The 72089-nt window shown below is 39.8% G+C and overlaps 2 protein-coding genes and 1 pseudogene across 10 annotated transcripts; 2 read left to right on the plus strand and 1 right to left on the minus strand.

Annotated features, from left to right (window-relative positions):
• Positions 1 to 37911: 37911 nt before the first annotated feature.
• On the minus strand, positions 37912 to 42733 carry DNAJB9 (DnaJ heat shock protein family (Hsp40) member B9). Of its 5 annotated transcripts, none has more exons than XM_081534156.1 (3): positions 42659 to 42733; positions 40413 to 40639; positions 37912 to 39484 (listed from the first exon to the last, which is right to left on the minus strand). In XM_081534156.1, exons 2-3 carry the CDS (start codon positions 40627 to 40629, stop codon positions 39030 to 39032), a joined length of 672 nt encoding a protein of 223 aa, XP_081390282.1. In that variant the 5' UTR covers positions 40630 to 40639; positions 42659 to 42733; the 3' UTR covers positions 37912 to 39029. The 5 variants fall into 5 exon arrangements, with proteins under 5 accessions (XP_081390282.1, XP_081390280.1, XP_081390284.1 ...); XM_081534154.1 differs by lacking the exon at positions 42659 to 42733 and adding an exon at positions 42270 to 42409; XM_081534158.1 differs by lacking the exon at positions 42659 to 42733 and adding an exon at positions 42266 to 42409 and having other exon boundaries at positions 40413 to 40631.
• Positions 42569 to 50032, plus strand: THAP5 (THAP domain containing 5). Of its 4 annotated transcripts, none has more exons than XM_081534148.1 (4): positions 42869 to 42965; positions 43179 to 43237; positions 46050 to 46242; positions 46749 to 50032. In XM_081534148.1, the coding sequence occupies exons 2-4, from the start codon at positions 43197 to 43199 to the stop codon at positions 47661 to 47663; spliced, it is 1149 nt and encodes a 382-aa protein (XP_081390274.1). In that variant the 5' UTR covers positions 42869 to 42965; positions 43179 to 43196; the 3' UTR covers positions 47664 to 50032. The 4 variants fall into 4 exon arrangements, with proteins under 4 accessions (XP_081390275.1, XP_081390272.1, XP_081390274.1 ...); XM_081534147.1 differs by having other exon boundaries at positions 42869 to 42924; XM_081534149.1 differs by lacking the exons at positions 42869 to 42965; positions 43179 to 43237 and adding an exon at positions 42569 to 42601.
• A 491-nt stretch (positions 50033 to 50523) lies between these two features.
• Positions 50524 to 51271, plus strand: LOC145523599 (large ribosomal subunit protein uL13 pseudogene; annotated as a pseudogene). The gene has a single exon (XR_014066738.1). The product of XR_014066738.1 is annotated as a large ribosomal subunit protein uL13 pseudogene (transcript).
• The last annotated feature ends 20818 nt before the right edge of the window (positions 51272 to 72089 follow it).

Raw genomic sequence — 72089 nt, forward strand, 5'->3', positions numbered from 1 at the left:
AAATTTTTTCAAACATTCAATTGTTAGTTTTTTATAGTGCCTGAAGAAAAGAAATTCAATAGTTCAGAATAATATGATTGTTACTGTTAAAAATGAAGTCGCTAAAACTACACAGAATGTGTGGTGGGCTTCTCACCACTTATTTTGTAAATACTGTACTAGTTAACAGATAGCTATCGCTAGGGGGGAAAAAGCCCAGTTTAATCAAAATTTCATTATAAAATCTAAAATTTGCAGCTCTGGAGCTGTGGCAGTTTAAGTGCCACCACAGCAACACATTTCAGTCACCCATCAGAATGAACTTGGGCTAAATTACTGGGGTTATGAGAACGGTTTCAAGACTGATAACTTAAAAATAAAAAAGTGAAAGAAAGAAAAAAAAAAAGAGAGGGAGAGAGAGCAATGACAACTTCAACACCTAAGTGTGTTTGCATCTATGATACATCCAGTTTTCAACTCCAATCTTCCTTCAATATCTGTATGATAACATAAGGAACCTTGATTATGTGATCAAATGACGCCACACTAGAACCACATGGGGTTCCATGAATGAGATGAACTGGTTTGACTTCAGTCCAAGCAAAAACTGAGAGAACCAACAATGAACTTGACTTTCAACGAATTCTAGTCTCCTCCATCTCGGAGACTTTTAGACAATGATTTTATTAAACTACTATATTCAGGATGCTGAGCTAATGAGATACTCGGAAACCTTCTTGCCCTTGAAGGACCAGCTCAAATGCCAGAGTGTGTCTAAAGCTAGACAGAATTAGTTCTTTCTCTTCAATTATATGAGCAATTTACTTTTACAGCTAAGAATGCACTTCACATATCGTTTTAAAACTATTGTGTGCCCATCTGTCTCCTTCACTAGATGCTGAGCTCTCTAAGCAGAGGAACTATATAACTTAATCGTATAGAATCACTAACATCTAGCATAGTGCCTGGCAAATAGTCAGTTCAGTTCAGTTCAGTCACTCAGTGGTGTCCAACTCTTTGTGACCCCATGGACCGCAGCACGCCAGGCCTCCCTGTCCATCACCAACTCCCAGAGTTTACTCAAATTCATGTCCATTGAGTCAGTGATGCCATCCAACCATCTCATCTTCTGCCTTCCCCTTCTCCTCCTGCCTTCAAACTTTCCCAGATTCAGGGTCTTTTCAAATGAAACAGCTGTTCGCATCAGGTGGTCAAAGTACTGGAGTTTCAGCTTTAACACCAGTCCTTCCAATGAATATTCAAGACTGATTTCCTTTAGGACGGACTGGTTGGATCTCCTTGTTGTCCAAAGGACTTTCAAGAGTCTTCTCCAACACCACTGTACAAAACATCAATTCTTCAGCGCTCAGCTTTCTTCATAGTCCAACTCTCACATCCATACATGACTGCTGGAAAAACCATAGCCTTTACTAGACAGGCCTTTGTTGGAAAAGTGATGTCTCTGTTTTTTAATATGCTGTCTAGGTTGGTCATAACTTTCCTGCCAAGTAGTAAGCGTCTTTTAATTTCATGGCTGCAGTCACCATCTGCAGTGATTTTGGAGCCCCAAAAAATAAAGTCTGACACTGTTTCCACTGTTTCCCCATCTATTTCCCATGAAGTGATGGGACCAGATGACATGATCTTAGTTTTCTGAGTGTTGAGATTTAAGCCAACTTTTTCACTCTCCTCTTTCACTTTCATCAAGAGGCTCTTTAGTTCTTCTTCACTTTCTGCCATAAGGGTGGTGTCATCTGCATATCTGAGGTTATTGATATTTCTCCCAGCAATCTTGATTCCAGCTTGTGCTTCATCCAGCCCAGCATTTCTCATGATGTACTCTGCATATAGGTTAAATAAGCAGGGTGACAATATACAGCCTTGACATACTCCTTTTTCTATTTGGAACCAGTGTGTTGTTCCAGTTCTAACTGTTGATTCCTGACCTACATACAGATTTCTCAAGAGGCAGGTCAGGTAGTCTGGTATTTCCATCTCTTTCAGAATTTTCCACAGTTTATTGTGATCCACACAGTCAAAGGCTTTGGCATAGTCAATAAAGCAGAAATAGATGTTTTTCTGGAACTCTCTTGCTTTTTCGATGATCCAGAGGATGTTGGCAAATAGTAGGCACTCAATAAATGTTTGCTAAAAGAATTGAATAAGTGAAGGTGGATTATACTTCAACAAATAAGTTGAAGTGTAATCATTGCCCTTAACTAATTTTCATGGCTAATCTTCATAGGCTTTCTAAGAATACATTGATGGTTTGGTCTATTGTATGATTATAAAAAGTGTGATCTCTCCTGGGATTAAGGAGAGGTAAGAAAGGTGTTTTGTTAGCTAAATGCCATTCAAACCGGCTTTTTCAGGTTTTCTTCCACTAGCCCTTCCCTTGAAGCACAGAACTTGTTTTGCAGCCAAAGTGAGCTGGGAACCCTTTTCTTTCATTCTTTCTTTTTTTTTAATTTATTTTTGGCTGGCCTGGGTCTCTGTTGTGGTGCACAGGTTTCTTATTGTGGTGGCTTCTCTTGTTGTGGAGCACAAGCTCCAGGGTGCATGGGCGTCAGTAGTTGAGGCTCACGGGCTCCAGAGCGCAGATTCAGTAGTTGTGGTACACACAAGCTTAGTTTCCTCGCAGCATGTGGGATCTTCCCAGACCAGGGATGGAACCTGCGTCCCTTGTGTTGCAAGGCAGATTCTTAACCACTGGACCACCAGGGAAGCCCTGGGCCCCTTTTCTTGATCAGTGTTATTTTCCTCTCTTCACAATAGCTACACAGCCCCCAGCTAAAGGTGCACATGTTCAGAATCAGGAAATGGTCAATAAGGTACATTTCTAAAGATATGAAGAAGACCCCCATTTTCCAATGATATTTTCCCCACTACTATGTTAATTAAATCCCACTAAAAGAATTGATTCCATTGTGTTACAAATCGCTCTACCATTTAAAAAAGCAATTTCCCCTTGGAAGAGCAGTTCACCCAGTTCTTAGCACCTTGGTATGTGTTGGTGTTTATTAAGCTACCTTTTGTCTGCTCTAACAGGAACTGAAAAAGAACATGAGGATTCTGGATAGTTATTAAGGGAGGTGAAATGCCGAGGGGTGAGAATGAACATAAAAACTGACAGTGACGAGAGGAAGCCCTACCATTCCAGACCCCTGCATTCCTGGGGCTGCTTGGGGGCCGGTGAAGGCAGCCTTCCTGTACACTTCCTGCTAGTACCTAGCCACCCACAGTTTATCACTACTGTGCCTCTCCTCCCTTCAAAGTAACAGCTAATTGATTTGACAAAAATCATTCCTAGGAGTACTATGGACTCTAAGAATCTTCTTCCTTCTCTAAATAACATCCGCTAGCCTTCATGATGTGGGCAGGCTGTGACTAAGCCAAAACTAAATGCCATTCCCAGCAAGAGGAGTTGAAAACTCTCATCACCTAGTCCTGGGGCGGAGCAGTCTGATTGTCCAACAGGAGAGCAGCCAGCTGCAAGTACAGAGACACAAGGTAAGATGCAGAGGGGCAGCTTCATGAAGCCCTGCTTCCCTCCTTCACAAACTAGCAAAGTAGGCATCCAGTGCAGTAGGGAAGACTGTAATGAGACACTGTGCCCTGGGGAACTGGTCTGGTTGTCCAGAGGTTATGACTCTTCACTTCAAATGCAGAGGGTACAGGTTCCAGCCCTGGCTGAGGAACTAAGATCCCACATGCTGCTCAGAGCAGCCAGAAAAAAAAGGCACTATTCCCTGAACATCAGCAGATGGTAGTAAGTCCTTAAAGCTATGCTCTGGGCCAGAGTTTAAATAATGCTAACAACTCTACATGATCAGGTATGTAGATTTCAAAGCAAGAGGTATTTATCATCTCTCAGGTTGCCAAGAAGAGCCTTAAATACCTTGAAAGGGAATCACCCTGGATGGATCACCAGCTCTGAAGAAGCAGGAAGGACTTCGAAGCTAGTGGACATTTGTTGTCATTATTGTTGGTGGTGGTGTTATTATTGTTCTGCTAAACAAGACTCATTCCCTCTTTCTTATGTTAGCCTAACCCTGTTTAGAAGAATTACTTCTTCACCTCTCTGTGAAGTCTTAGTGGAACTGTACCTTATCCCAATCAGATTTAGCACCAACTCATGGAATGCAACACTCTCTCCCTAGACTTTGAACATTGAGAAGAGTAATTCAAAGATAGTTCAAATAAATAAATAAATAAAGTTTGGGTCACATTCATTCCAGGAGCAGAGCCTATAAAAGATAGCCAGATAGTTCCCATTTCGTGGAGATCTACATGCCTGCCCTGGTTTCTGCTTCTACCCTGATAATGTGTAGAAGCCATCACATGTCTAAGTCAATATACTCTGTGATGAATCCCTCCAGTAAATTCTCATTTCTCTCTCTCATTCCCTCTCTCTCTTTCTATACTATATATATAATAAATCTTTATATATGCTAAATAATAAATACATATAACTAAATAATGAGTCTAAGTATTATTATACTTGAATACCTATATCAAGTGGGCTTTCCAGGTGGCTCAGTGGCAAAGAATCCACCTACCAATGCATGAGACACAGGAGACACGGATTCAGTCCCTGGGTCAGAAAGATCCCCTGGAGTAGGAAATGGCAACCTACTCCAGTATTCTTGAGTGGAAAATTCCATGACAGAGGAGCTTGGTGGCCTACAGTCCATGGGATCACAAAAGAGTCAGACAGGACTGAGCATGCAGGCACTTATATCAGGTATCTCACTTGACTGATTGAAGATACCTGGAGCAGGCAGAATTAGGTACACAATTCTGTCTTAGAGCTTATTTTTCTCTGGATATGCCACATGCTACATTTTAATTCTATCAACTTATTTCCAGTATCTCACTCTGGATGATCTCTGCATGAGCCAGGAGACATGAAGCAAGGATAAAATGTTGAGCACAATCCTTTTGACCTCATCACATAAACCTACTGAATTGAGAATTCAATCTCAGTCTCTTGAAAGGGGGAAAGATATTTCTCAGATGAAGTGAAAGAATCAATAAGCAGTACCAAGCCTGAAGTCTATCTAATCTCCAATTCTCCCAGTCCCAGGGAAGATTTTTCTAGTGATTGAGACACTCTGGTTCAGGGTGGATGTTGCTGGCAACAGATTCACACTAAAACAAGTCTTTTTGGATCATCCCTGGGCTGGGTTGTGGCTAAGGTTCACATGCGTGAGTTGAAGAGGCTAAGTTCAGGCAGTTCCTGCATGCCTTAGTTTGGGTTGCTGTAACAAAGTACTGTAGACTGTGTGGCTTGACTTCTAAACAACAGATATTTATTTCTCACAGTTCTGGAGGTTGGAAGCCCTGGATCAGGGGACCATTATGGGAAGGTTCTAATGAGAGACTTTGTCCAGGCTGCAGACTGCCAACTGCTCCTTGCATCCTCACGTGGCTAAAAAGAGAGCAAGAGCCTCTTTTATAAGGACACTCACCCCATTCATAAGGGCTTAAGACCCAATTATCTCCCAAAGATGCCACCTCCTTAAGTCACTATACTGAGGGTTAGGATTTTAACATATGAATCGGGGGGGACACAAACACTCAGCCCATTGCACTGAATGGCAGAAAAGCCCCAAACACAGCAATACCCTGAGACTCAATGCCTCCAGACTCAATGTCTGAGTCTGGAGCTCAGACTCAGTTTTCTGGTCAATCTGCTCCATTCTTCTCAAAAGCAGGATTCATTTCCATTGACTTTACTCCTAAGCCCCACTCAGAGAAACAAAGGCAGAATTTAATTATGAGCAGAATTTAATTTTCTCATAGTTCTTGAGGCTTGATATTCAAGATCAAGGTGCCATCAGAACTGGTTTCTGGTAGGGCCTGTCTTCCTGGTTTTGGGGGGCATAATTCAGCCCATAAGAGGTAGACACAAGCACCACAGATTGGAAGGTTTAAACCATTTACTTTCTCACAATTCAGATTACTTTCTCCTTACTTGGCTTGTAGATGGCCATCTTCTCTCTGTGAACTTCACGTGGTCTTCCTTCTGTACACGTTTGTGTGAAAATTTCCTCTTAAAAGGACACCAATCATATTGGATTGGGGACCACCCTAATGACTTCATTTTAACTTAATTATCTCTTTAAAAATTCTCTCTCCAAACATAGTCCCAGTCTGAGGTACTGCGGGTTATGATGTCAGCATACAAATTTTAGTGGGGGCACAATTCAGCCCATTAACAGTAAAATAATAGGTAAGTCAAGAAATTGGACAAACATTAAGAATAGGAAAGATTGTGAGAGAATAAACAGAAACATTTGTCAAGGCTGGGTTACAACTCTGACTCTGAGATTCCCAGGTGCCAACGCAGGGAGGGGAACGTGATCAGTTACAAGACACTCACCATGCTCTGCACATGGAATTTTTTAAGTGTTTTTTGTTTTCTTTTTTTTACAGTGGCCCATTTTTAAAGTCTTTATTGAATTTGTTACAATACTGCTTCTGTCTTTGCTTTGTTTTTTCGGCTGTGAGTCACGTGGGATCTTAGCTCCCTGGCCAGGAAGTGAACCAGCACCCCCTGCATCGGGAGGTGAAGTCTTAAACACTGGACCGCTAGAGAAGTCCATGCACAAGGGTTTGAATGAAGATGCTCTTTCAGAGGCAGTGTGCTTCTGTTGTCTAATAAAAAGTCCTGACTCATGGTGGGAGACTCAAGATGGGAAGGAAAGCAGAATAGAACCATGGCAGCCCAGTATTCTTTGATACTCACAATTTTATTGATTCCTTCACAACACTGTCATGGAGTCAACTATCTGTACTTCACAATTCCAGGGTGACAAAGAGTGTCTGCAAAGAAACCAATGTTTCATAAATAATACATACTTATGTATGCTTGCGTGGATTGTTTCAAAAATTGTATTACTTCAGTTACTTTTAATAACCCTCTAAAATTAACTAGTTTTAATTTCTCAACTAAATGACTGAAGGCGCAAGGGATATTTTGATCTATGTAGGCTCTTCACAGTCTCCAGCATGTTTATGTCTCTGGAAGACTATCACAGCTCAGTGCACCAAGATGAAAAAGATCCAGGTGCTGGAGCACAAACTTTAATCTTTGACCTCGTGTCTTGACAGACCATTTAGGTCACCTTTGGAAGGGGAACCGCATATTTGGGAGTGAGGTAACACGCAGGCATACATGAGAATGAATGGTATAGGCTGGGCCTAGATTGTCAGCCTTTCCAGTCCTATTCGGAGATAAAGTTTATCTGTCAAACTGATAGGAATTATGGAGTAAGCCTCCTTTTCTACCTGTTAACAGAAGTTCTGGTAGTGCTAAAAGGACATGAACTTGGGGCACAACCTTCTGGGTTTGAATTCCAGAATCACCATTTACTGAAATTTATGACTTTGGGATATTTCATTAAGCTCTGCACCCTGGTTTCCCCACCCAACAAGGAGAACAATTGCACCTATTTGGGGAGTTATGAGGATTTAGTTAAATATGTACAGTGCTTACAACAATGTCTGGTATTTAGTAAATGCTATTATTCTTACACAGTTCCTTAAGTTCTGAAAATTATAGGTCTGTATATTCAAATTTCTGTTAAATTGTTTGACTAGAAATGATAGAATCAGAACAGTTCTGGCCACGGGTGCGTATTCCCATAACCCCAAATGCACTCTGTACTGTGAACAAGGTTCATCTGGTCAGCTGTGTAGCGAAGATCTCGCTCTGTTAGTAAAGAGGGACATAAGCTCCTTTGTCAATGCTTCATAATGAGACACCTCCGCATTAAAAACCCCAAGAGGGAACTCTCACCTTTTCAAGCTGTTGTAATACCTTGCAATTCTGATAGTATTTGCTATCTGCTTTCACTCCACATCCAGGCTTTACACGGTTTTCTCCACATAGGTATCTTTACTTGAGGTTTTGTTCCCCAGGTGTGTTTGTGTTCACTTTTCTCAGTTGTATCCTGTATTTTTTTTCCTGTTTTTTTGGTTCAAGCCTCTGAGTTCCCTTAAGCCTTTGTAAACTATCCCAGTCTGTAGTGTTCTCAGCATCATTATTTGGTGCTAGATTGTAAGCCTTATTGGAACATCTCTCTGCAGGATCATTAATGATGTTTTTAAAATTTATAGCTCAGTTCTTCTCGGTCTTTTTCTTACATCCCACAAGCCTTTCTCTACAAAATGGCACTGGTTGACTTGGTTCTCTTTCTTTGTTCCCTCTCATTCATTCTCTTTCTCCCCTTTCTTTTGTCTTTTTAAGAATGAAGGGAAACTGTTACCCAAATAGGTTGTTATTCCAAGATGACTTGTCTCTTAGTGTATTTGGTGTAGTTATATAATTAGTGTAGAATATATTTGTATGGGATCTTTTGTTTTATAAATTACAGCCATGGGCTCATCTGTTTTTCTGCACGTTCCCTTTTTTCCCCTGGTACCTAAGGTAACCAGATTTATGCTGCTGTTTATGTTGACTCCCTATTGTTCTTGTGATGTGTGACATCTGTTATTTTACAGCACTTAACTCATGTGCACTGGCAGTCAGGAACCTACTGGAAATAACAATTAAGGGCATAAATAACACACATCTGCATGAGTTTTGGCTCCCTCTCAGGTATTAACTCTGCTTACCACCTTCCAGATTTTTTCTCTTCTGCATTGTGATAACAATTTGATTTTGAAGACTTAAGCTTCCCTCCCTGTGGAGATTTCGGCATACATTTTATGTAATTGTCTGTTTTTGTGGATTGGGACCTGTGTGTACTGTGTGCTCTCTGATAATTGAACATTCAGGAAAAAAAGACACTCCCCGTCGTGTTCTCGTATTGCAGTGTTAGCCTTCCCACCTGAATAGTTTATACAACAACATCAAGCATGACTCACTGGAAATCCCTGCTCACATAAAATTCATATGCCTGTGTGCTTCCTTCTGAAGGCAGCGATTTGCATTTCTGTAGAGGTCTGAAAGAATAGGAGAGCGTTATTATCAGTTATTATTTGCTGACCATCCAGAGCACTCCCAATGGGGTACAAGAGACAGAAAGGGGAGAGGTCAGTTCTTTAAAATGTATGTGTAACCAGCTCAGAGCCGATGCAAGCATCTTGTTGGCACTTTAATTAGCAGTTTCCAGGGTGAGAGGACGCTAAAAATTTTCCTAACATCTACTTTGAGTCCATGGAAAGTGTCACTTCACAGGCTCCTGAGATGAGAGGGCTAGCAGTGAACAGCTGTGAATTCTCTCTGCTTCTCAGCTAAGCAAGATGGCTAGTACCACCTCACTCCTCCTTTGTAGAGCTTGAGGCTGGCATGCTCCCTGAATGCTACTGGCAACTGCTGGGGGCCACACAAAAGCTTGAAATGTTTGTTTCCCCTCAAAAAAAAAGAAAACCAGAAATGAAGAAGGGAGGAATCATTTGTGCACAGTGGTTGAAGGGCTGGCGCTTTAGTGGATGGCACTATAATGGCAGGACAACCCTGATCCATTGGGAGAGAATGTTGCTAAGCAAGGAGTTACTCTGATGGTTATATCAGACTAGACTCCTAAACCCATGCTTCCTAAACTAATCATTAGAAAGAAAATAAAGTGACTTTTTCATTTTTCAAAACAAAAGCATAGCTTGCAACACCAACAGTACCCTTCCTTAGAACATTCTAACTTTTTTCTCTAAAAGCCTTTCAAATATTTCTAAATGACAGTGTGAGGTCACAGAGTTTCTTTTTGTTTATTTTTGTAGGATAATAGGTGAATGAGAAGGATGAAATAGGTCATGTATAAGCTATGGTTTCCAAACTATCCATGAGAATCTAGTCTCAGAAATTAGGGCAAAGCTTTATGTCTAAAATATGTCACAATATGATTATATTAAAACAAAAAATCTAGATATGTAAATGTTCAATGACAGGGAAATGATTTAGCTATGGTCCATCTATAACTATTAGACAATTACAGAATTATGCTTTTAAGTCATTTTAATGATCTGCAGAAATGCTCACTATATAATGCTGAATGAAAGAAATATAACACAAAACTACCTACAGTGTGATTTTATTTATATGTATACCTATACAGATGTATACACACACATACTAACACTGGAAGGAAACATACCAAATTGTCAATAACACAGTTATAGCCAAATGAGACCATTAGAGATGATTTTTATTTCTTCTGGATTTTTTTCAATCTTTCCACGACTAATGTATTTTACTATTAAAATCAGAAAATAAGTAAATAGCTTAAAATGCCTAGCCTGAGCTGAAAAGATAACTCAAGTCATCAGCAGGACAAATATGCACTTATGTGATAGAAATTTAGCAAGATTTGTAAAAGTTCATCTTACCCGCAGATCTCTTTCACTAATATCCTTCAGGTCCCAAAACTCCTAAGATTAGAAATTCATTCAACAGCAGTTGAATTCATCTGCAATGCGGGAGACCTGGGTTTAAACCCTGGGTTGGGAAGATCCCCTGGAGAACGGAAAGGCTACCCACTCTAGTATTCTGGTGTGGAGAATTCCATGGACGGTATAGTCCATGGGGTCGCAAAGAGTCGGACATGACTGAGCAACTTTCACTTTTACTTTCAACAACAGTAACAATCTCGAGCAAAGAGTATATATTTATGACCCCATTTCTTTTTTTTTTTTAATGAGTATATGCTTTAATATCTATTTACTTATTTATTTATTTATATTATTATACACGTGTTGGGGCTTCTGTGGTGGCTCAGATGGTAAAGAATATGCCTGCAATGCGGGAGACCTGGATTCGATCCCTGGGTTGGAAAGATATGTGGAGGAGAGCATGGCAACCCACTCCAGTATCTTGCCTGGAGAATCCCCATGGACAGAGGAGCCTGGAGGGCTACAGTCCATGGAGTCGAAAAGAGTCAGATATAACTGAGCATCTAAGAACATACACAGATGTGCTTGGAACTGACCCAATCCTATTTGTTCACAATCATAGGTTCTTTTTCATAGAGCGTGGTAGGCTCTAAAGGTTAGAAGTAGGTGATAGTAAAGGACTCCTCTTCCACAACTGCCCCTACTGTGGGTATTTGGTACAACGAAAGCAAATCTCACAAGAACTTTAGCTCAGAAGACAAAGATTTATCGGTAGGTACAAATACAGGAAACACAAGCTGGAATCAAGATTGCCGGGAGAAATATCAATAACCTCAGATATGCAGATGACACCACCCTTATGGCAGAAAGTGAAGAAGAACTAAAGAGCCTCTTGATGAAAGTGAAAGAGGAGAGTCAAAAAGTTGGCTTAAAGCTCAACGTTCAGAAAACTAAGATCATGGCATCTGGTCCCATCATTTCATGGGAAATAGATGGGGAAACAGTGGAAACAGTGTCAGACTTTATTTTTTGGGGCTCCAAAATCACTGCTGATGGTGATTGCAGCCATGAAATTAAAAGACTCTTACTCCTTGGAAGGAAGGTTATGGCCAACCTACAGAGCATATTAGAAAGCAGAGACATGACTTTGCCAACAAAGGTCCAACTATAAAGAAAGCTGAGCTCTGAAGAATGGATGCTTTTGAACTGTGGTGTTGGAGAAGACTCTTGAGAGTCCCTTGGACTGCAAGGAGATCCAATCAATCCATCCTAAAGGAGATCAATCCTGGGTGTTCATTGGAAGGACTGATGTTGAAGCTGAAACTCCAATACTTTGGCCACCTCATGCGAAGAGTTGACTCATTGGAAAAGACCCTAATGCTGGGTAGGATTGGGGGCAGGAGGAGAAGGGGACGACAGAGGGTGAAATGGTTGGATGGCATCACTGACTCGATGGACATGGGTTTGGGTAGACTCTGGGAGTTGGTGATGGACAGAGAGGCCTGGCATGCTGCAGTTCATGGGGTCACAAAGAGTTGGACATGACTGAGCGACTGAACAGAACTGACAAATAAAATCACACTTACTTCTCTTAGCTCAAAGAATTGTCCCACAGGACAGAATAAAACCTTCAACCTAGTGAAAGAAATTGTTAGTCAGTCAGTCATGTTCAACTCTTTGTGAATCTATGGACTGTAGCTCGCAAGGCACCTCTGTCCATGGAACTCTTCAGGCAAGGATATTGGAGTGGTTTGCCATTCCCTTCTCCAGGGGATCTTCCTGACCCAGAGAGCAAACCCGGGTCTCCTGCATGAGCCACTGGGGAACCCAATATAATATTTCTAATCAATTCACATATTTCAAACATTAATAATCTTACTAAGGGAATATTATTTCTAATGTCCATTATGCTAAAAAATAAATATTTGAGTCCCATCTAGGGTAACAAAAAAAATTTTTTTTTAATTTTAATTAAAAAAATAAATAACTGGAGAACTAGTTTCTCTGGAGTAGGGCCTTCTGATTATAACTTCAATGGTAACTGACTGTTCTTTGAACCCTAACCTTGATTAGGATATATCAAAGATTAACTACTCAGCCCTAAGGTATTGATTAAAGCTAAAACACAAGCACAATTAACTAATTTAAAATACATCATAGATAATATAATGATATGTACTTTCTTGAAAAAAATAGCCAGCAAATTAATATTAGTGGTTTTCTCCAAAAAGAATGGAATTAGAAGAGGGGGCATTTTTCTTGATATTCTCCTATATTATTTGAAGTTTAAAAAATATATTACTTTTATACTGTATTAATACTAACAAGAATGTTTAAAGGATGACATAAATGATAACAGAAATTTACTTATCTGAATTAAAGATTTACCCCCACTCACCTTCAAAAGTACATAGCAGTGTGCTGGAAGTTTGCAAAAGCACATGACAGTCAGGAATATCCCCTGGAGGAGGAAATGGCAATCTACTCCAGTATTCTTGCCTGAAGAATCCCTTGGACAGAGGAGCCTGGCAGGCTACAATCCAAAGGGTTGCAACGAGTGAGACACAACTGAGCATGTGTACACACACACACACACTCACACACACAGGATGGACAAGGTATGCGTAGAGTGTTTTCTGCTGGGAATTTCAGATAGGCTAGAGCATTCTTCAGTCTCTAAGTTGCGTCCTACTCTTTTGTGACCCCATGGACTGTAGCCAGCCAGGCTCCTCTGTCCGTGGGATTTTCCAGGCAAGAATACTAGAGTGGATTGCTATTTCCTCCTCCAGGGGATCTTCTCCACCTAGGAATCAAGTCTGGGTCTCTTGCATTGCAAGTGGATTCTTCACCTTTGAGCCAACAAGGAAGCCAGGAACATTAAGTAACCTAAATGAAAAATAACTTAAAATAGATTTTTGAAGCAGTTTCTCTCTTGCTTTTCTTACCCCAGCCTTACACCCCTGCCTCCCACCCTACATCCCTCAGCCCCATTAGAGATGTTCATTCACTGTAGTGAATTTAGGATTTTAGTGGAAACATTTGAAAAATTATACTCCTTTCTACTAATATTATCATCCATTAATACTTGCTATGCATTAGTATGGGCTTGGACCATACTGTCTGACCTGGTGGCTCAGACAGTAAAGAATCTGCCTGCAATGTGGGAGACTTGGGTTTGATTCCTGGGTTGGGAAGGTCCCCTGGAGGAGGACATGGCAACCAGTATTCTTGGCAACTCCAGTATTCTTGCCTGGAGAATCCCTCTGGACAGAGGAGCCTGGTGGGCTAGAGTCCATGGGGTTGCAAAGAGTCAGACACGACTGAGTGACTAAGCACAGCACATGAATTAGTATGTGATCAAACAGTTATCTGCAAGGGGCAAGGAGTAACTGAGAAAAGGATGCAACTGGTGGCAGGTGGTGGTTAAGGAAGTTGAGGAAAAAGGAGAAAAATAATCTGGAATTCAACAGATAACTGAGACCAGGATACCCCAAACCTTGGGATAGCCCAGGCATTAGCCCTCTAGGGACTAGAGCTCTGAAAAGGTGTGTCTTGGAGCTAAGTTGAAGGAGTGAAGCAGAAAGGTCAGGGAGCATTAACACCAAATGATTTTATATCACAATTTATCCCTCTTCAGGAAAAACAGAGGTACAAATTCAACAGCTATGTCAGTCATAAGATTTACTGCAGATGATAAACATCTGTCAGCTTACTTGCATCAAGCAGAAGAGCTTAAACTACAATCTGTGTTCATGATAAATGAAGATTTGGAAGACATTTACTTTATCCTGCCTTTTGCTTACTTAAGCATCATGCAGACACAAAAGACACCACCAGAATTTGCTTAGACAATGCTGAACACAGAGAAGGGAGGGAGAAAACCACCATGAAATATTGCTACTTCCATTGCTATTCTGGAACCATCATTTCAGCTTGCTGCTGCATATGAGGAACAGGAGCCTTTCCTGATCCAAAGGCCTTGGCAGGAGGCTTCATTTATCAGGGAAGGAAAATGCATAATTCAAAATGAAAGTCACCTAGCCCTGGTAAGTTGAAACAAATGAAGCAAAACTTCATGCTCTAGCTCAGCACCAGGGAACCACTCCTGTCCCTCCAGAGAGGAAGCCTCCACCCTTTTCTCGCTTACTATCAGACCCTGTAAACCTAGTGAAAGAAGAGAGGAGGAGGTGGGGAGCATCATTGGGCTCATAATGTTTAACTGTTTTTTGAGTATTTGACTTCAGTGGTCTTAGGAAATGTATCTCTCTCACTTGCTCTTAATCTCTCTTCCTCTGTCACTGCAGAAGGAGAGCTTTCATTCTACACCCCCTGTGTCCGAAAGATTACAAACCACTCCAGAATGTCTGCTTCCTTCTTTCCCTAGCATCCCTCTTTCCCTCCCCTTTCTTTTTTACAGCAACTTCTTTTCCCAACCTCCCTCTCCATCAACCCAAAGTTTAACTCAGGCAGCTGATGCATGATAATGAGTCATCCTTTCATCCATCCCCCATCTTTTTGACAAATATTTATTTATAGTCTGTTATGGGTGAGATGCTTGAGAAGGGAGGAAAGGCATCCTGCTGTGCCCCCTTTTGCAGCTTATATTCCTGTGAGATTCTGAAAACTCTGCGCCCAAAGTGACTGTAAACGGTTTGCAGCTGTGATCTGTGTAGATCTATAAAGAGAAAGTATTACATAAAAATTACAAATCTATTCTAACAATGCTCAGTGATTCCTGGTTGAATGCTACCCTCCTCCTTCAGCAGCTAAGTCAAATGAACCAGCAGAGCAAATATGATCTGGTGGCCATGGCAACATACATTCCTGCTTTGAACTTGTCAATCCACCACAAGGAAATCACATTAACGGGATGTTTTTCTGCTTCAAATAGCTTTTTTTTTGGCTGCAAGGCATGACGAGTTTTAATTCCCCCTGCTGCTGCTGCTGCTGCGTCGCTTCAGTCGTGTCCGACTCTGTGCGACCCCATAGACGGAAGCCCACCAGGCTCCCTTGTCCCTGGGATTCTCCAGGCAAGAACACTGGAGTGGGTTGCCATTTCCTTCTCCATCAAATAGCTTTTGTTTTCACAGTTTAATTACAGAAACAGATTTTTCTTGATTTCTAGATTCTTCAAAGACCTGAGCAAAAAGGAAATAATAATAACAATAATAATGTTGTTTCAAAAATATTTTTTGAAATTCCAATTAGCCTTGTAGTTGAGGAAGGAAAGGTAGAGAAAGAAAAACCATCTATCTGTCCCTGTTTTTTTCCCCACCATATAACTTAGAAAATCAGAGATATAGTCAGATATTCTCTAAGCAATTTGCTTCTTAGTCTTTTCAAGATCATTTCCTCATCTGTAAAAATAGAGTAAACAATATCTGCCTCACAAGAGTGTATAAGGTTTAGTTAATGCTTGCAAAGTGCTAAGGATAATTGCTAGGATTATGAATTAATGTTGCTGGTTAATGCTGGATAGGGGACCCTTGGTTTCACCTGAGGCCCTTAGCTACTTCATTCAATTATTAACGCCAGAAAATGCTCATTTTATCTAAGTTTTACTGCATAAATGTGGACAATGGCTGTAGAAGTTTATCAACATATTTTATGAGAAATTAGTAAGTTCATAAAAAGGGCTAATTTAGGACTAATTTATACCATTGATAAAGCTGAGGAAATAGGAGATGGCACCTATGTATCACTGTGCTCAATAGGAAGCCCAAGGAAGACAAAATTGCACAATGAAAGGAAAAGAATCCAAGAACATTTATGTTGCAGGTTTCAGTAGTCTTCATTATGACCACAAAACTAGCCATATGATAAAAGAAGACAAAAATTAACCACCTGCAAATGAGGGTTGATAATCTCTGAGTTGTGAAGGTCTGGCTCTGCAACTCTTCCCATCTTTTCATACTCATTTTTGAGAAGAATAAAAAGGACAAATCTGTACAAAATAAAGAACTCATTTGCAGGCTTTGGTTTTACTCACTTTGCCCACCTGTAGGCACAGAAGATAAAAAGAGGTGGAATATGGCCCAGAGCTCTGGGCCCTCAGCATTCTCAGGTTCTTTTTTTCTTCTAATATTTATTTTTATTCATTTATTTGACTATGCAAAAGTAGGAAGTCAGGAAACACCTGGCGTAACAGGCAAATTTGGCCGTGGAGTACAGAATGAAGCAGAGAAAAGGCTAAGAGTTTTGCCAAGAGAACGCACTGGTCATAGCAAACGCCCTCTTCCAACAACACAAGAGAAGACTCTACAAGTGGACATCACCAGATGGTCAATACCGAAATCAGATTGATTATATTCTTTGCAGCCAAAAATGGAGAAGCTCTATACAGTCAGCAAAAACAAGACCGGAAGCGGACTGTGGCTCAGATCATGAACTGCTTATTGCCAAATTCAGACTTAAATTGAAGAAAGTAGGGAAAACCACTACATCATTAAGGTATGACCTAAATCAAATCCCTTATGATTATACAGTGGAAGTGACAAATAGATTTAAGGGACTAGATCTGATAGACAGAATGCCTGTGAACAGTGGACAGAGGTTCATGACATTGTACAGGAGACAGGGGTCAAGACCATCTCCATGGAAAAGAAATGCAAAAAAGCAAAATGGCTGTCTGAGGAGGCCTTAAAAATAGCTGGGAAAAGAAGAGAAGCAAAAAGCAAAGGAGAAAAGAAAAGATATAGCCATTTGAATGCAGAGTTCCAAAGAATAGCAAGGAGAGATAAGAAAGTCTTCCTCAGAGATCAATGCAAAGAAATAGAGGAAAACAACAGAATGGGAAAGACTAGAGGTCTCTTCAAGAAAATTAGAGATACCAAGGGAATATTTCATGCAAAGATGGGCTCGATAAAGGACAGAAATGGTATGGACCTAACAGGAGCAGAAGATATTAAGAAGAGGTGGCAAGAATACATAGAAGACCTGTACAAAAAAGATCTTCATGACCCAGATAATCACGATGGTGTGATCACTCACCTAGAGCCAGAAATCCTGGAATGTGAAGTCAAGTGGGCCTTAGAAAGCATCACTATGAACAAAGCTAGGGGAGGTGATGGAATTCCAGTTGAGCTATTTCAAATCCTGAAAGATGATGCTGTGAAAGTGCTGCACTCAATATGCCAGCAAATTTGGAAAACTCAGCAGTGGCCACAGGACTGGAAAAGGTCAGTTTTCATTCCAATCCCAAAGAAAGGCATGCCGAACAATGCTCAAACTACCGCACAATTGCACTCATCTCACATGCTAGTAAAGTAATGCTCAAAATTCTCCAAACCAGGCTTCAGCAATACGTGAACCATGAACTTCCAGATGTTGAAGCTGGATTTAGAAAAGGCAGAGGAACCAGAGATCAAATTGCCAAAATCCGCTGGATCATCGAAAAAGCAAGAGAGTTCCATCAAAAATCTATTTCTGCTTTATTGACTATGCCAAAGCCTTTGACTGTGTGTATCACAAAAAACTGTGGAAAATTCTGAAAGAGATTTGAATACCAGACCATCTGACCTGTCTCTTGAGAAACCTGTATGCAGGTCAGGAAGCAACAGTTAGAACTGGACATGGAACAACACACTGGTTCCAAATAGGAAAAAGAGTACATCAAGGCTGTATATTGTCACCCTGCTTATTTAACTTATATGCAGAGTACATCATGAGAAACATTGGGCTGGAAGAAACACAAGTTGGAATCAAGATCACTGGGAGAAATATCAATAACCTCAGATATGCAGATGACACCACCCTGATGGCAGAAAGCGAAGAACTAAAGAGCCTCTTGATGAAAGTAAAAGAGGAGAGTGAAAAAGTTGGCTTAAAGCTCAACGTTCAGAAAACTAAGATCATGTCATCCGGTCCCGTCACTTCATGGCAAATAGATGGGGAAAAAGTGCAAACAGTTTCAGACTTTATTTTTGGGGGCTCCAAAATCACTGCTGATGATGATTGAAGCCATGAAATTAAAAGATGCTTACTCCTTGGAAGGAAGGTTATGACCAACCTAGATAGCACATTTAAAAGCAAAGACATTACTTTGCCAACAAAGGTCCGTCTAGTCAAGGCTATGGTTTTTCCAGTGGTCATGTATGGATATGAGAGTTGGATGGTGAAGAAAGCTGAGCGCCGCAGAATTGATGCTTTTGAACAGTGGTGTTGGAGAAGGTTCTTGAGAGTACCTTGGACTGCAAGAAGTTCCAAACAGTCCATCCTAAAGGAGATCAGTCCTGGGTGTTCATTGGAAGGACTGATGTTGAAGCTGAAACCCAATACTTTGGCCACCTCATGCGAAGAGCTGACTCATTGGAAAAGACCCTGATGCTGGGAAGGATTGGGGGCAGGAGGAGAAGGGGACAACAGAGGATGAGATGGCTGGATGGCATCACCAACTCGATGGACATGGGTTTGGGTAAACTCCGGGAGCTGGTGATGGACAGGGAGGCCTGGCATGCTGCAATTCATGGGGTCGCAAGGAGTCGGCCATGACTGAGCGACTGAACTGAACTGAACTGATTTGACTATTAGTTACAGCATGTGGAATCTTCCATCTTCATTGAGGCATGCAGGATCTTTAAATTGCAGCATGGGAACTCTTGCAGCATCTGGTATTTATTTCCCTGACCAAGGATGAAATCCCTTGAATTGGGCTCTTGGAGCCTAAGCCCCTGGACCACCAGGGAAGTCCTTTGTTCTTAGTTTTTAAGGAGAAAAGCCAGTGCCTCAGGATTTTGCTGATGGAGGAAACTGAACCAGCTTCAGCTACTTCCTGATAGAGCCATCTGACTGTTTCCAAACCAGGCCCTATAGGGTGCAGAGAGCAGTAAAAAGTAGCTAACCTCAACTAAGGTTGAGGTTTAGTCACTCAGACATGTCCGACTTTTGTGACCCTTGGACTGTAGCCCACCAGGCTCCTCTGTCCACAGGATTTCCTGGCAAGAATAGTGGAGTGGATTGCCATTTCCTTCTTCAGGGGATCTTTCTGGCCCAGGGATTGAACCTATATTTCCTGCATTTCAGACAGATTCTTTACCACTAAGCCACTGGGGTTATCAAATCAAAACTTGGGTCTTCTCCCCAGTGAAGCCTGTTTACTAATGCTGCAGTGTTTATTGCAATGCACCAAGCAAGCAGTCCAGAGCAGCTATTGCTCAAAACACCTGAATTCCCCATGGGTTTCTGGGAAGCATTTTCAAAGGCCAGATGAGGGAAGGGAGTCTCAGGGTCAGTGATCAACTTGTGTACAATTCCCTCATTGGTTGATTGTGAGGTAACAGGGCGGTGTCACAGGGGTTAACATTATCAATTCTTTGTCTCCAGTAGGCCTGGGGGCTATGTGCACTGTCATCAAGAAGTTAACATCTTCCATTTGGTGGGGCTTTAGTTTCTGTGAAACAACTCAGGAAATGTGCATTAGATACTATTATCTTAGGTACTAAGGTAATATGCAAAGAGTATGCAAAGATACACAAAGAGAGTCAGACATAACAATAACTGAACTACAACATTTCAACAATCTTAGGTACTTAGGAGAAGAGAAAAAGCAGAGGACGTGGGAGGAGGCGAAGACCCCATAGGGTCCTACCTTGTTACACTCCACTCAATCCTTCACACTCACAGCTTGCTCTTGGTTTTATGAAGAAAATTATGGGCTGGTCCTGCAGATATTCATGTCAGTATGGGTAATAAAAAGTCTTGTTGGTGAGGATGTGGAGAAATTGGAATCTTTGTGCTTTTTTGCTGGTAGCAATGTAAGGTGGTGCAGCTGCAGAGAAAAACAGCTTGGCAATTACACAAGAAATTAAACAGAATTACTGTATGACTCAGCAATTTCACTCCTATGTATATACCCAAAAGAATCAAAAACAGGAGCTCAACAGTAAGCCAATGTTCATAGTAGCATTATTCACAACAACCAAAAGCGGAAGCAACCCAGGTATTCATCAATAGATGAAAAGTTAAACAACATGTGGTATATACATATGATGGAATGTTATTCAGCCTTAAAAAGGAAGGAGGTTCTGACACAAGCTACAACATGGATGAATCTTGAAGACATGATGCTAAGTTAAATAAGTCATTCACAAAAGGTCAAATACTGTATGATTTCAGTTATATAGAGTATACCCAAATAGTCAAATCATAGAGACAGATAGAATAGTGATTACTAAAGGTTGGGAGAAGGGGAAATGGGTGTTATCATTTAGTGGGTATAGAGTTTAGATGAAGAAAAAGTTCTGGAGATGGATAGTGGTGACAGTTGCACAACAATGTGACTGTCACTGAACTGTACACTTTTATCACTTTTATATGGCTAAAATGGTAAATTTTATATTATATATATTTAACCCCTCTAAGCATTTTGGGCAATAGAATATCTTGCCAAATTCAATACTAAAACTTTATTCTTTATTCAGTTTTACTCCCTCCAATCCCACCCCAGTCCCTACTTCCTCTATCTGCAGATTAGACAGCCCTAAGATCAGGAAACTTGGAGTGGGAAGCCCAGGATATGGCAGTCCCCTTCATCTTCCTTGCTCTAGTTGCTATTACCCTCTGGGGCACTTCAGGGGAGACCAAAGTGAGAGGAGAAGGATGAGTGGGAAGGAAAGTCCAGGTCCAGCTGTCTTTTTGCCTGGGAACTCAATGAGTTGAGCGGATGGCCAAAGAGAACTGCTTTGTGGAGGGCTTGTGGAGGGCTTTGGTAGACTCTTCTGAGATCACTCCTCATGAGAAACACACATGCACTCATACACAGGACCTTTTTCTCGGTAGTTCTCTTGATGCTGAGGGACTCTTCCAATGGCTTCCGTTCAACTTCTTGCTCAGCCCCCTAGTTCTCAGTTCCTAGTCAAGAGGTGGGCATTGGAAAATGGGGTCAGAACCAGACTTCCTCTTGTCTTAGCACATCTGCCCTTTGCTGGTAGTACTCAATATCTACTGTGTTGCTACCAGCCTTTGAAGCCTCTGCCTTCTCTGAAACAAAAGCAAGAGCTGCATTGAGTGTTCTAAGAGGTTTTTGTTTGCTTGTTTTGGACTTTCAATTAGATGTTCAATGATACAGAAGTGAAATAAATAATACACAAGTATGTTACGGGGGTTGTGGCAAATAACAGTAGGGGAAACTCCTGAAGGATGCTGGAAGGTATGAACAAATTTATATAAGTAGCATAGAGGCCTTCTGAGGAAAGGACTCAAAATCTCAATCTTTTGTCTCAAGATTCAGTCAATGAGATATGTGACTACATTGGTGGCTTAATAGTTAATATCAGGTCTCAACTGAGGCTGACTCCAGCGTTTCTGCTGGCAGATCTCTGAAGATCCTTATTCTTGGAAAATTGTGAAACTTGCAGCTTAATTTTCCCCAGGTCTATGAGCCCCACTGTGACATGGAATATTTGATTTACTGAAACATTATTATTTATTAATATATTATATAATTTAACCTTTAGATTAAAAAGTATGTGTTAATATTCATGATCTCCAATAAATATGAACCATTAGATGAGACAATGTGGACCAAATGAAAGATTAATCCATAATCCAGGAACTGGTGGTAGAGAAGAATTCTCCTCTATAACACCATTGGTCTAAACCTGATGAAGTACCAGGAGGTACTCACTTTTTTAATACACATGCAATGAAAGGTGACATGAAAGAGATGCTGCAGCTGGTAGCTTCCATCCTACTCACTGCCAGGATGGCAAACTTTCATCTGCTCTCCTAGAGATCTCACTAACTCTTAATCCCTTTCTTCCTCATAATTCCATGAGGATGCTAGCTAGAGCTAGAGTTACCCCCAAGTAATATTTTTAATGAGGACAGTTGATCGCCAAGAAGGATATTCTATACCAGGAGGTCCTTAGACACCAGACACATAAGAAAGACCAGCACCCTCATGAAGCAGAAATATTATTAATAGGTGAGAGAGTGAAGACTTCTCACAGCCAGAAGCCATTGTTAAAGACTCAGGGAAATCCTGCAATAAATACATGGTTCTTTATAGTGTCTATCACCATGTCCTCCAAGTTTATTGAACACATTGAAATATTGTGGAAATAGCCATGACACATCAGTTTGGAAAATCTTTTAGCAAATTACAGTGCCAGAATAGCTAACAGCCACCTGGCTGAGAGATGGCCCATAACCTTTGTCCTCACAGAATTTTGGTGACAATGAGATGAGACAGTTGGTGTGAAAGTTTCTAGTACAGAAGGGACAGTGAGTAGGAACAATGAGTACAGTATTAGAAGAACCAAAATATGAATCAAAATCCTTATGAAGAAACAAGACACTGAAAAGGCGTCCTGATAATTCTATCAGGAATGCCCAAGGACGTGAGGCCTCGTATATCCTGTGTGTCCAAAAGCAGGGTAGTGAATACTGATGAGCAAAATGGGAGGAAATAAAGGAAAACCTCAGCTTCCTCATAGTGGAACTTGTGGTAGAACCAGTTTTAACCTCTGATTTTCCTGCTCTCCCCACTTCTGACTTAATCCCCTCATTCTCTTACGGCCCATTCCAAAGGCTAAAAGCTTGCACAAGGCACAGATGATAGCTAACAATAAAAATAGAGCAATGGAAGACAGAAGGAAAAAGAAAAACTCTGTAGGATGTTATTCATTTTACACCACACCGCAGCACCTAGGTGGCCCATGGCTTTAAAGCAAAGCAAGGCCTCCATCTAGTGGAAAAGTGGAGGTGTCTGACATTGCAAATGTTATTTGCAAATGTTATGAAACCCTCCTCCACCCTCCATATTAAATTTGGCAGCTGTTAAAGCTATATGCCAACTAAATCATGCTTGACAATCATATTTGTTTCTGGCTACTTAATTCATTCATTTAGTCCAGTAATAGATATTAACAACATTATATTCCCTACAGCAAAGCAAACAATTACAAACATTTGTAATGTTCCAGCTTCTGCTGTATCACAAATACTAATGCATCAGTGAAAATAAATGAAAAAAAATCTGTCCTTCAGGCAGTAGGTTAAATAGAATAAAGGTAATTTTTTCCTCTTTTCTAATAATAGTGGGAAAAAATGATACATACAATCATTTTGAAGAAAGTCTTTTCACCTTTGGATGAAATATATTTTTTAATCCATCTAATTAAAACAAAGACTACATTTTAAACTACAATGCAATCAATATATGTCAAATGATTTTTGTAAGAAATAATAGCAACAATAAAGACTGCAAAGTTACTCTTTATGTTACAGTTTAATGTGGAAAATATTGCATACTTTAAAATATATGAAAAATAGCACCTGATCACCCAAGTCACAGTCAATAAGTAAAATTAAATGTCTGAGAGTTTCTATCATTACTCAAAGTATTTGGGGAAAAAAAAAAGATGTGACCTGGTATCACCAATATATGAGCTTATCAACCCAATTGGTAATATGCTTCCATTTGAAATGACATTGAATTGCTTTTGCATTTTAATTATATAACAGAAACTACAGAAGCTGTTTCAAATCAATTTGAGAAGCTGATAGGCAAATGATGCATACATGCTTAGTCACTTAACAGAAGAAAATAAAGTATATAAAAGTCAGAGAATGGGTGGGCTTTAAAGAATATGAAGACTAGTTAGAACCCTAAGAGAGGATAAATTCGTGATATTTCATGATGATTAGTGCCTTTTAAGATAACAACAGGATGTATTCAGAAATGAGGATGGAAGAGGGAGGGCTTGGGCCTAAGAGCATTCAGTGAGGTGGGAGAGGCAGCCAAGAATAGAAGAAATCAGGGAATTCCCTGCTGGTCCATCCTGCTTGTAGTTAAGACTTAGCACATCTACTGCATGGGGTGAGGGTTGGATCCCTGGGTGGGGAACTAATAACCCACATGCCTCGAGGCAAAAAAAAAAAAAATAGAAGAGATGAGATTTGTAACCAGTAGGCTACTGCTCAAAGTGGGTGCAAGTTGAAAAAGGAGAAGAAAGAAAGAAAATGAAGTCACTCAGTTATGTCAGACTCTTTGCGACCCCGTGGAGTGTGGCCTGCCAGGATCCTCCGTCCATGGGATTTTCCAGGCAAGAGTACTAGAGTAGGTTGACATTTCCTTCTCCAGGGGATCTTCCCGACCCAGGTATCAAACCCGGGTCTCCTGCATTGCAGGCTAACTCTTTACCGTCTGAATCACCAGGGGAAAAAAGAACTCATAAAAGTTTGGCTATGATTATCAACAAAGATGGAATAGTGCTACTGCTGGTGAAAATAATGTCAAAAGGGAGAAATGCATGACCTTCATACAATAGAAATCCTCCAGGAAAAGCACAATTAAGGATTTTATAGATACAGTTGTAAAGACTTGACACTAGTAATTAGTTCAAAAAATGACTTCAAAAGAGTATAAATGAACAAAATTCAAAATTGATGTTATACAATTGATAAACAACATTTTCATTGTTCCACAATTTTCTGATGCAAGTACATCATTTTCCAAATAAAATTAAATCTGGTTCGGATCTTCCGCTTACCTGCTGATGGGATGGTAAATACCATTATTGGTGCACCTTGCCATCCTCTGAGAAATGTATGAGAATCCCGGGACTCAGATGGTGACAGCAAAATGGGGCAGGCCTGGCCCTTAGTCACATCTGTCTTCATCATCCACCTTCTGCTGCTTTATTTTTCCATCAGGCACTGAGCCTCTGTCCTCTACAGGACCCTGTATTATTTTCCTACTGTAGCTGGAACAAATTACCACAAATTTAGTGGTTTAAAAACACAAATCTATTATCTTGTAATTCTAGAGGTTAGAAGTCTGAAATGGGCTTTACTGGGCTAAAATCGTCTGGAAGCTCTAGAGGAGAATCCATCTTCCGGCCTTTTTCAAACCTTGTAGAAGCTGCCTTCATTCCTTGATAAGTAGCCCTATGTTCCACCTTCAAAGACAGCAATGACAAATCGAGTCTTTTTCAGGATACCATGTCTCAAGTTCTCACTCTTCTGCTTCCCTCTGACCCATTCAAAGACCCTTGTGATTACATTAGGCCCTCCTGGATAATCCAGGAAACATCCTTAGGTAAAAGTCAGATGATTAACAACTGTAATTCAATCTTCAACCTTAATCCTCCCTTGTCACCTACCTGAGCATATTCATGGGTTCTGGGAATTAACATGAACATTTTGGGAAGGCCATTATTCTGTCTACTATGGACACTGTGAGAGAAGTCCCACAACGTAATCCTCTCTAGTGCTTTCAAACCTCTTTTTTACATCAGGAAACTCAGTGAAAATGAAAATATTTGATAGCATACTGGGGCAACTGGTTAACCCTGTCGTGCCTCAGCACAATTCTGGGGAAGCAGTCTACATTGACTGCAGAACTGGTCACAGGGCTTACAATAACACCATTAAGACTGAGACTTAATAACATTATTAAGGGGATCAAACTACAGACCTGCATGTGCTGTCTCCATGAAGTCTTCCAGGACAACTAAGTGGAAGGGGAGATTCTGCCATCTTTAATCTGCCACACTTGCTTCCTTCCAGTCTCAGAGGATCCCTCTCTCCATGAGGCCAGCACACATTCACCTTTTTATCTAAGCATGAGTCAGACACGACTGAGCAACTTTCACACACACACACACACACACACACACACACACACACACACACACACACACACTAGCTTTCTTTGTCTTCCTGTCCTCCCCTTTCCTTCTCTGGGACAGCCCAATGTGATTCCTCACTGCTCCTGACACTCAATGAAGGATTTGTGTGACAGCTGCTAGACCTCAACTATCTCAGTCTAACTAATATAAAAACAAGACTTTTTTTGTTTGTTTTTTTCACACAACGAAAACTCCAGGGGAAGTATTGGTTTTAGGCATAGCTGGATCCAGGGATAAATGACTCTGGATCTGTTTATCTAAGCTTCCTCCATGGAAGCCCTTTCTCTGTTTCCATAACGTAGCCCTTGGCAGCATGAGGTTGACATCATTTCTCCTGTTAACAGTCTCAGCTGAAAGCACATCCTATAAATTTTTCAAACATGAATTCACTGAGATTTCCTTTGACTTACTTTATGATCAATTTTAAAATTTTCCAGAAGTGTTGAAAAAGATAGAATTCTTTGTTTATTTCTAATTACCAAGTAGGGGATATTTTCAGTACACCATTACTATAGCTTTAAAGTAAAATTTAAATTGCACATTTGTGTCCCTGTGCACACAGCTCAAAAGGGTTTCAAGAAGGAAGATTTATCATTTTCAAAGTTTTTGAAAGAAAAGCTCACATATCCCCATTCAGTAATGAGCGTCTATATAAAAAGAGTTAACAGCTGATTTTAACTTCTTAGCTCAGTAAAAGTTCTTTTAAAGTTCCCCTTTGATCTTCTTATAAGTGAAGAGCCATGTCCTAGTTTTCGGAGTATCTAAAGATCCACTAGTATCAATGTATAAACTAATTTTGTCTCCTTTCAAAAATAATTTCTTATGAGATATTATCTCTGACAGCTGAGACTATGGTATTTGAACAGAATATTACTTTCTAACACTATAATGTCTGAAAGAAAAATAATGAGAAAAAACTAATAGCAAAAGAGATGTTATCACCTGGGAAAAAAATCTGCTGGATGACTATGTTAGATTCTCAATGTCTTTATGAACAAGATGTCATTTATCTGGTATAATCAAAATCTCCCTATTCAGATTAACCCCTTTCTATGAGATAAATGAAAGATACTGTATTGTAATGTTTCCAAAAATCAAATTGCTGTGACATGCCACCTTACTGAGATGTCTAATTCATTCATTCAGTAAATATTGAGTATCCACTCTATGCCTGCCACAGACCTAGGTACTTAAGACACATGAGTGAACAAAACAAAGATTCCTATCCTCATGGAACTTATTTTCTATCAAGAAGAAAAATGACAACATAATAAGTAAGCAAATAAGATGGCATTTTAAAAAGTGAAAAAAAGAGATGAAAGGAATGGGGAAGGTGGAGGAGGGACACTTCATAGTATTAAACAGGATGGCCCAGGAGGTTCCAATGAAATGGTGACATTTGAGCAAGAATGAAAGGAGGTGAAAGGGTTGGCCACATGGTAGAAGAGTGGTCCAAAGAGAGGAAAAGGCTAGTGCAAAAGTCCTAAGGAGGAAGTGTGCCTGGCATATTCCTGAAAGATTAAGAAACCCAGCCTGGCAGGAACAGAGTGAACAAAGGGAAAAGGAGTAGAAGATAAAATTAGTGAGTTAAGGAGGTTCAGTTCAGTTCAGTCGCTCAGTCGTGTCCGACTCTTTGCGACCCCATGAATTGCAGCACGCCAGGCCTCTCTGTCCATCACCAACTCCCAGAGTCCACCCAAACCCATGTCCATCGAGTCGGTTATGCCATCCAACCATCTCATCCTCTGTCGTCCCCTTCTCCTCCCGCCCCCAATCCTACCCAGCATTAGGGTATTTTCCAATGAGTCAACCCTTTGCATGAGGTGGCCAAAGTATTGGAGTTTCAGCTTCAACATCAGACCTTCCAATGAACACCCAGGATTGATCTCTTTTAGGATGGATTGATTGGATCTCCTTGCAGTCCAAGGGACTCTCAAGAGTCTTCTCCAACACCACAGTTCAAAAGCATCAATTCTTTGGCGCTCAGCTTTCTTCACCGTCCAACTCTCACATCCATACATGACCACTGGAAAAACCACAGCCTTGACTAGACGTACTTTTGTTGGCAAAGTAATATCTCTGCTTTTAAATATGCTATCTAGGTTGGCCATAACCTTCCTTCCAAGGAGTAAGCGTCCTTTAATTTCATGGCTGCAGTCACCATCAGCAGTGATTTTGGAGCCCAAAAAAATAAAGTCTGACACTGTTTCCACTGTTTCCCCATCTATTTCCCATGAAGTGATGGGACCACATGCCATGATCTGAGTTTTCTGAACGTTGAGCTTTAAGCCAACTTTTTCACTCTCCTCTTTCACCTTCATCAAGAGGCTCTTTAGTTCTTCTTCACTTTCTGCCATAAGGGTGGTGTCATCCGCATATCTGAGGTTATTGATATTTCTCCCAGCAATCTTGATTCCAGCTTGTGTTTCTTCCAGCCCAGCGTTTCTCATGATGTACTCTGCATATAAGTTAAATAAGCAGGTTGACAATATACAGCCTTGATGTACTCCTTTTCCTATTTGGAACCAGTCTGTTGTTCCATGTCCAGTTCTAACTGTTGCTTCCTGGCCTGTATACAGGTTTCTAGGGTGGGCTGATTGTGTACGACCTTGTGGACAGTTATAAAGGATTTAGCTTCTACTGTTGGAGAAGGCAATGGCAACCCACTCCAGTATTCTTTTCTGGGAAATTCCATGGACAGAGGACCCTGCAGGCTACAGTCCATAGGGTCACAAAGAGTAGGACGTGACTGAGCCACTAAACAACAACAATTAGCTTCTACTGTGAATAAGAATGGAATAAATCAAAAACTTTAGGCAGAGAAATGTCAAGTTCAGACTTACTTTTTAAAAGGATAATCTTAGTTGCTGATTTGATGATACACTATAAGGAATAAAGAATGAAAATTTATCTTTTTCAACTACAAATTGGCACTTACCAAGAGCATTGCCAATGACTGAACAACAAAGGCATTTGCCATCTGCCTCTATGAAGATTGAACCCAGGGCTGCTATGACTGTTGACCTTCAACACTCCCTGAGGGAATTCAGGGTGGAGTGAGGTACTCTGTGCTCCAGGGAATCTAGTGGGACAGTTAAGTCGCTCAATAATGTCCAACTCTTTGCGACCCCATGGACTGCAGCACGCCAGGCTTCCCTGTCCATCACCAACTCTCGGAGCTTGCTCAAACTCACGTCCATTGAGTCGGTGATGCCATCCAACCATCTCATCCTCTGTCGTTCCCTTCTCCTCCCACCTTCAATCTTTCACAGCATCAGGGTCTTTTCCAATGAGTCAGTTCTTTGCATCAGGCGGCCAAAGTATTGGAGTTTCAGCTTCAGCATCAGTCCTTCCAATGAATGAATATTCAGGACTGATTTCCTTTAGGATTGACTGGTTGGATCCCTAGTGGGACAGGTCTTTAGATAGTTGGATGTTTTTAGGAACAGATTTTATTATCTCAATCCTTCCATCTCCTCTTATCTAGAGAAGCACTAAATCCCTTCATGGTTACATCAGATCCTCATAACTAACAACAACAACAAAAAACTTTTGTAAAATGAGGGCTTTGTGGTATTGAACTCCCCCTTCACCAAAACCTTATATATTGACCTTCCCCCACTGCTGCTTTGGAGCAGTCTCTCAGAGCTATCTGAGATGCCACTTCCCAGGCTGCAGTCCTCATTTTGCCCCAAATAAAACTTAACTTGCAACTCACAAGCTGTACATCTTTTTTAGTCAACACCTTGACCCACCAATCCATGTGAGAGATGATGGTGTTATTAATATTAGGGCAATAAGTTTTGAGATTCTGAAAATATTCTGAATGTATGGCCAGTAGAATTGGCTATGGGGTGGGATTGCAAGAACAAGAAAGAAACCAGGAATCAACCTGAGCACCTGGCAGGATGGATTGACAATCAGCTGAGATGGAGCAGACTTGAGTTGGAATATCTTGAATTCTACTTTAGATATACTGAAGAGAGCTGCAGATAGTTGAATATATGAATCTGAGTTTAGGAGAAAGAGTTGGCCTAGAGACAGATATTTGAAAGTGGCAGTCACACTGATGACTTTACAATCACAAAAAGAGGAAGAGAAGAGAGGTAACAGATGAAAGGGGAGGGGAAGAAGAAAAAGGAAGGGAAGAAAGAAGAGGGAGGAAGAAGAAAGAGAAGAGAACCAAGACTGAGAAGACACAAAGGAGAGAAGAAAGAATCAGCAAAGAAAACTAAAAAGCAATCAATGAGGGACAAGAAAAACCAAGAGTTTAGTGTTCTGGGAGCTCAGCCAAGATATATATTAAGTAGGAGAATGTTGAACTGTGTGTAAGATGAGGACTGAAAAGTGGCCAATTTATTTGTTATTTGACATTGATATGCAATGTGGAGCTCATCAGCAACCCTGATGAGAGGAGTTCTGGTAGAGAGTTCTGGTGGGAATGGAAACTCTTTGAAGAAGTCTTGCTACAAAGATTAGCAAAGAAATGAGACAGCAATTGGTTGGAAAAGTAGAGTCAAGAGAAAAAGTTTTTTTTTGACATAGGAGAACTAGCAATAAGTTTGTTTCCTGGTAGGAATTATTGAACGGAAAGCGAAAAACTGATAACAGGAACAAGAGGGAAGAATTTCTGAAGAATATTTTTGAATGTTCTGAGAGATGTGATCCAGTCTATGGTGGAGGGGTTGGCTTTAGGAGGGAACATAAGGAGTTTACTGATGATAGTGGGCTCACAGAAAGGCAGAGAAGTGGAGCAGCCTCTATAGGAAGATGGGAAACTTGGGGAGTTCTTTTCAGAATACTTCCATTTTTCCAGTGAAGAAAGAAAATTGCCAGCTATGAATGAGCATGGATGCATTTATCTTTGCACTTTTTTTTTCATCCAGGTGAATATTCTGATTTCTCCAATACTAGTTTATTATATGCATATTTTTTATGTCATTTTCCAGGTGGCAAACCAACACAGAGACGTCAATGGGCATTCTGAGAATAAGAAAGAGAGGACTTTTAGGCTCGTATCCCTTAAGGTGCATTACTACGTATAATGTATCTCTTAAGCATATGTATTCTATCTTGATGACCAAAATCTAACGTTAATCCAGAGCTTTGTAATGTTTATAACAAAGAAAGGCAAAGTAATACTACACACGTGCTTTACACTTTCAATGACATGACTCTCTCTTCAAATCACTCTTCTAATAAATTTTCTCTACTGCCCATAGTAGTGCTATAAGAGACATTAATCCTAACACTTATTCATGGAAAACTTTTAAAGTTTTTAAAAGTTTGCCTTTTCCACAAAAGTGTGTTCTTTACTTAGATTTAAAAGTATTGGTAGTCCAGAGTTTCCAGAGTGTTACATGGAATTCTTTTACTTAATTGGTCCAGAGAGATGCTCCTAGAAAAAGGGTTTTTTGATCATAGATTTTAGAAATGCCTCAAACTATATTTGCTTCTCAGAGCTATCCATGTAAAAAAAAAATTTGAGAAGTCTTAGAATAAAGAAAACTAGTGTTTCCCATACTTATTTTCATTGAACACACAAATAACACAGTTTACAGCTATTTTTTTTAATATAGCATTAAATAATAGTCATTAGGCATATTTATTGATATTATTCCATTATTTAAGAAAATGAATGTGACTGATATATTATTACAGTATAGACTAGCCTATTCCAACTAACGTAACACCTCTACCTACAACAGGGTAAGAAACAGAGTGAAGGAACAAAAACCCTCTCTGAAAAGGAAAGAAAAATGTTTTTCTCTGTATCTTACATCTCTAACGTATGTGGGTCTATATTCCTGATGTATGTGTCAGGGAATGAGAATCAGTATTATCTAAACCATTTTTGAGTAAAAAAAAAAAAAAAAAGAATGAATACAAACAACCAAATAATTATGCATTAGCAAACACCAATTCATTCCATTTCTAATTATGAAACATAATGTAGAAAATAGTAAAATTCATTTAAAACAAGAAAATGTTATTGCTCTTTTAATAATACCAACATATTAATACATTTCATTGTCACTAAAAGTAAACTGTAAAATACCAGCGGATGATTTTAATGACTTTTCCCTAATATGTGTAATCACTCATGTAATTTTTCAAGTGATCTTTATTACTTGAAATTATATTTGAATAATAAGAAATTAAGTTTAAAAAATTAAATAGTGGAAAGTTTTTTATTTTAAGCTGCTAATTTAGTGAGTGATAATTATATAATGTGTCATAACCCAAAAAAGACTACCATGAGGCATCTTTGAGATGTCAGCAGCATAGATTGGTGGGGGGAAGGTGAAAACAATGAGTTGGCAGGTGTAGACTTGACTCCCTCCAGGCCAGTAGTTAAAATTCAAAACAGGTATTCAAATAAATGAGGGAAATTGAGGTTTGACAGAGGCAGGATGGGGCAGAATAGAAAGCAGTGGGTGCAAAAGATTTGATCAGGTAAATGGATCATGGTAGCAACCACTTTTCACATGAAAAAGAATACAACAGCCTCAACTTTGAAGAAGGAGACGTAGATCTCTAATTTAGTGAACACCATTAGCATATAATTTCCTTCTTTAAATGCCTATATGATAAATACAAACTAGTCAAAGATATCTTGATTTGTAGATATTGGATAGGTGGCTAGGTCTACTTACTACCTAGTAATACACTAGTATGGTATGGAATTCCATTTTATACCTCAAAAAATCACAAATTCTTATATTATAGAAATTTGGAGTCTGTCCCAAATAGTCGAAACCACAAACATTAAGCCTACCAATGCCAAGATTCTATAACATTTAAGATGAGGTTGGTTCCTAACTTAAAATTTCAGCTATCATTTCAGGGTACAAAGAGGAAACCCCAATCTTCCTTAAAAATCTCTAATGGTGGGGCTTCCCTGGTGGTCCAGTGGTTAAGAATCCACCTGCCTATGCAGGGGACATGGATTCGATATAGAGCAACTAAGCCTGAGTGCCACAACTACTGGAGCCCATGAGCTCTAGGGCCTTCAAGCCACAACTACTGAGACTGTGTGCCCTAGAGCCTGGGAACTGCAACTACTGAGCCCACATGCTGCAACTACTGAAACTGGCATATGACTCCCAGGCTCTAGAGCACAGGCTCAATAGTTGTGGCACATGGGCTTTGTTGCTCTGTGGCATGCAGGATCTTCCTAGATCAGGGATCAAACCTGTGTCTCCTGCATTGGCAAACAGATTCTTCACCTCTGAGCTACTAGGGAAGCCCCACTTTCTACTTCTTGATAAACTTTTTTTCACTTTCTCCCAAGACACAAAACTACTAACTCACTGGCTGACTCTTCTGAGATATCTTTGTGTGTTCCTCATTTTCTCCTCATGCTTTTTTGGTGGGGGGGTGAGGGGGGGTGGGGCTGTTTTGCCTCTAAGTTTAGAGCACTCGAGGGCTCAGTTCTTGGATTGTTTCTTTTTATATCTATAAATATTCCTTTTGTGATTTAATTTAGATTCATGGTTTAAAATATTCCCTTTGACAATTCAGAAATACACATCTTCAGCTCAGCTCTCCAAATTCCAGGCCTATCTCTAACCCTGTATATACATTATTTCAAAATTGGTATGTCCAACTGAACTTTCCATCTTTCCCCTTAAATGTCTTCTTGCAGCTTTCCCCATCTTAAGTTAACAACTGTCCTTCTGGTTCTCTAAACACTTACCTTGGAATAATCTTTTTATCCTCTTTCATGCCTATATCCAATTGGTAAGCAAATCCTACGGGCAAACACTTTCAACCATTCCCACTGGTGCAGTGTGTGAGCTGCATTAATTTCTCATCCAGGAATATGGAAACAGTCTAACTGGTCTCTCTATTCCACCATTGCCCCTCTATAGTCTACTATCAACACAGCAGCCAGTATGATCCTTCTAAAATCTATGAAAAATAGCCATTTATCTGCTCAGAACTCAGCTATCACATTCCAATGCCAAATCTTTACAAAAGCTGACAAAGCCCTACAGATCTGTCCTGCCCACCTACCTCACTAGCTTTATAGACTCATCTCCAACTACTCCGCCTTATCAGTGACCTCCAGCTATATTGGCTTCTTCACTTTTCCTAGAACTTATTACACGTTTCCATCTTTCATACACATAACTCAAGTCTGCAAATTCACCTTCTCAATGAGGCCTACACAGACAACCAGTAAATACAGGGTTGGATGTCCAGGCTTCTACTCCCTACCGTTGGTTTTCCTTAAATGTCTGAATTCCTTGAGCATATGTATGTTTATGAAGGAATTCAATTTGCACAGATAGATGAGAAAAACAGTTTCTTCAGCAGTAAGGTATGCCTGCATTACAGCTCCTTTTTCAATAGGAGCTATGGTTTCTTGTAAGTTGTCAGGGTATTTCAACCTGCAGGCAACTGCAGGTGAGTGTATAATCAGGATGCAGAAATTATTGCTCCCTACACATCAAAGTATGGTTTTATTTACTCTGGAAGTGGACTTAGTATTACTCAACACCATCCTCTCCACCACCAAGTGAAAATTCACCTCTGCTCAACCTATCATGTCATCTCAATGCCCACAACTGGGGAGCCTGCCCAGAAATAATCTTCTTCTTTGAAGAGTTACAGAGTCTCTGACCTTAAGAAAAAGCTGTCAACAGTTTACCTGAAGGCAAAGGGCAAGGGTTCCCAATGCATTTCTTCAATGAATTAACATAATTGAACTCTGGCCCATTTCTTCACTAAAAAACTGAGACTTAAAAGCTTCTCCATTCAAAAACAAAAACAAAAAACAAAACAAACAAACAAAAAAAAGCTTCTCCAGGACACCTTAACTATGGTTCTTGATTTACCTCTCAATTCAACCTCTTTGCTTTATACCCTTTCTTTTATATAATGCCTCAAAACTTCTGGATGTTATTTTATAGCATGTTTATGGCTTCGTTTAGGTTAGATCTGATACGAGTGCTTGAGGAACTATGGACTGAGGTTCGTGACATTGTACAGGAGGCAGTGACTATCCTCAAGAAAAAAATACAAAAGGCAAAATGGTTGTCTGAGACCTTACAAATAGCTGAGAAAAGAAGGGAAGCTAAAGGCAAAGGAGAAAATGAAAGATATACCCATTTGAATGCAGAGTTTCAAAGAATAGCAAGGAGAGATAAGAAAGCCTTCCTCAGCGATCAATGCAAAGAAATAGAGGAAAACAATAGAATGGGAAACTCTAGAGATCTCAAGAAAATTAGAGATACCAAGGGAACATTTCATGCAAAGATGGGCTCAATTAAGGACAGAAATGGTATGGACCTAACAGAAGCAGAAGATATTAAGAAGAGGTGGCAAGAATATACAGAAAAACTGTACAAAAAAGATTTTCATGACCCAGATAACCACGATGGTGTGGTCACTCACCTAGAACCATACATTCTGGAATGCGAAGTCAAGCGAGCCTTAGAAAGCATCACTATGAACAAAGCTAGCGGAGGTGATGGAATTCCAGTTGTGCTATTTCAAATCCTAAAAGATGATGCTGTGAAAGTGCTGCACTCAATATGTCAGCAAATTTGGAAAACTCAGCAGTGGCCACAGGACTGGAAAGGATCGGTTTTCATTCCAATTCCAAAGAAAGGCAATGCCAAAGAATGTTCAAACTACTGCACAATCACACTCATCTCACACGCTAGCAAAGTAATGCTTAAAATTCTCCAAGCTAGGATTCAACAGTATGTGAACCTTGAACTTCAATATTCAAGCTGGTTTTAGAAAAGGCAGAGGAACCAGAGATCAACATCCGTTGGATCATCGAAAAAGCAAGAAAAGTTCCAGAAAAACATCTACTTCTGCTTTATTGACTACACCAAAGCCTTTGACTGTGTGGATCACAATAAACTGTGGAAAATTCTGAAAGAGATGGGAAAACCAGACCATCTTACATGCCTCATGAGAAATCTATATGCAGGTCAAGAAGTTAACAGTTAGAACTGGACATGGAACATCAGACTGGTTCCAAATCAGGAAAGGACTACGTCAAGGCTGTATATTATTACCTGCTTATTTACCTTATATACAGAGTACATCATGCAAAATGCCAGGCTGAACGAAACAAAAGCTGGAATCAATATTGCTGGGAGAAATATCAGTAACCTCAGATATGCAGATGACACCATCCTTATGGCAGAAAGCAAAGAACTAAAGAGCCTCTTGATGAAAATGAAAGAGAAGAGTGAAAAAGTTGGCTTTAAACTCAACATTCAGAAAACTAAGTTCATGGCATCTGGTCCCATCACTTCATGCAAATAGATGGGGAAACAATGGAAACAGAGACTTTATGTTCGGGATCTCTAAAATCACTAATGGTGACTGCAGCCATGAAATTAAAAGATGCTCGCTCCTTGGTAGAAAAGATATGACCAACCAGTCCATCCTAAAGGAAATCAGTCCTTAATATTCATTGGAAGGACTGATGTGAAACTCCAATACTTTGGCCACCTGATGCGAAGAACTGACTCATTTGAAAAGACCCTGATGCTGGGAAAGACTGAAGGCAGAAGGGGACAACAGAGGATGAGATGGTTGGATGGCATCAACAACTTGATGGACCTGAGTTTGAGCAAGCTCTTGGGAGTTGGTGATGGACACAGAAGCCTGGCATGCTGCATTCCCTGGGGTTGCAGAGTCGGACACGACTGAACGACTGATCTGACTATGGCTTCATTGTATTTTGCCATTGGAACCAAGGCGGGAAACAACCATGACTGACTTTATTCAATATGTCACCTGGAACTAATGGTGCCAGCATTAACATGAACAATATAAACTTTAGAGACCTACTGCTGATACCAATTTCTGTATTCTGTTCAACAGTGGTCTCATTTTCCCCTAGTGTGCTTTGATTTCGAAAAATTAAAATAACTACTTCATGAATGTACAAATTCTTAACTGACCTTAGGCAACCTAAATTTTCATGGAACTGATCTCAGAATTGGATCTGAAATTTAGAGCACTAAACTGCCTACCAATTTAGAGCACGAAAAGAACTTCATACCTACATGTACTACAGTACCCAATGCAAGACATACTCAATCCCAAAAACTTGAAGAATTACAGAAGTTAGCTCAAGACAAACATAAAGTCATGTTATGTTACTATTTTATGTAGAAGAAAAAAAAGTGACAGATTTTCTGTTGACTTATATAGGGAGTATAGATTAAGCTATCATATTGGTCATTGCATAACTACAGGAGTTCACCATTCTCTTTGTACATGCAACCTATACAAATTATCAAGAAAAAAAATTCTCAATTACAGAGGAAACTTTTATACTGATTACTGGTCTTATTTCTAGTTGTTTACACAGCTCATTACACACACACACCTACAGATTATCTAAGCATCTTTCTTTATATTTAGCTTGTATCGTAAGTGTGTATGACTCATGGAACATTTTTCCTTGCAAAAAGTATGCCAAAGAGCCAAATGGGAGGTTAAAAAGAAGGGGGGGGGATTCAAATAAATGTTTAAAACCAGATAAAATAATCCTTCATGTTTGTGATTTGAAATTTTTTTTTTTTGCTTATTTTTTTGCTTCACTTGTCCTGTTTAATAGGCCACAGATAATTTTTAGACCAAAATTCAAGGCAGGCGATTTTCTTATTATCAAATGAAAGCAGTACGTATAACTTTTAGGAACTAATAAAGGTATATAAATATAATACATTCATTTTCTTCACAGATTTCAAATTAAAGATGATTACTAACAAATATAGGTTCATGCAGTCTGCTTTTTCCCAACCAGGCCTGAAGAGGAAAGAACCAGTGGCAAGAATACTTGCTCCTAGCAAGCAAATATACCAAAATTATAATTAACAAAATCTTCAAACTTCTAGAATATGGTCCATTAGTATTAGCAGCTCAATTGTTTATATACCCTCCAGAACTGCAGAATAAACTTTTAAGAATAAAATGACAACAGAGATCATATTGTAAATATTATATTTCTCTCACTCACAAAGCTGTATGAGATATTTACTAGTTTTAATATGTATCCATAGGATTAGTACTCATATGGAGTACAACATGGAACAAGTGTGGAACTAAAGAAATAAGTCCATCTGAAAACAAAAGCACACATTTCTTAGGATTTAAAAATATTGCACATAATAAGGTTGCACAGAAATTACTGGCTGTTTTCATAAACAGAATGAGGTATTAGTCAATCTCTAAAGATGAGTGCAAAGAAGAAAAACCACACACAAAAAAATACATAAATCCACACTAAGACCTAGACGGCCAACAACTAAGAAAGAAATGCGAAAAGATGTGTAGAACAGCTATGACTTCAACACTACAAAATCATTAGCCAGGGATCAAACAGGTAACAATCTCTTGGCAATATTTCTTAAGTTTTCAACTTTCTTTTGGTCTTAAAGACTATGAGCAACACAATCATATCCTTTACTCCAATTTTTTGCATGGTTCTGTGGTAAATATTAAATAATACTTTTCTCAAGCTTTCAGTGGAAATTAAACAAGATACTGCTTGCCATCCTTTGCTAAGCAACTGAATTATAGTTTCACATACATTTAGATACTGCTTGCCATCCTTTGCTAAGCAACTGAATTATACAGTTTCACATACATTTTGCAATCTAAGTCAGAGATGCTACAGAGCATGCAATTTTAAATTAGCAAAGGTTTCACTCCAAAAAAATCATTCATGTTCATATAATTTAAATCTAGAATAACTTTTAAAGTTTAACCCTTAAATATTTATCAGGCAAACTCAATTTTTTCCTTGGTAATAAAACTGGTCATGTTAATAAGCCCAAGGACAAGTAGAGAAAAAGACCAGGCAGAATTATAATATCTTTTTTTTTTAAAGAACCTTGTCTAATCAGGGAAATTAATTAGCTATTGGTCTACTAATTAAATGTTGCTGAACTGTCAAAAACAATTTAAATATATTTAATAGCTATATCAAGTTAAGTGAAATCATGCACTTGTCAAAATAGTTCACAAAAAAATTCTTTCTGCATCAAAGATACTGAAGAGGAGTCAACTAGTTGGGTTTAATGAGAACAGAAAAAGAACCAACTACTGTCCTGAACAGTCAGTGTATGTAGTAACCATATTTCCTCTTCGTTGAGTGACAGTCCTACAGTGCTTGCTAGATCCATGGAATCTATTTTCAGTCTGTACTGTATGTCGATTGTTGGTGGTGTCAAAACCACTAAAAGAAAACATTTTCTCCATATCTTCAAACATGTCATCAAACAAACCACCTCCAAAAGAAAACTCCTGGAAATGGTGCCTTTGTCTAGTGGAACCATCCTGGCGTGTCTGGAAGTGATTTTCAAAATGCTTCTTGGACCGAGTATTTTGGTTTTGACCAAAAAAATCAAAGTCCTTAAATAAGTCATCAAAATTGAAGTTAAATGAGTGCTCAAAAGGACTTCCACTAGCTCTTTGTCCTTTACCATTAGTAAAAGCATTATGTCCAAGTGTATCATATTCTTTTCGCCTATTAGCATCTGAGAGAGTTTCATATGCTGAAAAGAAATAAAAATACTTTAGTAACTGAAGAGAACAAAATTACATATATCCAAACCTTTTAAATTTATCTATTTTATGAAAAGATTTCACAGCACAAATAAAACCAAAGCCTACAAGCATAAGGGTAAAGAGTCACAAAAGGCGGAGACTTTTTGTCTTATCCACTGTATGCTATCAGCAGTTAGCACAATACCTACCTCTAGTAACTACACAATAAATGTGTTAAATAAATGCTACCGTTACGACAAATAATTATATGGGCAACAATTTCAGAGTTATTCTTCATACTATTTGTGTAAAATCACTGCTTGCATTAAAGAATTTAATGAGCAAATTAAGAGGAATCCAGATTTTTCACCTCCTTACTAGTTGAAGTAAATGTTTAACTCCAACTCCCAGTTACCACCATCCAACATTAACTACTGAATGCTCAGGAGATGCAATCTGTTTCAGAATTAGTATTAAGTCAAAACTTGTTTAACACTTTTCCTTTAAAGACAAATGTGGCTTTGAGATGTAGAACAAGTGAGGAAGAAAAAAAAACCAAGGCATTTAAAATCTATTTAATTTTTTTATGCTCAATAGTTTTATATTTAATCTCCATACTTCATAAAAACTTTAAATTTGAGTTATCTAAAATTCCTTCTAACATAGAAACAATAAGCAATTTTGTAAATAATAAAAGAATGAAATAGTACATTTTCAACATTTTTAGATCTGACTGCCCAAAAAAGTATATACTTCCATACATCCAGGATCAAAATGTTATAAGAAAACAGCCTTGAGACTCTCACTACATTTAAGTATACATCCCACTTTACCTCTCATCTCCCACAAAACCTTCAAATACATACAAATTTCTTACCTATCATTCTCCTTTACTACTCAATACCTTTGCGATCTTGGAGATAGTCATTTACATACCTTCCGCAATCTCTCTGAATTTTGCTTCAGCATCAGGGCTCTTATTTTTATCAGGATGGTATTTCATGGCCAACTTGTGAAAGGCCTTCTTGATTTGGCGCTCTGAGGCCGACTTTGGCACACCTAAGATATCATAGTAACTTCTGGAAGCCAAAATTAATTCAGTTATCATTAAAATGCAGATTGCAAAGATGAAAACTGATTGGGGAGTAGCCATTTCTAATATCCTAAAAGAGAAAAGAAAAAAAAATTATGGAACTAATCTTTATTCTTTTACAAGGAACTGAATGAGCTTTTAGGATTTAAAGTACACTAATGCAGTACCAAAATGTTAAGCATATATAGTGTATCTTGTACTTGTTTCCATGTTATTTCATTTGTACAGGCTTTACACTCCTTAAATTTGTAGTAATCTTCTTGAAAGCAAATATAATTCAACCAAATTGAGAAAATTCTTTCACGGCTTTGCCTTTCCAATAACACTCTGGCCATAAACATAGTAGATAAACAAGCTTCCCAGATGGCTCAGTGGTAAAGAATCAGCCTGCCAAGCAGAATACGCAGGTTCAATTCCTGGGTCGGGAAGATCCCCGGAGAAGGAAATGGGAACCCACACCAGAATTCTTGCCTTGAAAATCCCATGGGTAGAGAGAAGCCTGGCAGGCGACAGTCCACGGAGTTGCAAAAGAGTCTGACACAACTTAGTGACTCAACAGCAACAAAGAAATTTTCAGTTTTCATTTCGGTAAAAGGAGCCAAGGATTGCACTTAGCGAATCTCAATATCACAATAATATTGACAAATGAACACAACAGAACGTAATCTCTTTAAAAAAAAAAAAACTGTAAGATCTCAAATATTTAATAGAAAAGCATGGATAAATGTTTTGTTAAAAACTCGTAATTAACAAAATTTAGGATTTCTATTAGGCTGCCCCCCCCAAAAAAAATGAACTTTCATGGTTTGTATTACAGATAAGGTAAACTTACTTTCAAATTTCTCAGGAGTCATTAAAGTATTTCTCTAACCTCAAAGAAGTTTCCACCTAGAATACAACTTGGAATTCTCGCGACTACAGATTAAATGGCTCACGATTCAAAAAGAACTGATCTGTTTTTTGAATATAGGAGTGCTTAAAAACCTAACATGACATAACACGGCTGACGAAAGACACTCTGGTTTGTGGAAACGCCTGCCTTCCTCTCCTGTGGCCCGTTTGGAGCCTAATTAGCAGACAGATCACTTCTTTCCAGAGAGTTAGTCACAGTCACGGGGACCAAGGATCAAGTACAAACTACTGGTTAAACGAACACCATCCGAGCATGTACTGCGGCCGTTCCCTAGCCGAAGGGCGCGTCTAACACTGACAGAGAGGTACCTTCCTGGTTTAATAAACCTCATTTCACAGTTTCAAGGTGAATATCCCACACTTTCCTAGAAGACTGACTTTGCCTTATACTGACTCCTCATTCCTAAGAGGGACCCGGTGGACAGTCCCGTGGGTCTTTCTCCCCAGAGCCGGTGCTTGGGCTAGACCGTCAGCCCTCACCCACACTCGCCCTGGCAGACCAGATGCAGCCGTTAGGTTGTAGGGCTCGGGATCCCACCCGGGGTCCGGCCTTGAGAGGAACTGCCAGACGCCCGAGAAAGCCAGCGGCACAACCCCACGACAAACCGCACTACGCTGTGTTTCTGCCATCACCTTTTCCCTGTTCTTTTCCTCAAGAACACCGGGCAGCCCGAAGCCCTAGCGGCGACTGTAGAGGACACCGAGGCCTAACCCCCCTCCCCGAGACCTCGGCCTCTTCTCTCGTCCGCAACCTCCGGCTGCTGCTGCTCCTAACCGGCGACACTAACCAGCGACTCCACACGGCCGCGCGGCTCGGCCTTCACCCCGGCCTCAGCAGCCTCCGTGAGCCGATACGCGCCCACTGCCTCCTGTCCGCCGACCTCACACTCTTCTCGCGGCCGCGTTCCCTCACAGCCCGCTCCCCACTGGCACGCCGGTAGCTGCGGGCGCCTACACCTCTGGAGAAGACCTACACGAAACGCTTTCCTATTGGCTCCCGCCTCCCCACCTGACCCTGGCGCCCTACGCGCACGTGGAAAACTGTTGTTGCTGATCAGCCCATGCGTCACTTCCGGCTCCAACCCCCGAAAGGGCCGAGCCGAAGCCGGCGGAAACGGAAGTGAGTTCAGGGTTGCCGACTCTTTCCACTCCACCCCGCTTGACGCAGGCGCGATACCTCGGACGGCAAGAACTTGCAGCCCCGCCTCGGTGAAAAAGGCCCGCCTGCGCCCCTTGGCGGCAAGGGTCTCCTGTGGCTGCGCGGCTGCAATGCCCCGCTATTGCGCAGCGATTTGCTGTAAGAACCGCCGGGGACGAAATAATAAAGAGCGGAAGCTTAGTTTTTACCCGTAAGTTGCCCCTAACGCGGAAGCTTCAGCTTGCCTTTGGGTCGCAGTCCTGTGGTGTTTGTGGTTAGAGTTTGGCGTCTCTCCTGTCTGCTATGTAAATTTGTCCTCGGTTCTCGGGGAGTGTTGGATTTTTGCGTAAGGAGAAGGGCTCGAAGGCGCGAGTTGAGTCTACCTGGAAATGTTCTGACATTTCTAGGGAGGACGCTGGGCGTGTGGCGAGGCTTAGGGGTCTGTTGTGGGTATTAATAGGGCATTTGAAGCGTTAAAGTTTGAGCGATGCTTCTGGTTTTCAGAGCGTTTCCCCACCTCCCCTGACCTCATTTCATTGAACAATGCTAATCACTTCAGGTGCATCAAACGTGCCGAATGGGAAGGTGCCCTCCAGGTTATCTTACACTTCCTGTGAGGTAGGTAGGTCGCGTAGATGTTATTCCATTTTCTCCTGAGAAAACTGAGGTTTTTCATAAAAGATTAGATAACTTACCTTGAAAGTTTTGTGGCAGAGGCGGAATTATAATCTGTCACCTGCTCAGGGCTCTAGATAATTCTTCATTCGTACAGAAAGCAGGTAAGTAAGGGCTAACAGATTTTCCCTGCTCTCCCAACATAGAGCGTTCCTAGTAAGCCTTTCCTAAGCAAGGAAGCAATTGCTTTTATTTCTTAAGAGCGAAAAATTTGTTTGGGCCCTAATCCCTCTTAGACCCAACTTTCCTAAAAGTGAAGTGGCAGAAAGCGAACTCTGGAGAAGTAGGGAATATTCCATTTTATTCGAGATTAGTGTATGTATTCCAAATAACTATAGCCACGAAATATTTTTTTGTGGAACCCCGAAAGTACTCATTTTTATTTGGAACAATAGGGAAGAAGTATTGTGTACTACTTGTTAGTAAGAGACCCGGCTCCAAAGCCAGATTTAGGTTCAAATCCTGGCTCCATCACTTTGTAGCTGAACAACTTGTAAATTATTTAACCGTGCAACCCAAGACCTTCCCATCTGTAAAGTGGACACGTTAATAGTACCGAATTCACACGTAGTGTCTAAAAACATAAAATAGCACTTGGCATTCATAACATGCTTCGTGTTTGTGAAAAATCAACGTGTTTAGACTATTCTATAATTTCCTTTATTTCTTATGTAAAAGTGTTCGTCGCTCAGTCGTGTCTGACTCTTTGCGACCCATGGACTATAGCCCACCAGGCTCCTCTGTCCATGGAATTCTAAATAATTTAGCTTTAATGTGAGTGTCTTTAATTTTCTTTGAAGTTTCACTAGCTATTTTGTGAAGCTTTTTTGACTTTAGACCTAAAGCTTGTCGTTCAGTACTGACTCAGCTGCTTTCCATTATCTTACCTAATGAAAAAAAAACCTGATAGCTCCAGATGATTCGCACTATGTGCCATATTTCCAGAATTACCTTCCTTGAAGCCCTTCCACAGGTTGCAGAGATATTTTAGGGGGATAAACATACTCTGGTATATGAATGTCACTGGCTCTGAGGAGGTTTGTAGCAAAGAATCATGTTGAACTTAACACCATATTTCCCATATTTATTTGGCCTTGGATTTGGGGGGCTCATAACCTCAGACTAGAACTTCTTTAGTCTTGTGGACTGCATAGTTACTATTTTTAAGGAGGGAAAAATAATAACGCCAGAGGAAGTCAATTATAGACTTTTATTCCTCAAAATGTGACTTTACTGAAACTGGAACTTTTATTGACTTTTTAAAATTTCATGTGTAATCTGCAAAATAAAAATTGAGTTAGTTTCAGTCCCCTAATAACATCCAACTTGAAGAATTTTCTTACTAACACTGTAGCGTGCTGCAAAATAAATTTATATTAATTAGGAAATTCAATGAATATAGTGCTCAGTTTATACCAGTGATTATTCTAAGTCCTCTGAAAGTAAAATTCTTTTGCCACTAAATGCCTTTTCTCATTATGCTTATCATATTTACAATATAAGTTATTGATATACGTAAGGTTAAAAACTTTTCAAACTGTGTATGAATATTGTATCAATGGTTAAAAAAAAACTTCCAAAAGCAGATAATCTGACTTTTCTATGGAAGGATATCAAGGTTAAAAATTATTTCCTACAAAGCACCCAGACTCTTCTCATCTAGCATCTTACTAAGTTATCAATATTTATTTTTTATGAGATCTTACTACTACAAAGCATAAATGGTTGTGATTGGGAGGAATGTGTAACAGCTGCTTCCTGTATGAGAACTTTTTATGTTACTCCTTTTTAAAAATAGGAAATTATTATATAGTATGTGTCTTGGACTGTGTTCCTATAAAATCTTCAAAAGGAGTATAAATCGCTGTTGTTTAATACAGTTTCATTCAAACCTGTTTACACTGGTAGAATAAAGTTTTCTGTCAAATTCTGCGGCAAGTCCAAATTTTACCCTAAAACATGTTGTAGTGTGTTAGAGCCAACTCGGAATATCCAGGCTATTCGGTACAGGAACAACACGTATAAAGCTCTGTCTTGCCTTTCTCTCTTTTTCTATTTGTTTCCTATTATAAAATATGAGTCTGCCCTCTTAACATGTTTAGTTCTCTTTCAGAACGTGAATACTTGAATTTTAGAGTTCCCAATCCACTGGCTAAAGAAGACTAGAAATGTTGGACTAGATTACAGATGGTTGGAATTGAGGCTGATTCCAGAGAATGGAATATTAGTAGTAGTTTAATAAGATACAGTAGTCATTTTATGTTAGCTAAACCATTTCTTGAATTAATGTCTCCTTATTTTAAAAATATTAATATAAAAGCCTTAGGTTTAATGCTTCTTATAGACAGTAAACTGTTTCATTTGTTATATTACTATGAAGTATATGTGAATAGGACTTTTTAGTTAAGAAAACTCTTCACTAGTTCTACAGACTATACAACAAAATGAAAAAGAAACATAATCCATAGAAAATATGAATAGATTTTATCCTTTGTAGTAACATATACGTTTTACTTGAAGGGACCCTGAGTTATATTTTACAAACCAGTCTTCTCAGACAAAAGCTTTGGCTACATATCTCATATCTTAGCTTTCTTTGCTGCAGAGATGATATGGCAGTAGTTGTCATGAAGATGCTGTTGTATGGTAGGAATGGTTGTCTTGTCTTTGTGGCCCTTAGGTTACCTATATATACAGGCCTGGAGTCTGGCATTATTGTTAAAATATAGCAAAGTTTTCCTTTTTTTAATTTCAGGTTTCCTCTACATGACAAAGAAAGACTTGAAAAATGGTTAAAGAATATGAGACGAGATTCATGGGTTCCAAGTAAATACCAGTTCCTGTGTAGTGACCATTTTACTCCTGACTCTCTTGACATCAGATGGGGTATTCGCTATTTGAAACAAACTGCAATTCCGACAATATTTTCTTTGCCTGAAGACAATCAGGTATTGGAGGCAGGGAGTAGGGGAGAAGGGGCTAATGCTGAGTATGGTGGCAGATTGCAGGGTGGCAGGTAGTCAGGAAGAGGGGAGGAGAGTGAAAAATAACTTGGGAAAACACATACTTGAGAAAGGAAAACTAATGTGTACTTTTACTGAAAGTGATAATTTTTTAGTAAACCATTCTGAAGCATAGCTTAAGAGGAGCCAAAGATAACACATACATAAATTATCAGGTTAAATTTTTAATGTAAATTAATGATCTAAGATTTTTTTACTAGTTTTGTGAATGATCTGAGATTTTTCTTTATATACTGATTATGCATAATTTTTTTAGAAAATGCTTTCACATATATTTTGAGCTGTTACATGCTGAAAACATTTTTTAACTGAATAAATTTGTTTGGCCAGCATACTACTCAAAGTTGTACTGAAATAGTCAGCACTAACTAGTAAGAGGATAAAGCCTAGTGAGGACATCTTTTTTAGAATTTGAAAATGTTATTTTATAGGAGAAAGATCCTTCCAAAAAAAAATCTCAGAAGAAAAAATTGAAAAGTGAGAAAGAAGTATGCCTAAAAGCCAAGTCAGAAGAATCTTTTGCATCAAATGAGCCAAAGAAGCATCCAGTTAATACAGATCTCCTCCTTGAACATGCAGAATTACTTGACTCATCTACCTTGGTAAAGCCACCAAATCCAAAAGCAGAAAGTGTGCAAAATAACATATTAACTCTTAGTCTAGTTAAACAAGATACCAGAAAACCAGAATCTACCTTGGAAACATCAGTTAACCAAGACATGGGTATAGGTGGTTTTCACACATCATTTGAGAATCTAAGTTCTACAACTATTACTTTGACAACTTCAAATTCAGAGGGTATTCAGCAGCCTTTAGAAACCCAAGAAGTGATTGAAATAACTACTAATCATCTTGCTAACCCACACTTTACAAATAATTCTGTAGAAATTAAGTCAGCACAGGAAAATCCATTCGTATTCAGCACAGTTACTCAAACAGTTGAAGAATTAAACACAGATAAAGAATCCGTTATTGCCATTTTTGTACCTACAGAAAATTCCAAACCTGCAATTAATTCTTTTTTACCTGCCCCCGAAGAAACAGTGGAAATGGAAGAAGATACAGACATTGAAGACTCACATAAGGATGTAGACTATGAGACAGAAGTTTTACAGATTGAGCATTCTTACTGCAGACAAGATGTAAATAAGGAACATCTTTGGCAGAAAATATCTAAACTACATTCAAAGATAACTCTCCTTGAGTTGCAGGAACAACAAACTCTAGGGAGATTGAAGTCTTTGGAAGCTCTTATAAGGCAGCTAAAACAGGAAAACTGGCTATCTGAAGAAAATGTCAAGATTATAGAAAACCATTTCACAACATATGAAGTTACTATGATATAGATTAAGAGGTTTTCAAGTTTGTGACTTTCATGTAAGGTTTCTGTTAACCAAACCAAATTCTGTGTAAAGTGAACTTTTTCCTATGTAAAGTTCTTAACCTTAATGAAGCTAAGCAATTGCTCTAATGTTGTGAACTGCATCCTATTCTTGTTATGCTCATTTTTTGAAAACAACTAGAGAGTTGTTGGGTAGATGACATTTCATTGCTTGATAATTTCCCAAATTTAAAGTAAAAACGTAATGAATAAGTAATATGATTCAGTCATAAAATGAGAGAACACAGATACGGTAAACAGGAGCCCAGAATAGAAATCAGGTTCCAGAATCAGTCCTAATTCTACCATTGAGATGTGTCTTGGACAAGTTACTTATTAAGGTTGAGTCCCGGTCTCTTAATTTGTAGAAGGAGGGCACTTAACTAGATCTCTTACATAGTCTGTTTCTTTAGAGTTTCTTCCCTTTCTAGAAGATGCTTTTAATAGAACAAGTTTTCTATATGATTATCTTATATTACACAAAAGTAGATGCTGGCGAGAATTTTCTACTATTACCTGTTGGATTCTTCTCAATATGTATTAAATTCTGTGTTGCTTGACCTTTGGGCTATAATTTTTTGTATTATACAGCTTCCCTGATGGCTCAAGCAGTAAAGAATCCACCTGCAATGCAGGAGAGCCAGGTTTGATCCCTGGGTTGGGAAGATCCCCTGTAGAAGGGAATGGCAACCCACTCTAGTATTCTTGCCTGAAGAATCCCATGAACAGAGAAGCCTGGAGCTCTACAGTCCGTGGGGTCACAAAGAGTCAGACATGATTGAGCAACTAATATTTTTTGTATTTTACTGGAAAATACTCCTGTTAGGTTTTATTCCAGTTGAACTAAAATAAGGAATCAACCATTAGCCTAATTCCTAGGAGAGGTACTTTAAACTTGAAAAAATATGTATCTTATATATGCTGACCATCATAACACATAGTTATTTAAACTTCTTGACACCCTGCAATTAAAGTTATTTTTATAAACCAAAAATTTCAACGAGGTTAATTTTTTAAATATTTTTTAGGAATTAACAGTTTGTATCTATTTAAAATGTATAACCTTTAAATGTGTGCATGTGTCATTTTAAAATTCCAGAATAATGGAATAATACTTATTATTATACCTTCTCACTTAGATGTATTTTATTAAAAGAAATTATAGATAGGTGGTGATGACCATGGCTTTCCAGGTGGTGCAATGATAAAGAATCTGCCTGCCAATGCAGGAGATGCAGATTGATCCCTGGGTTATAAAGATGCCCTGAAGTAGGAAATAGCAACCCACTCCAGTATTCTTGCCTAAAAAAATTCCAGAGTAGCCTGACAGGCTACAGCGCATGGAGTTGCTAAGAGCTGAACACAACTGAGCATGCACACACGGTAATGACCCTAGGGAGACAAGTAGAAAAGAGAAATAATGGTGATAGAAACGAAAGGAAATGTAAAAGCAGAGACATAAATGTTACTCTTTATGGTGTTGAGCAAATGCCTGTCAGTCTGATTTCTTAGTTTTCTCATTCTTAGTTTTCTCTTATATAAAAAATACTGTTACCTATCTTGAAGGATGGTTTTTTTGTTTTCTGTGAGGTAATAAATGTGTTTTGGTGCTGGAAAATAGGATGTGCTCAGTAAATAGTTGACTACACAGCAGATAGTATTTTAATTGTTTTTCTAAGTGGATGGTGATTATTTAGGGTCAACTTCACTTAGTTTTTTAAGCTAATAAAATTAAATTAGTATTATATGAATGTGTGTCAGCTAATTATAAAAAAGTTGATCAGAGGTATCCTTATAACACCTTAGGGGGGAAAAATCCTTAACATTTTTGTATAAATTATGTACATATAATTAATAAAATTGATATTTAAGTTCCATTTTGATAATATGTAAAATACATACTCTAAATGTAAATAGCCCGTTTGAGTCATTATAAAGTGTTGTACATTGTAGTTATTTTCTATTTATAGTTTACTCAGGAATAATTTAAAGTAGTTGTATTTCTTTAAACTACTAAATTACAAGTATCTAAGATACTCTTGACTTTTGTATATTCAGTTCAGAATGTTCCAGCCTAACTCAGTTAACTGTTAAATTTTATTTGGGGGTTTTGACCAACTTGATTTCTTACTTGGATTATTATAGGAACTTCTTAACTAATTGTACTTATATTTTGGATCTCCTGCTTTTGTGTTTTCCCAGACTCTGGTATTAAGTTTTTTACCTAGACTATACATCTAGCTGTATCACCTGTGTACCACTTAACTTTCCTAGCTCAGAAATCGGTAATCACCCTTTAATACCTACAGAATAAAGTAAAACTTGTTTCCATCATGTATATTATCTTCTGTGATTCTGTTCATCCTGTGTTCTAGCCATACTGGAATTCTTAGCATTTCTCAAACATGCTGACTTTGTGTCTTTCTGCTTATTTTATTCTTTAAACTCAACCAGTTAAAATTAGATTTCAATTTTGTGGGAATATCATCCCTTTTACCAATCAAAATTGTTTTTTCTTTGTTTCTACGGAGTTTGTATTATAACACTGTAGCAGTGCTTCCACGTTTTTTAAATTAATTTTTATTGGAGTATAGTTGCTTTTATTCTTTTTTTATATCATGATGTTATGGCTTTCTGTTCGACTTGACTTTTTTTTTTTTTGAATTCTAGTGTTTATTGAATAAATGAAAATACAGCTTTTAAGGATCAAAGAGACATGTTAACAGGTATGGGGGAAGGTAATGTGATAAAGTAAGAAGTAAAAGCAGATAAGAAAGCATCCCTGGCTTCATAGCCAGGGCTCATCTTCACTTTTGTTTCATTGACAGTGTAATATTCACTCAATAAAGGTTTGGATGTATATTCTGAATTCGCCTACTTAGAATTTCTTATTATTTAAAAGAAAGAGCTTTCCCAGGCGGCTGCCGAAGATGGCGGAGGGGCAGGTCCTGGTGCTCGATGGCCGAGGCCATCTCCTGGGTCGCCTGGCGGCCATTGTGGCCAAGCAGGTGCTTCTGGGCCGGAAGGTTGTGGTTGTGCGCTGTGAGGGCATCAACATTTCTGGGAATTTCTACAGAAATAAATTGAAATACCTGGCCTTTCTCTGCAAGCGGATGAACACCAACCCCTCCCGTGGCCCCTATCACTTCCGAGCCCTCAGCCGCATCTTCTGGCGGACAGTGCGAGGCATGCTGCCTCACAAGACCAAGTGGGGCCAGGCTGCCCTGGAGCGCCTTAAGGTGTTTGATGGGATCCCACCACCCTATGACAAGAAAAAGCGAATGGTGGTTCCTGCTGCCCTCAAGGTTGTGTGTCTGAAGCCTACTCGGAAGTTTGCCTACCTAGGGCGCCTGGCTCATGAGGTTGGCTGGAAGTACCAGGCGGTGACAGCCACCCTGGAGGAGAAGAGAAAGGAGAAAGCCAAGATCCACTACCGGAAAAAGAAGCAGCTCATGAGGCTACGGAAGCAGGCCGAAAAGAACATCGAGAAGAAAATTGGCCAATTCACAGAGGTCCTCAAGACTCACGGATTCCTAGTCTGAGCCAAATAAAATTGTTTATTCTTCAAAAAAATGAAAGAACCTTCTTAACAAATATGTCATTCATACCTTGAGAATGTTTAGGGAAGGATGGACTTCCCTGGTGACTCATACAGTAAAAGCGTCTGCCTACACTGCGGGAGATCCCTGGGTTGGGAAGATCCCCTGGAGAAGGAAATGGCAACCCACTCCAGAACTCTTGCCTAGAAAAATCCCATGGACAGAGGAGCCTGGTAGGCTACAGTCCATTGGGTCGCAAAGAGTTGGACACGACTGAGCAACTTCACTATTGATCTTCATATAGTCTTTGAAACGTCCTATGTTTCCAGTGGACAGTACAATTTACCAGTTAATCTGCTATGCCACCTATTAATTATTGATTTTTGTTGTAGAAGGCTATCCCCACCACAAACTATTTCCTCCTTTCTATTCCAGATAATTAGAAAGGATATTAAGTCTAAAGAAGCTGTGTATCTTTATGCCTACACTTCAGGGAGGTTGGTAAGTCAATTTAAAAAGATTTCATCATAAATAATACATGCCATTGATCTAAACATTAAGCAGGAAAGTTTTCTGCATACTTTTGATCTTGAAAAAAATCAGTCATGCATCAGGAGTTGGAATATTGATTTGTAGATGAATTTTTCTATTACTACCTAAATTGAACAGTTCTGTCAGCTAATTTGGTGTTCAAGTACATGGTTTCTTCTTTTTTAGATCACGCTATTTTGTTTTTTTGTGGATGAGGTAAGTGAGTTAAAACACAACTGTCAGGGAAAAAGCTATAGAAAAGGGTGAGGGTGGAGATACAGACCAAGATGCATCTGTGTTAAGAGAAACTTTCTTCAAGGAATGGTCTGTTTCATTTATCATTTTTAACTTATTCACCACCCTCTGATTTTTTGGTTGCTTGACCACCTCATCTCCACTGAACTTTTCCTCCATTCCTTCTCAGCCACCTCATTTCCATGGTAAGTGGTAGACCTTTGTCATTTCCAGTACTTGCATCCCCTTTGAAAATTGTCAACTTCAAGCTCTTCATTCTAACCACCAGCTTCTGTTCTTTAGCGTAATTATTTTAGCAGCTTATGTTGCAACCAACGACTTTCCATGGTCCATCATCCGTGCAGTAGGTTATATTTTCCAAATATGGCTGCAAAATATATCTCATCCTATGTTCTCCACAGTGTGACCTTGCCACTCCATTATCAAGAGGTGGAGTTTATTTCTCTACCTTTTTCTGGAAAAGAGTGTGACTGCTTTTGATTGATAAGAGTACAGTAAAAGTGACACTGCCAATTCCAAACTCAGCCTGTAATGGGCCTGACAGCTTTCATTTCCTCCTTGGAGCTTTTGCTTCCTCTTAGAATGCCAGGTGCCATGTAAGATGTGTGATTACCCTGAGATCATGCTGGAAAAACCAAAGTCACATGGAAAAACTGGAGAGTGAGAGACCAGACATGGAGTGAAGAAGCCACCTTGAAACTGATTCTCAAGGCCGTCACTCTAGGCTTCAAATGCAGCAAAGATAGTCTTTTAGCTGAGCTCTTCCTAAATTCCTTTTGGGGTGGATTGTTAGGAAGTGTTTTAGGATGTGTTTTCCAGAGAAACAAATTCCCAGATCTGAAGTTGATGAGCTGGAGACTCAGAAGAGCCCATGGTGTAGTTCTAGTCCACATTTGAAGGCCTAAGAACTGGGAGAGCTGATTGTATAAGTTCTAGTCTGAGTTTGAATTTGAAGGAAGAAGAGGGTCAATGTCCAAACTCAAAGGCAGGCCAAGAATGAATTCTGCCGTACTCTTCTGTGCTGTGCTTAGTCGCTCAGTCATGTCTTGACTCTTTGCAACCCTATGGACTATAGCCCGCCAGGCTCCTCTGTTCCCTGGATTCTCCAGACAAGAATACTGGAGTGGGTTGCCATGCCCTCCTCCAGGGGATTTTCCAACCTAGGGATCGAACCCAGGTCTCCCGCATTGCAGGCAGAGTCTTTACCATCTGAGCCACCAGGGAATGAAGCCTACCTATGTGGAGAAGGGCAATATACTTTCCTCTGTCTACTCATTCAAATGTTAATCTCATTCAGAAACACTCACAGATAGACCCAAAATAACATCTAATCAAATATCTAGGCACTCTGGCCCAGCCAGGTTGACACATTAACTGTTACAGGCAGCAATAGATAACCAACACTATCCCCCTTCTGTATTCACCTCCATCCTTACTCTGATGCTGTGAACAATCATAACTACTCTCCAGTAAAACCTCAAACAACATTGATCCCCTGTCTACTGTTCTCACTTGCCTAAACTCCTTCTCTAGTTGAATTCAAATACCTTTCTGCCTTTTTCTATGTCGGAGTAGTTGGACTTAGCTGGAGAAGAACACACCAATGGACAGGCTTAATTCCACATTCATATCCAGAAACCCCAAGTGGACCCAGCAGCATTATTGTATTTCTCAAGAGAGTTGATATCTCCAGTCTGATTCTCCCTCACACTGCTCCCTTCCCCTCCTACTATCCCTTCCTACTCTCCCAAGGTGAGGATCCCATCTCATGCTTCACTGAAAAAAAAAACCAGAAACACCTCTATAAACCAAAATAGACTGTTAGACAGTAGTTGTATGAACTACATGTACATGCATCAACATGATTAAATAACCAAACTATGTGAAAAAGTTAAGTTGCAAAACCTCTGACTACAGTCTACTGTGTGCTGTGCTGTGCTGTGTTTAGTCGCTCAGTTGTGTCCAAATCTTGCGACCTGGTAGACTGTAGCCCACCAGGCTCCTCTGTCCATAGGAATTCTCCAGGCAAGAATACTGGAGTGGGTTGCCATGTCCTCCTCCAGGGGATCTTCCCAACCCAGGAAACAGTCTACTACTTAATTAAATTTTTAAAATACACAAAACATTAACATGGTACTGAGGTTTACATTCCTGCATAAAAGAAACACACCAACTTCAGGATAATGATTACTTCTCAGGAGGCAAGAAGGGGTGATGGAGAGATTTTATGTGTTATTCCTTTAAAAAAGAAAACTGAGCAGCTGAATAAAGATGACAAAATTTTGTTACCTATTTAAATAATAGGTACAGGCCTACTATTTTTAATGTTTCAGAATTTAAAATTACATATTTTAGTTGAAATGACAGAAGGCTGAGTTAGGCTTATAAAGTAACTCAAGGTCAACTCTGATTAGATGTTGTACTTATGATTGTTAGGATTGCTATTCTTTGTTTTAAGAACATTTGAGGAATAGTGGGGATTTGCAGTGAAAGACTTGATTTGGATGCAATAAACTTGGATTTGGCTTCCCAGGTGGTGCTAGTAAAGAACCTGCCTGCCAATGCAGGAGCCATAAGAGATGCAGATTCAATCCCTGGGTAGGGAAGATCCCCTGGAGAAGGAAATGACAACCCACTCCAGTATTCTTGCCTGGAGAATCTCATGGACTGACCAGCCTGGGGAACTATATAGTCCATGGAGTCATGAAGAGTCAGACATGACTGAAGTGACTGAGCATGCAAACTTGGATTTGAAGTTAGGCACTGTGCTAGGCAGAAGAATAGCACCTCCTCACTAACTCTCTGAAAAGGGACAATTTCCCTTTTTAGTAAGTGGCTAAAGTAGGATGGAATGGGGCAGGGGGGAGCAGGTCACAAACTTCTTTAGTTCTCTGCAGCCGTAAAATATGAGCCAAATGAGGATGACATTTTGCATATCATTTTCCCACTTGCCAGTGCATTCCAGTTTCATGTCTCTCCTTGAGCTTGTAATAACAGACTGGCCCACCTCTCTATTCCCAGAGAAAATAAGAACCAGGCAGTACTGGAGAGGATAATGTAAAATCTTTACGAGAGAGTGGGTTTAATTCTAATATAAATATTTAAATTGTTTTAATATAAATTCAGAGCTATTTCCTCCCCAATTGAAATAACCTAGGATGTTAATATGACATTACCATATTTAATACTTTAATAAGAACTTTAAAACAATAATCTCACCTCACAATCTCAGAGAAACCCTAAGGACAACCTGTCATTAATCTGTCACCAACACTTGAGTGGTTCCAAGGTTCAGGTTTTTAATAGTTTCCTCTGTGGCATGTATACAAGTAGTGCTGGTGGTGGTTTAGTCACTAAGTTGTGTCCGACTCTTGCTACTCCATGGATCCTAGCCTGCCGGGCTCCTCTGTCCATGGAATTCTCCAGGCAAGAATACTGGAGTGGGTTGCCATTTCCTTCTCCAGGGGATCTTCCCGACCCAGGAATCAAACCCGGGTCTCCTGCGTTGCAGGCAGACTCTTTACCGACTGAGCTAGGAGGGAAGCCTGACACTTCTGGGTGTGTCATTTAGCTTGCTACAAATAGTGTGCAGTGTCTAATTAAATATGGTGACCCATTGTTTTCCTGCATCACTAATGAACTTAGTCACTCCTCTGTAAATCTTATACCTTCTGGATAATGGAAGAGAAACATTTTCTTATACTTTATACTAGAGAGAATTCATTCTCTCAAATGGATCTCAAATGGATATTCATTTTCAGATTCCTCTTCTGTCTTTGACCCCTTTCATGAACCCCACACTCTTGTGCCAAGGACTATAGATTGCCTTGCATCCCAGTCTTGGGCCATGGTATTGACTATCTCCTGTATGTGTGTGTGCATGCTCAGTGGTGTCCAACTCTTTGCGACTCTGGACAGTAGCCCATGTCTCTTAACTCTCCTGCATTGGGAGGTGGGTCCTTTACCACTAGCGCCACCTGGGAAGCCCCACTATCTCATGTATCTGTGCTGTTAATTTTATAGTGTTAGCTTTTACATTCTTGGGTTTTACTGGTGGCTTCCCTGGTGGCTCAGAGAGTAAAGCGTCTGCCTGCAATGCGGGAGACCTGGGTTCAGTCCCTGGGTTGGGAAGATCCCCTGGAGAAGGAAATGGCAGCCCACTCCAGTATTCTTGCCTGGAGAATCCCATGGATGGAGGAGCCTGGTGGGCTACAGTCCACTGGGTCGCAAAGAGCCGGACCCAACTGAGCGACTTCACTTTCACTTTCACAGATGGTAAAGAATCTGCCTGCAATGTGGAAAATCCAGGTTCGATCCCTGGATCAGGAAGATCCTCTGGAGAAGGGAATAGCTGCCCACTCCAGTATTCTTACCATGGAAAATTCCATGGACAGAGGACCTGGCGGGCTACAGCCCATGGAATTGCAAAGAGTCAGACACGAGTGGGAAATTAACACTTTCACACTCTACATATACGGCTATCGTTATGTTTTGTCCTCTTCAGGCATTGTAATACACTGTTGTATTTGTGTCAGTGTAAGGTCATTGAATGACCTGCAGATTCTAAAATGTACGAAGTGCATTTTAAGTGTTCTTATAGATTTTTTTTTTAATTAACAACATTTAACTTAATGTAGCAAATTAATAAAACATCTTCTCTTGGGTAAACTATTAACATTCCCTTACTTGAGTTGTTTTTAACAAAATGTATTACCTAAGGGGATAAAAATGTTAAAACTAATTTTTAATTCGCTGATAGACAAGGGTGCTATATTAATAAACTGATTTTTTTTGTATGTTTGAAATGTATGCTTTTGATATTTGAGAGAAAATATATGATAAATAATTAGAACAAATGTATCTAAAACGGTCTACTAGTGGCCCTTAAAAGGGCAGGAAAATTACATTGATTATAAAGTGGATTTTTCATGATGTGCTGGATTAAGAGTGATGTGGATTTTGCCCCCAAAACAACATTTTGCCCTTAAAAATGACTTAAATGTGATCATTTTCACCTTAAGCATTAATATGTATACCACTTTTTCCTTTGAAAGAAGATGTTAAAGAATGTGTTGTTTCTAAATAGTCAATAAATTTGACTCTTTTTAATGATCACTAAATAGCATCTTGGCACTTGAACCAGGTAGACATACTGGAACTGCCAATATTATATGTACCAGCAATTTAAATCTATAATGAAAATTTCTAAATGATTAATGAATGTATGTGTGGATTAAACCTAAAAATAAAGCCTAGAGAAATTAGGGAGTAAAAATGAAGTGGAATTTCATCATATATTAGATCTAAAGTATTCAGTGCAAAACTGTTTTTTTTTAATCTTCCTATTCCACTTTGTCTTAATAGATATAGCTAAAGAGTGAAAGGAAAGTTCTGAAAGAGAGGATATACACCAGGATCAGACTAGGATGGTCAAGAATAAGGAGGTTAGGTATGGAAATAAACAGGGAAAAAAGGTTGATTTATGTGAATTACAAATGAAAAAGTGACAGTAAACTTCAAATAAACAAATCCAGTGTTATGGCCTAAATTGTGCACTTCCCCTCCCACTCCAGCCAAATTCATCTGTAAAGCCTTTAAAAACCAATACCTCCGAATGGGGCTGTATTTGGAGATAGGACCTTTAAGGAAGTGATTTAATTAAATGATACCCATTAGCATGGGCCCTAATCCAGTGTGACTGGAGTCTTTATAAGAAATTTCAACACACATATGTTGTAGGAAGGGGGAGGCCCCTCTTCAGGGCCCCAAAAGCAGGCTCTTGTCTAACACTCAGAAAAGAATTGTTCGAGGAGACACGTGCTGACAAGCAAGAGATTTTATTGGGAGAGGGCACCCGGGTGGAGAGCAGTAGGGTAAGGGAACCCAGGAGAACAGCTCTGCAGTCTCAGGTTTTATGGTGATGGGATTAGTTTCTGGGGTGTCTTTAGCCAATCACTCTGACTCATAGTCCTTCCTGGTGGTGCGTGCCTTGTTCAGCCAAGATGGATGCCAGAGAGAAGGATTCTGGGAGGTGGTCAGACATGTGGTGTCTCCTTTTGACCTTTCCTGAACTCTTCTGATGGGGGTGGCTTATTAGTTCCATGTTCCTTAGCAGGACCTCCTGTCCTAAAACAACTCATGCAAATGGTTACTATGGTGCCTGGCTAGGGTGGGCAGTTTCAATCAGTGTGCTTCCCCTAACAAGACCATGTGAGGATACAGGGAAAAGGCAGAAACCAAACCTGCTGATATCTTGATCATGCCTCCAGAACTGTGAGGAAATTAATTGCTGTTGTTTAAGTAACTCAACCTCTGATATTTTATCATGGCAATCCTAGAAAACTAATACATCTAGGAGGTTGGTTATCCAAATAATAGCATTTAAAAACCTTGTAAGGAAAGAAATAGTAAAAGAAATAGTACAAGAAAGTATAGAACTGAACATATATTTCCAGATGGACAGACCCATTGTGTGCTGAGAACAATAGATGAAAATAGATACTCCAAGGCAGATCATAGGGAAAACCACTAGACCATTTGGGTATGACCTAAATCAAATCCCTTATGATTATACAGTGGAAGTGAGAAATAGATTTAAAGGATTAGAACTGATAGAGTGCTTGATGAACTATGGACAGAGGTTCGTGATATTGAACAGGAGACAGGGATCCAGACCATTGCCATGGAAAAGAAATGCAAAAAGCAAAATGGCTGTCTGAGGAGGCCTTACAAATAGCTATGAAAAGAAGAGAAGTGAAAAGCAAAGGAGAAAAGGAAAAGTATTCCCATTTGAATGCAGAGTTCCAAAGAATAGCAAGGAGAGATAAGAAAGCCTTCCTCAGCGATCAGTGCAAAGAAATAGAGGAAAACAACAGAATGAGAAAGACTAGAGATCTATTCAAGAAAATTAGAGATACCAATGGAAAATTTCATGCAAAGATGGGCTTAATAAAGGATACAAAGGGTATGGACCTAACAGAAGCAGAAGATATTAAGAAGAGGTGGCAAGAATACACAGAAGAACTGTACAAAAAAGATCTTCATGACCCAGATAATCACGATGGTGTGATCACTCACCTAGAGCCAGACATCCTGGAATGTGAAGTCAAGTGGGCCTTAGAAAGCATCACTACGAACAAAGCTAGTGGAGGTGATGGAATTCCAGTTGAGCTATTTCAAATCCTGAAAGATGATGCTGTGAAAGTGTTGCACTCAATATGCCAGCAAATACGGAAAACTCAGCAGTGGCCACAGGACTAGAAAGGATCAGTTTTCATTCCAATCCCAAAGAAAGGCAATGCCAAAGAATGCTCAACCTACTGCACAACTGCACTCATCTCACACGCTGGTAAAGTAATGCTTAAAATTCTCCAAGCCAGGCTTCAGCAATACGTGAACCGTGAACTTCTAGATGTTCAAGCTGGTTTTAGAAAAGGCAGAGGAACCAGACATCAAATTGTCAACATCCACTGGATCATCGAAAAAGCAAGAGAGTTCCATAAAAACATCTATTTCTGCTTTATTGACTATGCCAAAACCTTTGACTGTGTGGATCACAATAAACTGGAAAATTCTTCAAGAGATGGGAATACCAGACCACCTGGCCTGCCTCTTGAGAAACCTGTATGCAGGTCAGGAAGCAACAGTTAAAACTGGACATGGAACAACAGACTGGCTCCAAATTGGAAAAGGAGTACGTCAAGGCTGTATATTGTCACCCTGCATATTTAACTTTTATGCAGAGTACATCATGAGAAATGCTGGGCTGGAAGAAGCACAAGCTAGAATCAAGATTGCTGGGAGAAATATCAATAACCTCAGATATGCAGATGACATCACCCTTATGGCAGAAAGTGAAGAAGAACTAAAGAGCCTCTTGATGAAAGTGAAAGAGGAAAGTGAAAAAGTTGGCTTAAAGCTCAACATTCAGAAAACTCAGATCATGGCATGTGGTCCCATCACTTCATGGGAAATAGATGGGGAAACAGTGGAAACAGTGTCAGACTTGATTTTGGGGGGCTCCAAAATCACTGCTGATGGTGATTGCATCTATGAAATTAAAAGACGCTTACTCCTTGGAAGGAAAGTTATGGTCAACCTAGAGAGCATATTAGAAAGCAGAGACATGACTTTGCCAACAAAGGTCCATCTAGTCAAGGGTATGATTTTTCCAGTAGTCATGTATGGATGTGAGAGTTGGACTGTGAAGAAAGCTGAGCACCGAAGAATGGATGCTTTTGAACTGTGGTGTTGGAGAAGACTCTTGAGAGCCCCTTGGACTTCAAGGAGATCCAACCAGTCCATCCTAAAGGAGATCAGTCCTGGGTGTTCATTGGAAGGACTGATGTTGAAGCTGAAACCCCAATACTTTGGCCACCTCATGCGAAGAGTTGACTCTTTGGAAAAACCCTGATGCTGGGAAGGATTGGGAGCAGAAGAAGGGGATGACAGAGGATGAGATGGCTGGATGGCATTACCGACTGGATGGACATGAGTTTAGGTGGACTCCGGGAGTTGGTGATGGACAGGGAAGCCTGGCGTGCTGCAATTCATGGGGTCTCAAAGAGTTCGACACGACTGAGCAACTGAACTGAACTGAAGGCAGATCATTTTTAAAGGTCAGAGCTTTAGACAAAAAAAAAGAGGTTCTTATAGACTGTCAACAAGAAGGCATATGTACACAAAATTTCAAGATTAGAACAGCTTCAGACCCCTGAATGGCTACCCTGTAATCAAGAAGACAAGTAATCCGTGGTTTTGAAAGTTATGTGGGTAAAAAGAGAGTTCTAAGATCAAATTCTGAAAGGTTGTTGCTAGACCAAGAAAGATGCTGGGCTTCTTGGCCTCCAGAGGAGAATTCAATCCGGGGCCAGAGACGAGGCTTGATTGCTCAGAGCTTTTGTGTAATAAAGTTTTATTAAAGTATAGAAGAGATAGAGAAAGCTTCTGACACAGACATCAGAAGGGGTCAGAAACAGTGCACCCCTGCTTGTCTTTAGCCAGATGTTACATAGCTACTAGCAAGCTGTTAATTATAGAAAGAAGATGTCTCAAAACTCAGAGTGGCACCAGGCCCCTCACCCACAACGTGCATTTTGAGATAACATTGGCATCAGGTGAATCATCCTGGGCAATAAAACAACTGACATGAATCTTGAAAAAAGACAGGTTTCCAAGTAAATATGTAAAGTTTCATTAATGTAGATTAGGAGAACAATGTATGAGTAAAACATACTGGTTTGTCAGAAGTTCTGAGTCTTAGGTGGAACTGACTTGACAGAGTCCAGGGAAAATTCATAGTTCATTACCATAGCTTAAGACAAATATTTCCATAAGAAAAACGCATTGGTTAGCTCAAGGTTTGAGAAAAGTTAAGTTCAGGTGGAGCCAGGTGTCATCATGGCAACACAGAATTTTAAGAGAAACCTCTTTTTAAATTTGTATAGAGAAGGGGAAAAAATCTTAACACCAGTTTGTTTCCTCCTTCTGCTTAAAAGAGAGATAAAAAATGTCCAGCACTTGCAGCCTGTTTCCTTTGTTTGAAGACCGTTGGCCTTCCTGCCTGTTAGCCTCTCATTCCCTCCTTTTCTTTTAAGAGAATTATGTTGCCTAGGGAAAGGGGCATCTTTCTTATTCTGTAACAGCTTCCGAGCTGATAAGGGGCTTTGTCCCTAAATTGGTGAGGCAACATATTCTCCTAACCCTCATATTGAGGGTCTCTGATCCAGGGGCCCCAAGTAGTAGTTGGAGGAAGCTGCCACAGTCACAGGAGTTTGAGCAACCATTTGTAGCTTAAAATCCTCTTGCAACTAGAAACAAATCCAGCTACACAGTTACCAAAGCAGGGAGCAAACAGCAAAAACAGAACAATAACAAAGTTAAAAGTCACATTATGTCCATAGTTAAGGTACACATTGTTGCACCAGTCTGTTTTAGGATTGTTAGATATCATCAGATTAATAAAAAGCATCACATATGATTGTTGTTATTGAAGACAGTCACAGACATGGACAAAGTCCTTTACCTGAAGTGGAGATGTCCACCGCAGGAAGCCTTCCACTGATGAAAATGGGAGCTCTCTGCAGACCCAGCAAGTAGACCCAGCAGTTAGACTGATTGTGGAATGCAGCATAGGAGTGAGCCCAGGACAGGAAGGCATTGAGTTGAGGATCAAAAGGCAGACTCGGGAATTTTGGAGTCAGCAGAAGTACAGATTATCAGGCCCATCTGAAAAGTACAAAGTCAGGGCATAGAAAGTAAAGACATAAAATGACATTACTTAGTTTTGGTCAGGGTGCCACCTCTTAACTCAAGTGTGATACACCCATGAATCAATTACTGAGGGGCTCAAGGGACTGGCCCCTAGATCCCAATGTTTTTACCAGGACCTCAGTTACTGGCTCAAATAGAGGCTTGCTTGACTCAGAGCCTGGGTCAGGAGTCACCTCCCAGAGTTCTGTTAATGCCTGTTGAAAAGCTGAGAGCTGAGTTACATTAGTTAATTCCAAGGCTTCAGGGTCTATAACAATGTTTGTGCTAAAAAAGGCCTTCCATAAATACATTCAAAGGGGGACAGTTCGAGCGCTCATTAAAGCTATGGGTAGAACTTTAATCCACTTGTCCTGCATCTCTTAATTTGTGCAGATGTCTTTTGATAATGCCATTACCTTTTTCAACCTTTCCTGAGGATTGGGGTCTCTAGGAACAGTGTAAGTGATATTCTATTCCTAGAGCTTTTGATACCCCCTGAGTTATAGCAGCTTTAAAGGCAGAGCCATTGTCACTCTGAAGGCTCCATGGCAGTCCAAACTTGGGAATAATTTCATGGATTAAAATTCTTAAAACCTCCTTAGCCTGTTCACTATGACAGGGAAAAGCTTGAATCCATCCAGTAAAAGTATTCCACCCAAACTCGTAAGCAAGCCTATCCATTTGCTTTTGGCATATGAGTAAAATCAATTTCCCAGTCCTCTCCAGGATATTTTCCATTTCGTTGTAACCCAGATTTTGCTAGCTTTTCAGTCTTTGGATTATTTTTCTGACAAACCTCACATCTTTTGATAATGTTCTTTAAGTTCTTCATTACATTTTTACCTTCAAACAAATGAGAAGCCATCTGGTAAGTACTCTCAACACCTAAATGAAAACTCTGGTGTAAACCCTTAAAAATTTTCCATTGAGCATTTTCAGGAATTATTAATCATCCATCCTCGGACTGTAACCACCTTTTATCAGTAATCTTTGCTCCTCTTTTCTCATATCTTTCTAATTCTTCCTCAGTATATTGTGGTTTTTCCTGTTCCACAGGACCTGTTCAGATCAAAGGCATCTGCAGTGAAGGGGTTTTGAAAAGTACAGCTTTTCTGGCTTGACAGTCAGCCAGCTACTTTACTCCCATCCCTGCTGTGCCCTTTGCAATGCATAACAGCTACTTCTTTAGGACAATATATAGCAGTTAAAAGTCTCTAGATCTCTCTGAAATGCTTAATAGGTTCTCTTGTTGCCATTTTAAACTTTCTTTCTTTCCATATTGTACCATGAGCATGTAAAGTCAAATAAGTATACTTAGAATCAGTGTAGGTATTTACTCTCTGCCCTCTTAACTCCAGAGCTTGGGTCAGAGCCACAAACCCCACTAGCTGAGCATTTGTTCCCTGGGGGAGAGATTGTACTTCTAAAACCTGTTCAGCCGTCACCACGGTATAACCTGCTTTATGCTTCCCACCCCAAACAAAAGAACTGCCATCTGTAAATATTTCCATGTCAGGATTGTCTAATGGAGTATCCATCAGATCTTCCCAAGCTGCACAGTTTAAAGTTAGAAATGGGGAACAATCATTATCAGATGTTTCATTTTCTTTTTCAGGAAGGAAAAGTGGCAGGATTTAAGTTCCCACAAACTTTAAGCTTAGTTACTGGTCCTTCTAGCAACAATGACTGATATTTAAGAAGCCGACTGTCTGTCATCCAAACGTTAACCTTAGTTCAAGAATACACTCCTAGGCTGCTGGTGAGGCCTTCGGGGTTGTGTCAAAATTCCCAAGGCCATACCCTTTCTTTCAGCGATAAACAAATTAAATTCTGACCCTGTGGGCAAGCTCAAAGCAGGAGCTTGCAGGAGAGCAGTCTGAAGAGCCTTAAAAGCCTTTTGATTATCTGGAGACCAAACCAGTTTGTCGGTTTGGGCCTGTTGAGTTTCAGTTATAAGTTTATATAAAGGCCGGGGAAGTTCCCCATAACCTGGAATCCAAATGTGACAGTAGCCTGTGATTCCTAAAAATCCTCGCAATTGTCTTTTAAGTCATAGGTAGGGGATGATTTAGTATATGTTTAATTCTAGAAAGCATACTGAAAAATATTTGGCTCCTTCAGGAATTTCAGACAATAGAGTATAAGGATCAGGCACAACAGGGTGTAAAGAACTACAGCCTCATTTATTATTTGTAAATCTTGAACTAGTCTCCATTTATCATTTGACTTCTTTATACCCAAAATAGGAGTGTTGCATGGACTGTTACAGGGAATTAATAGCCCCTGTTCCTTTAAATTCTCAAAGATCACTCTTCCCTCTTCACTTTTGGGATCAATCTCAGGGAATCTGCAAAGGGCTTCTCTCAGTCTATCTAGGAATTTACCAGGAGCTTCCTTTTCTTCTGTTCTGTGTTTGCCAATTTGGCATAGTTTTAAGTCTTAGCACGCGCTTGCCTGAGTCCTTCAAGAATACATCTAACAAAACGACTCTGATTCCATCTTCCTTTAGCCGTGTTATAGTCCCAATCTGGTTCTATAGTTGGGACCGCCTGATTCCCAGTGGGGAGGGCAGCTATTTCATCCTCCCTCTTCCCTCTCATCCTTCCTGATTCATTATCAAGCCATTCATCTCCATAGGCAACAGCTTTCCCCAAAGCTCGAGTTTTCGAGTTGGGGGTTAGTGTTAGTCCCAAGATATACATCATATCCTTCCGAGTAAGGTCATAAAGCAGAGTAAAAAAAAAGCTTAATATATTTAGAAGCTTATATATACTTAAATATACTTATTAATATACTTAATAGCTTAATATACTTAAAAGCTCTAATATATTTTTCTGGGTCCTCTAAATAGTTTCCCAGATCCTCCTTGATTCTTTGTGTTTTCTGATAAGAAAAGGGCTTATTAACTCTCATAGACTGATTATTTCTCCAGATGGGTGCTTCATGAAGAGGCAACAGCTTGTGTGGCTGTTCCTCAGCCTCTCTGGCTGCTCTGCGCATATGATCCCAGGAATAGATTGGAGAAACCCGCTTTTCTTTATCTCTTTGTCTCCTGTCCTCCGTCTCATCCTGTATTTCACCCTTAGTTTTTGCTGTCTGAGCTTCTCTTACTTCGATTGTCTGAGTTTCTATTGAAACCAGGGTAGTCTGAGGTCGTACTAAGACAGGGTTGTTTGGACCTCTACTTGGGCAGTTTGAATTTCAGTTTGGGTTTTTACCGAGACCAAGGCAACCCTTCCTGGGGTGGGGGGGGGCGGTTCTCTGACTTTCAGTTTGCTGGTACGGGTGCAAAGTAGGAGGACGGAGGGAGCTGAAGGTTTCATACCCAAATCTATACACTTAGGACATAAGTCTGGCATATCTCGCAGAAAGAAAAAGGGCAACACATATGCTACTTTTGCCCACTTCTCTCGTTTTCTGCAGAACCGGTCTAATTGTAAAACAGTATTATAATTAAGAGACTTCCAATCGGCCACCATTTGCCATCCTGCAATGAATACCGTGGCCATGCAGTATCATATAGGAAGATCAGGCATGTCTTCTTTAAGCTCTGGGGATCAAATCTATCCCAGTTTTTCAGGATACAGTTCAAAGGAGTGAGGCCGGAATTGAGAAAAAAAAGCAACCAGCACCATCTTTCTATCGGAGGTGTCCCTCCCTGCTCTAGATGGAGGTGTAGACAGACTTCACACCAAAGCTTTCCTTTCCTGGTCGGATTTGGTCTGTCCCTTACCGACGCAGGCGCCGCACTCGTTCCTCCTGGCTCTACGACCAAGATGGGGTAGACATGCACCAGGGGTAGATCTGATGGCATCCCAGACTAGTCCAGTTTCTCACTGTTAAAAACTTGCTTGCCTCTGATGTCACCCAGGGTGCAATCAAAATAACCTTCCAGAATGCCTCCCAACCTAAGACCACTGAGGGAAACATTCGTCACCTGAGTGCCAGTGTATGACCCTGAGTATATTCCTGACCACAATAAGACCGATACAAACATAAAACTGCAATGTTCCTTCCAAGCGTCACCATACAAGTATAAGCGATAGCAAAAGAGATGGTGAAGGGCTGGCCAGTGAGGAAAAAGTGATTTTTTTCCTTGAGTTATTAGGGCCAGTCCTTCAGTTCATTCCCACAGATTCCACAGAAAGAATATCTGAGGAGTTGGGACAAAAGTTACTGGAGAGCCTCCTCTGGTCCACTAAGAGCTAGTGTTACCAAAGAAGCCTGCTGTACTTTCTATCTGTGTAACCTTTAACCTGAGAGGTGCTCTTGGAGCTAGAGCTCCATCTAGCTTCCTAACTTTTGACTCCTAGCGAGGCTAGGCGCTTCCTGACTACCAATCCCGGACCTAAGTGACAGTACACAGTAACAGCATACACCGCAAGTCCCTTGAAAATCTATAATCTGACAGATCAGGTTAGTAGTTCTAATTCCCAAGAAGTTATGAAATTGTCAAAGAGACCGGAAAGCTTGACCGAGAAAGGAGAGGTCGGTCCACATACAACCATTTCCGGTTGCTCCCCTCACAGGGCGGCTGGGTGTCTCTTGGCATTGGCAGGTCCTTATGAAAGGCTCCCCTTTTTGAGGCTTCCTTCAGTAATTACGAGGCATCTCATTCAAAAGAGCAGAGCAGGGGTCCTCACTTGCTTCGCGCAGGGCGTGTCATTCATTCACACAAGCACACCATAGAGTTAGTAAAGTACAGCAGAAAACGTGTTTGCTAGGAGAACAAAGAACTAGAGCTCCAAGCATCCTTACCTTGTCCTGAAGAATCCCAGATGAGCCGCCAAGATGAAAGGTTGTTGCTAAACCACGAAAGATGCTGGGATTCTTGGCCTCCGGAGGAGAAGAATTCAATCTTGGGCCAGAGATGAGGCTTGATCTCTCAGAGCTTTTGTGTAATAAATTTTTCTTTAAAGTATAAAAGAGAGAGAAAGCTTCTGACATAGACATCAGAAGGGGGCAGAAAGAGTGCACCCCTGCTAGTCTTTAGCCAAATGTTACATAGCTACTAGCAAGCTGTTAATTATAGAAAGGAGATATCTCAAAACTCAAAACTGAGTGGCACCAGGCCCCTCACCCACAACATGCCTTTTGAGATAACATTGGCACCAGGCGAGTCATCCCAGGCCATAAAGGGATTGACATGAATCTTGAAGAAAGGCAGTTTTCCAAGTAAATATATAGAGTTTCATTAACATAGATTAGGATAACAATGTATGAGTAAAACATACTGGTTTGTCAAGTCGGTTCTGAATCTTAGGTGGAACGGACTTGAAGACAGAGTCTAGTGTAAATACATAGTTCATGAACATAGCTTAAGACAAACATTTCCATAAGAAAGACGCATTGGTTAGCTCAAGGTTTGAGAAAAGCTAAGTTCAGGAAGGGCCAGGTGTCATCATGGCAACACAGAACTTTAAGAGAAACCTCTTTTTAAACTTGTATAGAGAAGGGGAAAAACTCTTAACACTTGTTTGTTTCCTCCTTCTGCTTAAGAGAGATATTAAAAATGTCCGACACTTGCAGCCTGTCTCCTTTGTTTGGAGACCCCTGGCCTTCCTGCCTGTTAGCCTCTCAATTCTATATCCAAAGTCTCCAAATATTGCCTCCTCTGTACCTTTTCCAAGGAAGACATTGGAAAATGTATCCTAGGGAAATCAGGCCATAAAAGAAAATCAAATCTAGAATGATTTCCTAGATGATAATTTTTCATTCAACTGAAATCCCAAATTGTTGGTGAAGGGCAGTTCCAACATGACAACTGGACTACAGACCTAGAGAGCCACCCATCCAAATTGGAGTAGGTCAGATAGTTCAGAGATAGAGATGAACATTGATAGAATAATATTTTGAATATCTTCAGAGGAAACTTACATATCTAGAGTAGCATTGAGAGGTGACATGATACTAAGTACAGGGAAAACTACATACAAATCAGACAAATACTGATGCAAAATGTATAGCAAAGATTAGGCCATTGTATCTTGGTACACTGTTGTAGCCACGCGTTCCGGGAAACAAACTCACTCAGAAGGACAATGCAGATAGTGGAGTGTAATTTATTACACCGGTGGGCCCAAGGCAGAGTCTGCTCTTAGCCAAGGACCCTGATCGACTTTTGTGAAAACCTTATATACCTTAAGTGTACTGCTCAAGCCTACATCCCCAAATTCCTTAAACCTAGCCTGGAAAATGTTAAAGGGAGATACAATCAGGTTACAGCCATGATTCATAATCAGAAGGGTCAGCTGATTATACATTGTAGCCTACACCAATGGGTGCCATAAAGATTACAAAGGTGATTGACTACATAGGGGATTATTACATTCTTTTTGGCGACAGGAAATCTTGGTATGAAATCTGGTGTTTATCAGTCCGGGAGGCCAGTTTGGCCGTAGGTATGTTATCCCCGTGGCTATTAGTCACATAGTCCAAAGCTCACTGAAAGTGCAAGATGGAGTTTTCTTATTTTTCAAGATGGAGTCAGCTTGGCCTGTTCCTTTCCTCCCTCAACATAACTGTATTTACATGGTCAAAATATAAGTATGATGTACAATGTAAATACTGTATAAGTATAATGTAAATATGTAAATACTGACAAAATGGGAAGGTGAGGTATGACATGGGTGGATGTGTGTACATGTGCATAGGTTTGTACTAAGGCCAGGAGCAAGGGATTGGAAGATGAGGTCATTAAAGAGGGCAAAATCTTCATCAGTAGGATATCAAAAGATAATACCTAACTGCAAACTCTTTGAAATGCAAATTAAATGTGTTAATTTTGTGATACACAGATAAACACACAGAGTCTGTGTATATCACTGGAAGATGTTGACTCTAGGGAGGAGGAAATGAAGGACAGCAGTTTTTGTAACAGGGCACATAGAGGGCTGACTTTTTAAGCACATGTGTCAGAGGTATGGGCTCACTCCTATTCATCCTTCAGAACTGACCTACTCCTTATTTTATTTGGAAAGCCTTCATTTGCTCCTCCAGATACCCTTCTTATTTACTGTATTAGACATCTTTACTTACCCCATCATAATACCTATCATCTAGTATCATTATTCCTCTTGTTTTCATAACCCCAACGTAAGTTTTCATACCCTTAAAGTGTGTGTGTGTGTGTGTTTTACCAGTTTTTTAACTTCATTGCCTGGCACAATTCCTAGTACATAGTAGGAGCTCCATAAATATTTGTCAAGTGAATAACAGCACCTGCTAAACCATATTTCAGGAGCTATTTGCCGGGTCTAATTCTAGCTCCACAGTGATACAACTACCAAATAAATTAACTAATTTGTAGCTCCATGAGTGTATTATTACTCCACTATTCAAGCAGGCTCTGTTAAATTATTAACGTGAATTGTAAGGTAAATAAGCTACTTTAAATCTTTTATAGCATGCTATAAACCGTACCTAGTAAAGGCAAAGTAACATTCCTTCCAGACTAGTGTTTTGTAACTTGGAGGTCTTTGGGAAGCCCCTAGGAAAGTCACTAGAGAACACCCTAAAATTGAATGCAAAATTTTGTGTGCAGGTGTTTTTCTGGAAAAAGAACCCATAATTCCTGTTAAATCAGGAAAGAGAGAATGATTTCAGAAATTTAAATAACACTGCTCAGGACAGCATGCCTTACATTTTACATTGTGCCATTTTTTTAAAAAGGTATAGGACTCTCTACATATTTTGTTTTCTAAAAATCTTGAAACATAGAGATGGGAAAACTACTATTCTAGATTTGGGTATATAAAAAACACCAATTCAGCTTTGTGATTTTAATTAATCAGGAATAGAACTAGAACTGAAAGAAAAATTTACCCATATTCAAAAGCAGGCTGTGTAAATTCTACACAGAATTATTATGAGTTCTAGGCCAGTGTCATTTCATATTTTATAAAATATAAATTTTAATGTTCAAGTAGAACATTGCTATATAGAATGTCAGATAAATTATTTTAAATATTCAATAAGTATTACTTTTTATTGTTATAAAATACTGTGTAAGTTCAATTTGTTTGTTTCTTGTTTACTGAAATATAATTCAGAATGAGAAGAAGTAGAGCAGGAGGCAATTTCAGAGGAAACCTAGTTTTTATTTTTTTTCAGCACATGGTTCAGGATTTCCATTAATAAAAAGCCATGTTTTTTAAATATACACAGTGGACTAAAATATCATAAATGTGAAATGACATTAATTTTATTGAGCTTTCAACCTTGCTTCAGTTCAGTTCAGTTCAGTCACTCAGTCGTGTCCAACTCTTTGCGACCCCATGAATCGCAGCACGCCAGGCCTCCCTGTCCGTCATCAACTCCCGGAGTTTACCCAAACTCATGTCCTTTGAGTCAGTGATGCCATCCAACCATCTCATCCTCTGTCATCCCCTTCTCCTCCTGCCCCCAATCCTTCCCAGCATCAGGGTCTTTTCCAATGAGTCAACTCTTCACATGAGGTGGCCAAAGTATTGGAGTTTCAACTTCAACATTAGTCCTTCCAGTGAACACTCAGGACTGATCTCCTTTAGGATGGACTGATTCCATCTCCTTGCAGTCCAATGGACTCTCAAGAGTCTTCTCCAACACCACAGTTCAAAAGCATCAATTCTTCGGTGCTCAGTGTTCTTCACAGTCCAACTCTCACCTCCATACATGACTACTGGAAAAAACATAGCCTTGACTAGGCGGACCTTTGTTGGCAAAGCAATGTCTCTGCTTTTTAATATGCTATCTAGTTTGGCCATAACTTTCCTTCCAAGGAGTAAACATCTTTTAATATCATGGCTGCAATCACCATCTGCAGTGATTTTGGAGCCCCCAAAAATCAAGTCTGACACTGTTTCCACTGTTTCCCCATCTATTTCCCATGAAGTGGTGGGACCAGATGCCATGATCTTAGTTTTCTGAATGTTGAGCTTTAAGCCAACTATTTCACTCTCCTCTCTCAACCTTGCGTAGTCTAGGTAAAAATACAGTCACTGATATGAGACTAGAACATATCTAAACCACAGAAAAAGAAATCAGTCAATTCAGTGATGTGATATTAACCTATGAGAAGAAATCTGGGGGGAAGTGAAGAGGGAAGGGCAAAAAACAGCATTCCAATTATTCAAATAATCCCCAGAAAGTCATTAAATAAAAAAGCATTCATCTATTCCTTTTTGGAACATCAAGTAATATGTTAATTCAGTTCAGTTCAGTTGCTCAGTGCTGTCCGACTCTTTGCGACCCCATGGACTGCAGCACGCCAGGACTCCCTGTCCATCACCAACACCCAGAGTTTATTCAAACTCATGTCCATTGAGTCAGTGATGCCATCCAACCATTTCATCCTCTGTCATACCCTTCTCCTTCTGCCTTCAAACTTTCCAGATTCAGGGTCTTTTCCAATGAGTCAGTTCTTCGCATAAGGTGGCCAAAGTATTAGAGCTTCAGCTTCAGCATCAGTCCTTCCAATGAATATTCAGGGCCGATCTCCTTTAGGATGGACTGGTTGGATCTCCTTGTAGTCCATGGGAATCTCAAGACTTCTCCAACACCACAGTTCAAAAGCATCATTATTCGGTGCTCAACTTTCTTTGTAGTCCAACTCTCACATCCATACATGACTACTGAAAAAACCACAGCTTTGACTATACAGACTTTTGTTGGCAAAGTAATGTCTCGGCTTTTCAATAAGCTGTCTAGGTTGGTCATAACTTTTCTTCCAAGGAGCAAGCATCTTTTAATTTCATGGCTGCAGTCACCATCTGCAGTGATATTGGGCACAAAAAATATATATATAATCTGTCACTCTTTCCACAGTTTCCCCATCT

Source organism: Giraffa tippelskirchi, chromosome 10 (assembly GCF_054371585.1).
Source record: "Giraffa tippelskirchi isolate mGirTip1 chromosome 10, T2T-mGirTip1v1.2.pri, whole genome shotgun sequence".
NCBI lineage: Eukaryota > Metazoa > Chordata > Mammalia > Artiodactyla > Giraffidae > Giraffa > Giraffa tippelskirchi.

Bases quoted from the DNA above. Each gene is read 5' to 3' on its own strand.
- DNAJB9 (XM_081534156.1), bottom strand. From the start codon at position 40,629: ATGGCTACTCCCCAATCAGTTTTCATCTTTGCAATCTGCATTTTAATG. The intron at 39,485-40,412 runs GTATGTAAATGA...ATTTCTTTTCAG, and splicing joins ATTCAGAGAGATTGCGGAAG to CATATGAAACTCTCTCAGAT.
- THAP5 (XM_081534146.1), top strand. From the start codon at position 42,751: ATGCCCCGCTATTGCGCAGCGATTTGCTGTAAGAACCGCCGGGGACGA. The intron at 42,831-46,049 runs GTAAGTTGCCCC...TTTTAATTTCAG, and splicing joins CGGAAGCTTAGTTTTTACCC to GTTTCCTCTACATGACAAAG. The intron at 46,243-46,748 runs GTATTGGAGGCA...GTTATTTTATAG, and splicing joins CTTTGCCTGAAGACAATCAG to GAGAAAGATCCTTCCAAAAA.